We start from the raw sequence: 72,089 nt of genomic DNA, 5'->3' as shown, positions 1-72,089 counted from the left end.
CCTTGTCTATGCTAGTAGTTATAATTTTAGGTTATTTCAAATGGATGTCAAAAGTGTTTTTCTTAATGGATTTATTTTCGAAGAAGTTTATGTTAAACAACCCCCTAGATTTGAGAATAATAATTTTTCGAATCATGTGTTTAAATTGACTAAAGCTCTCTATGGATTTAAACAAGCCCCAAGGGCTTGGTATGAGAGACTTAGCTCCTTTCTTATCCAAAATAATTTCTCTAAAGGCAAGGTCGATACTATATGGTTTATTAAAAATTTTAAAAATAACTTTATTATTGTTCAAATTTATGTTGATGATACTATTTTTGGTTCTACAAATGAATCTTTATGCAAATCGTTTGTCAAGAGTATGAGCCTTGAGTTTGAAATGAGTCTAATGAGGGAACTAACTTTCTTTTTAGGCTTACAAATCAAACAACTTAGTGATAATATTTTTCTTAGTCAAACAAAATATGCATTAGACTTGCTAAAATAGCTTAATATGGAAAGTTCAAAGGCTATCAATACTCCTATGAGTACCTCCACTAAGTTAGATATTGATGAAAGTAGAGAAAGCTTTGATCAAAAAGCTTATATGGGTATGATAGATAGCTTACTATACCTCACCGCAACAAGACCGAACATTATATTTAGCATAGGACTTTATGCTATGTTTCAATCTAACCCCAAGCAATCTCACTTGAAAGCCGTTAAAATAATTTTTAGATACCTAAAAGGAACTCCTAAACTAGATTATAGTATCCAAAATCCGAAAACTTTGAATTGCTTGGTTATGCTGATGTAGATTTTGTTGGATGTAAAATAGATAGAAAAAGCACATCCAGAACATGTCAATTCTTAGGTTATGCACTTGTCTCTTGGTCTTCCAAGAAATAAAACTCGGTTGTACTATTTATAACCAAAACCGAATACATAGCGGTGAGTGCATGTTGTGCACAAGTTGTATAGATGAAAAATGTATTAGAAGATTATAAGATTCACCTTAAGAACATTCCTATAAAATGTAATAATACGAGTGTAATATGTTTAACAAAAAATCATATTCAACACTCTAGAACTAAACATATTGACATTAGACATCATTTCATAAGAGATCATGTTAATAACCATGACATATCTTTAGAGTTTATTAATATGAAACATCAATTCGTCGATATCTTTACAAAACCTTTAAATGAAGAAAAATTTGATTTTATTAGAAGAGAATTAGGGATGTTAAATTGTCTGAATGCATGAATTTGATGTATATTTTTTCCAGGCTTTCTCAATTTTTTTTGGGCTTTCATGAAATTATTTCATTTTGTATATAAGGCTTTCATGAAATCTAGAATATCAATTTACTTGGTATCAAATTTATTTCATACCCTTGCTCCATCACTTAATGATTTTTGATACACTTAGTTCCTTCACTCATAGAATTCATTGATAAATGCATCTCTCACGGATTTCACTCTTATGAATTTTTAATGAGAAACGGAATTGATTTATGAAGTTTTATTCGTGATGCTCCTGTTGAATCTCGTATTTTGATGATGAAACTACTTGATATATGTTTATGATTTAATCTGCGTTTTGAGTGACGCAGGATGCTTTGATCAGGATGAGATAATTAAAGCAGGAAAATCATGTTGTGCCGGAGGAACATGTCAGAAGATTGGACGTCGGGCCGGTAGATCGGTCGACGTATCGACAGAAGGCTTCGGGCCGTGGACTCGGGCATTGGGCCAAGAAGAGCGGGTATTGTGCCAAGGATATCGGAGTTGCGGAGTCAACTGGCCGATTGGGAAATAGGCTGCAGGAAAGGACGATGCGCCGAAGAATCGGACGAAGCGTCGAGGGACCAATGACATGCCGGACAACTTGGTTAATTGCTTAGGATTAATTGTCTCGATCGAAGTTTTTGTTTTGTGTGTGCAGGATTAACTACGATGAAAGTAAGACATGCAGCAGGAGTTGCGCCGGAGTCATGACAATGATCACGTTGGGAGTTCGAGAGCTCGACGGAAGTTCGGACGGTCGTCGGAGGTTCTGCGAGAACAGATCCGAGAAGTCCAGAAGCTTGCCAAGCGAAGCTCGTCGGAACTTGCCAAGTGGATCATCGCAAAGTCCAGGAGTTTGCCGGAAGTCCGCAGGAGCATCACCGAGGGTTCATCGGATGATCGACGGAAGTTCGTCGGAAACTCGCCGGAAGAAGCGATTGACGCACCGAAGCAAAGCTGCAGAAATTGTCTTAGATTTAATCGTAGTTAGCACGTTAATTAAGTTGGAGAATGGGAGGTGATCCCATTGGCTTAATCTTGGGGCAATTGGGCCCCTGAAAGACTGAAATTGGGCCGAATGGAACTAACCATTCGGACCCTGATTGCACCAGGAGGTGCAACCGCCTAGGCCAGGAGGTGGCACCGCCTGGGCTAAGCCTCCCAGCGAGACTGGGCGGTGCAACCTCCCCAGCAGAGAGGTGGCACCACCTGAGCTCAGTCTTCGAGCAAGACTGGGCGGTGCAACCTCCCTGACAGAGAGGTGGCACCGCCTGAGCTCGGTCTTCGAGCTCTGCCAGGCGGTGCAACCTCTCCAGTCAAGAGGTGCAACCGCCTGATCCCGGAATTCCGGGATTTGATCGTTTTGAGCTCCAAATTTGAATTGGGTTGGGGCCTATAAATACCCCACCCATTCAGCACTGAAAAGATATAGACCTACACCGAAATCTTGATCTTTTCTGTGATTCTAAGAGCTCAAAAGTGTTGTAAAGCCTTTAAGTCTCCTCCTTCTGTTCTTCAAGTTTTGAGTTGTAAAGTGAGGAGAGAAAGGTCTGTAAAGGTTGTCTCCTGAGCCTGTCAAAAGGAGAGAAACTGTAAAAGGGCAGTTGGCCTTCGCCTATTGAAGGAAGGCCTCTAGTTGACGTCGGTGACCTCGTCGGTGGAGGAAGCCAAAAGTGGAGTAGGTCAAGACTGACCGAACCACTCTAAATCTCTGGTTTGCATTTATTTTTTGAGCACTTTATCATTACTGCAAACCTCCTTCATAACTACTGCTCTCTGCGCTTTTACGAACAAGTTCTAAGTGCTGTTCTTTCCGAATCTGCATTCAGACGTAAATCGGTGTTTTCGTACATTACAATTTACGTTTACGTTTTGATTCTGCAAAACTGTCTTCTGTGCCTTCACGAACAAGTTTCTAAGTGCTGATTTGTCCGAATCTACTTTCAGACGTAAACCAGTGTTTTCGTACGATATTTACATTGCAGTTTACGTTTACGCCTTGATTCTGCAAAACTATCTTCTGCGCTTTTACGAACGAGTTTCTAAGTTCAGATCCCTTTGAAACTGCGTCTAGACGTAAAATTGTGTTTAGATGTAAAACTGCCCAAACTGTGTTTAGACGTTTTAGACGTAAACTGAGTTTAGACGTAAATCTGCGTCTAGACGTAAATCTGCGTTTAGACGTAAATCTGCGTTTACGTAAAACTGCGTTTAGACGCAAACTACGTTTAAACGTAAAACTGCGTTTTAGACGTAAACTGAGTTTAGACGTAAATCTGCGTTTAGACGTAAATCTGCGTTTAGACGTAAAACTGCGTTTAGACGCAAACTGCATTTAAACGTAAATTGTGTTTAGACGCAAACTGCGGTTAAACGTAAACTGCGCTTAGACGCAAACTGGGTTTAGACGTAAACTGCATTTAGAAGTAAAACTGCGCTTAATCTTAAGTAATCTTAAAATCGACTTTTACATCGAAATCGTTTTTATCGAACGAACGCAGCTTTCATATTTAATCGCTGAAAGATTTCCGCTGCACTAATTCACCCCCCCCCCCCCCCTCTTAGTGCTCTCGATCCTAACAGCTCCTCTCCCATGAATTCTTCCTTACTCTTCTCATGAAAGATGAATTTTATGAATTTTAAGTGTGTGATGATTACTTGCAAGAATGGCGATTTGATTTCACATAAATATCTTAATCCTTTTCATGAATCCCTTCTCTTTGTTAAGATTGAAGCATGATTTAATGAAACTCATTTATTGTTTTGAATTTGACTTGATTCAAATTATTTCATAAATTTGGTTCTTAATGGATTCTTTCCTTACATTTCTTCCTCTTCTTCTTATTTTTACGACAAAGGAAGAAAGAAACTTGCACATCTAAAGAAGAACCAAAAAACACTTGACTAAAAATATTAGCTTATCCAAAAAGGTTATCGTGAAAAGTTTTTGCTTACCTTCTTGGATAAATTGGTGTGAAACTTGCTTAATTTTGTTTACCACACTTGCATTGTTGAATGATTCTCCTTTTTGTTGATGACAAAGGGGGAGAAATATGGCAAGTTGATGACAAATTGAATGTATGAGACAAATTTATAAAATGTATCTTATTGTAAATGTTAAAACATATTAAAATGTATTTCATATGCATTATAAATACTTGAAATGTTTCATGAATGCTTGATAAATGTCTTTCATTATGATAAGATATCATGAGCTCAACTTGCTATTTACAATTGATATCTTGTCATGGAATGATGAATTGCTATCTTTGTCATCTTGCTAAATTTCATATTTGAAATTCATATCAGACTTAAAAATGATGATTGTCTATCATCATTGGACTTGAAACTTGATGTGAAGCCTTGACATCATTTTTTTATATGCAATACGTGGTATCGTATTTTGAATTGGTAAATCATGATAAGTATCATGATGTGCATGATAAGTTTAAAGGAATATAACTTATTAGTTTAATGCTTGAATTCAAAGGCTTTGAATTCAAGAATATCTTTTCTCAAGTATGGCATATAGATAGGGAGAGTTAAGGTTAACTCCGTCATCAATTGATTGTCATTATCAAAAAGGGGGAGATCGTTGAATCTCATATTTTGAAGATGAAATCAATTGGTAAATTATTGATCTAATCCATATGTTAAGATAAGTGTTATAGGATTAACTACGATAGCAATGAAGGCATAAAGCAGATGATGGGCCGAAGTCAAAGATCGGACGATACGTCAAAGATTCGGACGATGTGTCGAAAGCTCGTTGAGAGTTTGTTGGGAGCTCGTCGAGGATTCGTCGAAAGATCGCCAAGAGTTCGTTGGGAGTTCATTGATAGTTTGTTGGGAGTTCATTGGAAGTTTGTCGAAAGTTCACCGAGAAGTTCACCGGAAGATCGCCAAAAGAACAATTGACATACCAAATAGAGATTGCTTGTCTAAGTGTCTTAATTATCATAGTTGGACCTTAAGTTAAGTTAGGATTGGAAGGTAATCCTACTAACTCTATTAGGGGTTAACTGGGCCCTTAATAGGGCTGAACTGGGTGGGTTGAACAGCCCATTCAGCACCTGAAGTCATAACCGACGGTGGCACCGCTTGGTGACTCAATCTCCCATGTGGTCTGGGCGATAGTACCGCCAGTAGTTAATGTTGTCAAGCGGTAATACCTATTAAATCTCATATTTTGATGATGAAACCACTTGATATGTGTTTATGATTTAATCTGTATTTTGAGTGATGCAGGATGCTTCGATCAGGATGAGACAATTAAAGTAGGAAAATCATATTGTGCCAGAGGAACATGTTAGAAGATTGGACGTCGGGCTGGTGGATCGGTCGACGTATCGATAGAAGGCTTCGGGCCATGGATTCGGGCATCGGGCCAAAAAGAGCAGGTATTGTGCCAAGGATAACGGAGTTACGGAGTCAACTGGCTAATTGGGCAATAGGCCGCAAGAGAGGACGATGCGCCGAAGAATCGAACGAAGCATCGAGAGACCAATGACATGCCGGACAACTTGATTGCTTAGGAGTAATTGTCTAGATCGAAGTTTTGCTTTACTTATGCAAGATTAACTATGATAGCTTGAAGATATAAAGCAAGTCTACCGGAGTCAAGTTTGATGGGTGTTCGAGAGTCCGAAGATTCGTCGGAGATGCTGCCGGAACCAACCGAGAGGAAATCGGGGACTTGCCGAAGTTTTCGGAAGTCCGCCAGAGAGATCGTCGGAGGTTTGCGGAGATCACCGAGAATGATCGGCTACTTTCCAAAGACTCATTGAACTCACCACAAGACCGGGAGCCTGCTAGGAGTCCGCCGAAAGAAATCCGAGGGTGTATCGGAAGTCCGCTAGAAGTTCGCCGAAAAGCTCGATAGAAGGAAGCTCGACGTTGTCAGTTAAAAACTTGCTTAGGACTATGTCTTAATTTTGTAGTTTATATGTAATTAAGGTTAGGATTAAGGGTTAATTCTATAACCCGGTTAGGGGCCAATTGGGCCCAAGTTCGGACTGGTTTGGGCCAAGTTTGGAGCCTAACTAGTGAGCTGAAATAATCTAGGCGATGGCACCGCCAGACTGGGTGGTGGCATCGTCCAGAACCCGAGAGTTCCGACGATGGCACCGCCGGACTGGGTGGTGGCACCGCCCAGTACCCGAGAGTTCCAACGGTGGCACCGCTAGTACACTATCAGTGTCAGACACTGACAGGCGGTGGTACCACCACTGACAGGCGGTGGCACCGCCAACATCGAGAACCCAAGATAATTCAAAATTTGGAGCCCAAATTTGAATCATCTTAGGGTCTATAAATACCCCTCAATTCTCAACAGAGAATATAACCTTTGAGATATTGGAGATTGAGATAAAGCTTTAGCAAAGTCTTTAGCAAGTCTTGTTTTCAATTACTTGAGTATTCACCTCCCTCTTTCTCTTTGAAAATCTGTAAGAGTGTGAACCACTTGTAAAAGGTTGTAAGAAGGGTATTTGTCCTTCACCTTCAAAGTGATTTGCTAGTAGAAGTTGGGAGCCTCATCAAAGAAGGCTTCGCAAGTGGATATAGGTCATTTTGACCGAACCACTTTAAATTGGTGTGTTCCTTGAATGTGTGAGTGTTTACCTTTCTTAAACAGTTATTTACGTAGCAGCAAGCTTTCGAGTTCTATCTTCTTACTTTATTCGAGCTACTTTCACCAAGTCATTCATTGTCAAATTGAAATCTCTACGCATTTACGAAATCGTTTTCAAACTTACGAGTTTTAATCTGCTGCACTAATTCAGCCCAACCCCCCCCCCCCCCCCTCTCCCCTTTCTTAGTGCCACTCCGATCCTAGCAATTGGTATCAGAGCTAGGCTCATTCTCATATTTGGTTTAATACCTAAGAGAGATGGCTTACTCCGACATGCATGAGGGTCATTCTATTATACATCCACCTATGTTTAATGGGTCAGGTTACACATATTGGAAGACTCGTATGAGGATCTTTCTCATTTCCATGGATTTTGAGCTTTGGACTATTGTTGAAAATGGATTTAAAAAATCTTCTCTTCTGATGAGCGAATGGGATGAATCGGAGAAGAAGGTTTTTGCTTTAAATGCAAAGGCTATAAATGCCTTGTTTTGTGCATTATACAAAAATAAATTTAATTGAGTTTCAATTTGTGATTCGGTTTTTGATATTTGGAAAACTCTTGAGGTCACTCATGAAGGCACTAGCCGAGTGAAAGAGTCCAAAATCAACTTTTCCGAATGAAACCAAGTGAGTCCATCGGAGACATGTACACCCGTTTCATATATGTCATCAATGGACTCAAAGCTCTTAGTAAAGATTTTTCTAACTTTGAACTAGTAACTAAAATCTTAAGATCCCTTCCAAAAAGTTGGGATCCAAAAGTTACAACCATTCAAGAGGCTAAGGACCTTAAAACATTTCCTCTTGAAGAACTTATTGGGTCTCTAATAACCTACGAAATAGCATGCAATGCACGTGAAGAACTTGAGAACCACCTTCCAAAGGACAAAAAGGATTTGGGACATAGAACATATGAAGACCACTCGAGCATAAGCTCAAGTGATGGTGAACTTAAACTACAAATGAAACAAAAATTAAAAAGCAAAAAGAATGGAACTACTTGCTTTGAACGCAAGAAGAACAAAAATTGGGATGAATTGAGCTCCTCCGAAGATGAGGAGAAAATCAAGAAAGGCAAGGTGGCAAACTACATTTTAACGGCTTTCAACGATGAGGTAATCGAAACCCCCTTAATTTATTTTGAAATTACTTGATGTTTTCCATGATGCATTTTTTTTGAATAATTATTTTTAAAAATTACATGTTTAAAAATTTTAAAATACAAAAATTAGGAATCATGCTTATCATTCTAGTAATTTTAAAAATAATAATAAAATTTATATGTTTTATGTTAATGGAATAAAATGATAGATTTAAATCTAATGATCATATGTATGTTGTTCTTAAAAAGAAAAAATGTGTATCTTGATGATTTCCGATTTTGATTGAAACCATGCTTGATGTCTTAATGAAAATATTAAAAAGTTTAATATCATGCTTAATGAGTTTTCTTTTGAAAAGATGCATGTTTTGATTTGACATAAATGAAATAGGTATGCTTATATGAAATAGTGTAAGTGTGACGATTGTATACTTAATAATACGTAAAGTTGTAATAAAAATATTAAAATTTTGATACCATGATTGATAACTTTATGCATGAGATTTTAAAGTAATACATAATGATTTTTATAATTTATTGGTCTTGATGGTTTTATGATGAAATTCATTTTTTTATCCTAAACGTTGATGCATGTTTGAAAAGCATGTTAACATGAAATCAATCACTTAAAATGAAACACTTTAAAAAAAAGGGAAATCTATTATCAATGAAATCATGAATATACTTATGTTGTGAATTTTGTGAACCATAAAAATGATTTTGATAATTTGAATTTGAAATGAGTTTTATCAAAATCATGATCTTGATTTTTTGGAATAATATGAGATTTCCTTTGATGATCATTTTGATTATTTAAAAGGAGATTTGTCGAAATGATTCATGAAATTTTGAATTTATGACTTGATCCTTTATTTGTTTATGAGATGGTTGAAATCTTTGTACCTTTGAATTCTTCCCTTCTCCTTTCAATTTTTGAATTCATGCATATTATATGTTGAAGATTTGAAGCCATGTTTTGATATCATGCATACCCAAGAAATATTGATTTGACAAATTGAATGATTTGAAAATGAATGATGATTTTTCTCTTGAATGTAACTTGTGATATTCTTTATGAATCATCATCTTGATTTCTCGATATTCGATACGTGAAATTTTATTGTGAATCAAGATCTTATTCTTTGAACTCCCATATTTTTTCTTATTGTTTACTAAAGAAGAAAATTTTCGAAATGAATCATGATTTTTTTTGGAATTATAATTTTTATGATTCATAAAGAATTGAGAGATTAAAAAAAATCTATCTTTGTTTTTCTTTTTATGAATCTCTTGAAAATGATTTTCATTTGACGATTTAAATTTGAATAAGACTTATCTTGATTTTTCAAAATTTATAACTTAGGACTTCTTATGCAAGAATCAAGGTACTATAACATTTGATCTCCTACATTTCTTTTTGACATTTATAAAAATAAAGGAGATCTATTGAAATAAATCATATCTTTTGGTATTCAAATGGTCTTATCTTTGATGAAATGATTTCTTTGTATCTATGATACAATTGCCTTGATATGATTGAATCACTATTATAAAAGAAAAAAGAATTTGATAGCTTGCTAATTGCAAAAATATACGCTAGCTTGAATGATAAAACATGAGATTGTCTATAGTGCAAATTTATTGTTATCATGATGTGTAGATTGAAATAATGATTAGAATATTGATGTAATTATAAATGATGATTTTGTATTATGTATAAAATACTATTGATATTATTTTGATGCATACAAATGAAAAGTTATGAATATCTATAGTAGGATGCAATTTGACAAATTAATACCATCATGATTTGAAACATTTATGATTTGAAATTATGTATGCAATTACTTTTTATTGTGATGATATATGTATATAATGCGTATCATGAATGCTCTAAATGATGAATGCTTGGTATCATGATCAAAATATTGATAAATACTATGATTTATTACCAAAATGATGTATCATGTATGATATGCCCATAGTGATTAATTTATTTGTATAATGCATGAAGTAAGGATACAAATGTAAAGTTTTGAAGTTATGTATATTTTAATTTGAAAACATAATGATGCACAAATAAGATTGATACTTACCTTTGTCATGATTTAGAAATTGATACAAAGGGTCTTCCCTTCTTTTTGACAATGATAAAGGGGGAGATAGCTAGCTTGCACAAGATAAGAGAAGCAAAAAATTGCAAACGTACACATCACAAAAAGGGGCAAAACTTATTAGCTTGCTCATCTCAAAAGCAAGAAATGCTATCTTGTAATCTCTACAAAATGTGCAATCTTGCCTATCTCAAGAAGCAAAACATGCTAACTTGCATATCTAACAAACTTGCGTATTTCAAGAAGCAAGGGATGCTTTCTTGAACATCTCAAAACTGCTAGCTTGCATGTTCTAAAAGTGTTGTAAAATTTGCTAGCTTGTATGTTGTAGTAATTGCTATCATACTACCTTGCATATCGATGATAATAGCAAAATTGCATGATAATAAAACTAGGAGATTATATTAATTATGTAATGTGTTGAACTTGGATATTTCAAAAACTTGCAACTTGCACATTGCAATAGGAAGCAAGAATCATGAGCTTACACAAGAAAGCTATCTTACATTTGCTTTCGAAATTTTTTGCTGGCTTGCATGTAGCAAAACTTGCATATCATAAAAATTGCTAGCTTGTAATCTAAAGAGAAGCAAACAGTTGCTATCTCAAGAAAAGCAAACATGCTAAACTTGCATATCTTTAATTGCTCGATTGCATGATGATAAAATTTAACACTATATTTTTTCATGTAATGTATTGAACTTTATATCTCAAACACATAGAAAGTGACACTTCTCCTTTTTGTTGATGACAAAGGGGGAGAAGTATGATCATGTTATGCATGATGACGTGTTGTAAATATTCATGATGAATATTTGTAATGACTTGAATTCGGCTTGAATTCAAGGTTCTATCAATATGGCATATTGATAGGGGGAGTTTGTTTAAACTCCAGAAGTTAAGGTTAACTCCATCATCAAGTGATTGTCATCATTAAAAAGGGGGAGATTGTTGAATCTTGTATTTTGATGATGAAACCACTTGATATGTGTTTATGATTTAATCTACATTTTGAGTGATGCAGGATGTTTCGATCAGGATGAGACAATTAAAGTAGGAAAATCATATTGTGCCGGAGGAACATGTCAAAAGATTGGATGTCGGGCCGGTGGATCGGTCGACGTATCGACAGAAGGCTTCGGGCCATGGATTTGGGCATCGGGCCAAGAAGAGTGAGTATTGCGCCAAGGATATCGGAGTTGCGAAGTCAACTGGCTGATTGGGCAATAGGCCGCAAGAGAGGACGATACGCCGAAGAATCGGACGAAGTGTCAAGGGACCAATGACATACCGGATAACTTGATTGCTTAGGAGTAATTGTCTAGATCGAAGTTTTGCTTTACTTATGCAGGATTAACTATGATAGCTTGAAAACATAAAGCAAGTCTACCAGAGTCAAGTTTGATGGGTGTTCGAGAGTCTGAAGATTCGTCGGAGATGCTACCGGAATCAACCGAGAGGAAATCGGGGACTTACTGAAGTTTTCGGAAGTCCACCGGAGAGATCGTCGGAGGTTCACGAAGTTCACTGAGAAGGATCGGCTACTTGCCAAAGACTCATTGAACTCACCACAAGATCGGGAGCCTACTGGGAGTCCGCCGGAAGAAATCTGAGGGTGTATCGGAAGTCCGTCGGAAGTTCGCCGAAAAGCTCGCCGGAAGGAAACTCGACGTTGTCGGTTAAAAACTTGCTTAGGACTATGTCTTAATTTCGTAGTTTGTATGTAATTAAGGTTAGGATTAAGGGTTAATCCTATAACCCGGTTAGGGGCCAATTGGGCCCAAGTTCGGACTGGTTTAGGCCAAGTTTGGAGCCCAAATAATATAGGGGGATCCAATTTATTAGACCTATTTATCCTCAATTGCCATATATCTATAGTCCCTCATCCATCTAATATCCCAGAGTCTGTATCTTAGGTATGGTGTTGTCAGGCCCATACGAAATCTACTCGAATATAATTCTAATCAGATTCTTCCGGAGAACTCTTTCTCTCTCAACTCGAATGACCTTGGTTAGTGATTTACCTAAGAAAGAATATATAGGATATTTCTCTCATGACATCGAGAATAGATGATCCTCTATTAACACTTAATTGCCCTCGTGAGGTTGGCTGCTACTCCCAATGATCGATTGTGCTAGATTTGGAACTTCCAAACTTATAAGTCTGATATCAAAGAGTGGAGTACTCATACAAGATATCCATGATGTTTTAAGTCTAAGGACCATATACATAACTAGGACCATAGAATCGTTATCTGATAATGAGGTATCATCAACCATCTAGCATTCCGTGAGCAGATCAATTAGTGAACTCATTCTCCAATGAGCACCTGCATTGTATCCTTACTATCTCCACATGAGTGGCTATGAGACCAGTCACTTCTATCATATAGATGGGTATATAGCATAGTTGTTTGTCCAATTATCTCGATGTCACTCTCGAGTAACATATAATCAGGATTATTTATGGTCTATGTTTAAAGGCAAATCAGTCTCATTATCGTGATATTTTCACGATCCGATTCCCATTGCACAGATATGTGGACATCACAATATATGTAACATGTAATATAAAGTGAGAAAATAATAATAATAAGAAAAAAAGACTATATAGTATGTCACATATGTCATCACTCATGTGATTGACTTGCAAGGCACCTATGACTAGCAATCTTCTACGTGGCCTAAAGCTAATCACCTATGTATTTGATCCTCATCAAACTCTTGTGAAACCAAAAACTAATATGAGATAATGGCTTTGTTAGTGGATCTATGATGTTATCTTTGTTATGATCTTGAATAGCACTAAGAGGAGGGGGTGAATTAGTGCTCACTAAGATGAGGGGGTGAATTAGTGCTATCGCAAAAATTAAGTCGATTCGAAACTTTCGGCTTGATAAAAATATATCGGAGAAGATATTGAAAGTGTGCTTGACTTAGAATAAGAGTGATAAGTAATTAAGGTAGAAAACAATAGTAATGAAGATCAATAAGAAATTGCACACCATTTTTATAGTGGTTCGGTCATCGTGACCCATGTCCACTTCGATTCCTCCATTGAGGCCACCGACATCCACTATCGATCTTCTTTCAATGGACGAAGACCAACCACCCTCTTACAACACTTTCTCTTTTTTATAAGTTTAGGAGACAACCTTTTACAAGCCTCACACATCTCTTAGATTGATAATAAAGCTAAAGGAGGAGGAGGATACTTAGAACTTTTTTAATAATTTTATAACCAAAATCTTAAGACTTCTTTTCACACTTTTTATACTCTTTTGTGCAGAAAAGAGTGGGGTGTTTATTAGCTCCAATGACTTCAAAAATAGAGCTAAAAATTATCTCATCCCGGGTTTCCAGAGTACTAGTGGTACCACCGCTAGTATTAGATGGTACTACCGCCTGCAGACTGACATTGGGCGGTACGATTACCTGAAAGAGCCTCAGAGATCGGGCTCTAGTGGTACCACTGCTTGATAGGGTGGTACCATCGCTTGACAGTATTAATGAGTAGATCAATCAATGAACTTATTCTCCAATTAGCTCCTGCACTGTATCCCTAATATCCCTATATGAGCAACTATAAAACCAATTACCTCCATCATATAGATGGATATACAATATACTAGTCTATCCAATTATCTGGATATCCCTCTTTAGTAACCTATGACCAGGATTATTTAAGATCTGTATTTAAAGACGAATCGGTTTCATCATAGTAATCTCATCACGATCCAATTCACATTACACAGATCCATGGACATCACAATATATATAGTATGCAACATAAACTGAGAAAATATCAATAATAATAATAAATACTATGCAGCATATCACACATGTCATCACTCACATGATTGGCTTGCAGGGCACCTATGACTAGCACTTACTACCACGTTTTTCCTTTAGGATCACTTACTTTTCATTGATAAAAAATTCATAATTAATTTAAATTTTTTTTAAGAAATATCACCCAAATTTAATAATCACTTACTTCTAAGCACAACCTCATAGTTCTCCAATGATAGCAAGAAAAAATCCATGAGCAACTCTTGGCCCTACATAACAAGCTTCACATTGAAACACTTACTATCACAAGTTAAAATTTGTTCATTAGTAACCTTCACCTCGAACTTATCACAACATTCAATATGATAGGACAATCGCACAGCAACCTTGCTATCCATAAAATTATTGGTACTATCAATATCAATCAAAATAATAACATACTAACATTTCAAAAGCCCTTCAACTTTCCTAATTTGAGGATTAGAATGGCCAACTAATGCATGAATAACATGTGTGATAGGTTTAGTAATCTCATCATTATTGGTACTTTTATTATTAGAGTCTACAACCTCAATCTTTGATTCCTCCTCAATCGGTTCAATCATCCAAAGTTTCTTGCTTACAATGATACTCTCTACTACACTTTTTATTATAATGCTAGCACAAACCCTTTATTAATAGTTCTTTGAGTTCCTATTAGATCTGTCTTCTAGTATTATGATTTTAAATATAAATGATTATATTAGTTTACTTGCAAATCACATATTTATTAACATTCCTGATTCGATGGTTTTTCATGTTAATTTTTTCTTCCTGCATTCATGTAAAAGAAATTATAGTTGTTATAGTGTGAGGTTAGTGAATCTTAACTTCACAATGAATGTTTGAATTAAGACCTTTAAAGAATGTTCCCATTAATTGCTATTCAGCCTAATTGTTGAATCTCGGATTTTGATAATGAAATCAATTGGTAAATTATTTGATCTAATCCATGTGTTGAGATAAGTGTGCAAGATTAACTACGATAGCAGTAAGGCATAAAGCAGATGATGGACCAGAGTTGAAGACTCAGACGATATACTGGGAGTTTGCCGAGAGTTCATCGTGAGACTCGTCGAAAGCTCGTCGGGAGATCACCGGAAGTACGCTGAAAGACTAGCCGAGAGTTGGTCGGGAGTTCGCTGGAAGACTCGTCGAGAAGTTCGCCGAAGGATTGCTGAGTGAAAAATCAACGTACCAGACCATGCTTGCCTTAATCATAGTTAGAATGATAATTAGAGTTGATTTGGGAGGTAATCACATCAACTCTATTAGGGGCCAACTGGGCTCGAAGCTAGGATGGTTTGGGCCGAATACAAGGCCCAACTAGGTTGCTGGACTCTGACCGACGATGGCACCGCTTGGAAAGCAGTGCCCCCAGGACTATGGTACCACCCAGACTGGGTGGTGGTACCGCCCAGACTGGGTGGTGGTACCGCCCAGACTGGGCGGTGGTACCGCTAGCACTATTAACTGCCAACGATGGTATCCCTGATAGTATTAACTGCCAACGGTGGTACCGTCCCTATCAAGTGGTGGTACCGCCCCTGTTAAGCGATAGTACAGCCAGAGCTCGGTTTCCGAGCTTTGTCAAGCGGTGGTACCGCCCAGACTAGGCGGTGGTACCGTCCAGTGTCAAGTGTCAGGCGGTGGTACCGCCCAGTAATGGCGGTGGTGTTGAATCTCATATTCTAATGATGAAACCAATTAATAGTGTTTATGATTTGATCTATATTTTAAGTGATGCAGGATGCTTCAATCAGGGAGAGACATTTAAATCAGGAAGAATCATGTTGGGCCAGAGAAATATGTCAAAAGATTAGACGTCGCGCTGGAGGATCAGTCGACGTATCGACAGAAGGCTTTGGGCCATGGATTCGGGCATCGAGCCAAGAAGAGTAGATATTGCATCAAGGATATCGGAGTTGCAGAGATCAACTGGTCGATTGGACAATAGGCTGCAAGAGAGGACGATGTGCCGAAGAATCGGACGAAGCATCGATGGATCAATGACATGCCAAACAACATAATTCATACTTAGTATTAATTATCTAGATTGAAGTATGTTTTTTACATGTGCAGGATTAACTACAATAGCAAGGCATAAAGCAAAATGAAGTCCTGGAGTCAAGAACGTGATTTCATTGGGAGTTCGAGAGTTCATTGGAAGTCCGGACGTTCGCCGGAAGTTCTATCGGAATTGACCAAGAAGTCCCGGAGCTTGCCAAAGAAGCTCGTCGGAACTCACCAAAAAGATTATCATAATGTCTCGGAGCTTGCCGGGAGTCCACTGGAACATTGCCGAGAGATTGTCGGAAGTTCATCGGAAGATCGTCGGAAGCTCGCCGGAAGAAACCAAGACCTAAGGACTTGTTTAGCTTAAGTATGTCTTAGATTTCGTAGTTAGTATGTAATTGGGATTGGATTTGGGCCAACCAATTTTTGTGCCAATTAGGCCCATGTAAAGACTGTGTTGGGCCCAATAAAAGGCCCAAATAATGACCCAAGAGATGGCACCGTTGTGGCATAGTCTTCGAGACTGTGTCAAGCGGTGGTACCACCAGCCTAGGCTGTGGTACCGCCTAGTGGCCTAGTGCCAAGCGGTGGTACCGCCTAGTGGCCCAATGCCAAGCGGTGGTATCGCCTAGTGGCCTAGTGCCAAGCGGTGGTACTACCAGACTGGGCGGTGGTACTGCCCAATGCAGTGTCAGTGTTAGACTGACACTAGTGGTGGTACCGCCCGAACCCAAGAAACCTGAGATGAGATGTTTTTAGGTTCCAAGTTTGAATCAACTTGAGGCCTATAAAATACCCCTCTCATCCCTGGTTAAGAAACACAAGCACAGAGAGTCTAAAAGTGAAGAAACGCTATTGCAATCACTTAAGAAATCCTCTCCTCTAATCTAAGTTTAGAATTCTGTTTAGGAGGAGTGAGTGCTTGTAAAGATTGTCTCCTAAACCTATGAAAAAGAGAAGAGGGGTGTAAGAAGGAGGTTGATCTTCGCCTATTAAAGGAAGATCAATAGTGGATGCCGGTAGCCTCGACGGAAGAGGAATCGGTGGAGTGGATGTAAGTCACGACGACCAAACCACTATAAAATTGGCGTGTTCTCTGGTTTGTATATACTTCTTGCAATTTACATTAACTACAAACTGCCTTCAATATGCTCTTACTTCGCTTTCAATGTTAAGCATTTTCGAGTTCGATTTTATTGTACGAAAGGATTTTTCAAAATCGACATTTTTACCGCTGCACTAATTCACCCCCTCCTCTTTGTGCCGACTCATTCCTAACAGTTGGTATTAGAGTCTCGTTTTTCATACTTGGTTTAACACCCAAATAGAAATGGCTCTTTTCGGCTTTCAAGAGAGTCATACTCTCATTCGTCCTCCCTTGTTCAATGGGACGGACTACACATATTGGAAAACTCGAATGAGAGTTTTCTTACTTTTGTTGGATTTAAATTTATGGAATATTATCGAAAACGGATTTGAAAGGTCTTCTCTTCCAATGAACCATTGGAATGATTTGGAGAAGAAAATTTTTTCCTTAAATGCTAGAGCTATGAATGCTCTATTTTGCACTTTGGATAAAACTGAGTTTAATTGTGTTTCTATGTGCGAAACGGCTTTCGATATTTGGCACACTCTTGAAATCACATACAAAGGCACTAATAGAGTTAAAGATTCTAAAGTCAATCTTTTAATGCATGATTTTAAACTTTTTCGAATGAAGCCGAGTGAAACCTGTTAGGATCAAGAGCACTAAGAGGGGGGGGGGGGTGAATTAGTGCAGCGGAAAACTTTCGACGATTAAAAATGCGTTCGTACAATAAAAGTGATTTCAGTAAGAAAGCCGATTCGTAAATCACTCTAACTTGTGATCAAGCGAGATGCAGTTAAAGCAAAGATATAAAGGCAGTTTGCAGTTATGATGGAAATCAGAATGTAAGCGCAAACTGAAATATGATGTTCGTACGATAAAACTGATTTCCGTCTTAACGCCGATTCGGAAAATACTTAATTATGAAACACGTTCATAAATGAGCAGAAGGCAGTAAGCTATTGAGGAGGTTTGCAATAAAGATAAGATGCTCAAAGTAAATACAAACCGAGATTTAGAGTGGTTCGGTCAATTTTGACCTACATCCACTTTTGGCTTCCTCCACCGACGAGGTCACCAACGTCCACTAAAGGCCTTCCTTCAATAGGCGAAGGCCAACCACCCTTTTACAGTTTCACTCCTTTTGACGGGCTTAGGAGACAACCCATACAAACTTTTCTCTCCTCTCTTGAAAGATCAAAACTTGAAAGAAAAGAGGGAGGAGAACTTCTAGACGTTACAACACTTTTGAGCTCTAAAATCACAGAGTAAGATCAAGCTTTCGATGGTTTGGGTTGCCCTTTCATTGCTGAAAGGGTGGGGTATTTATAAGCCCCAAACCAGGTTGAATTCCGAGCTCAAAACTGTCATCTCCCAAAATTTCAGGGTCTGGCAGTTGACCGCCTGACAGAGCTCGGAGACTGAGCCTTTAGGCGGTGCCACCACTTGTCAGGGGCAGTTGCACCGCTTGGCAGAGCTCGGAGACTGAGCCTCTGGGCGGTACCACCGCCTGACAGGGGCGGTTGCACCGCTTGGCAAAGCTCGGAGACCGAGCTCAAGTGGATACTGAGCCCAGGCGGTGCCACCGCCTGATTGGAGCGGTTGCACCACCCAGTCTCACTCAAAGACCGAGCCCAGGCAATGCCACCGCCTGACTTGGGCGGTTGCACCGCCCATCTTTCCTGGGAGACCGTCTCCTGGGCGGTGCCACCGCCTAGCAGGAATTCTGGTCCGAATGGGTTGATCTATTTGGCCCAATTTGGGTCTGTCAAGGGCCTAATTGTCTCCAAATTAAGTTAATGGGATCACCTCCCATATCTAACTTAATCATCATGCTAACTATGATTTTTCTTAAGACATTTACTACAACTTGCTTTAGTGCGTCAATCGCTTCTTCCGGCGAACTTCTGTCGATCATCCGATGAACCCTCGGTGATGCTCCTGCGGACTTCCGGCAAACTCCTAGACTTGTGACGATCCACTTGGCGAGTTCTGACGAGCTTCTTTTGGCAAGCTCCTGCACTTCTTGTATTTGTTCCCGCAGAACCTCCGACGACCGTCCGGACTTCCGTCAAACTCTCGTACTCCGAACGTGCAACTCTGCTGCATGTCTTACTTCCATCATAGTTCATCTTGCACATGTAAAACAAAACTTCGATCGAGACAATTAATTCTAAGCAATTAACCAAGTTGTCCAGCATGTCATTGGTCCCTCGACGCTTCGTCCGATTCTTCGGCGTATCGTTCTCTCCTGCGGCCTATTGCCCAATCGGCCGGTTGACTCTGCAACTCCGATATCCTTAGCACAATACCCGCTCTTCTTGGCCCGATGCCCGAGTCCACGGCCCGAAGCCTTCTATCGATACGTCAACCGATCCACCGACCCGACGTCCAATCTTCTAACATTTTCCTCCTACACAACATGATTTATCCTGCTTTAATTGTCTCATCCTGATCGAAGCATCCTGCGTCACTCAAAACGCAGATTAAATCATAAACATATATCAAGTGGTTTCATCATCAAAATACGAGATTCAATAATCTCCCCCTTTTTGATGATGACAACCACTTGATGACGGAATTAACCTTAACTCCCGGAGTTTAAACAAACTCCCCCTATCAATATGCCATATTGATAGATCCTTGAATTCAAACTGAATTCAAGTCATTGTAATATTCATCATGAATACTTGCAACACGTCATCATGAACTTATGCATAAACTTATGCATAACATCATACTTCTCCCCCAATGTCATCAACAAAAAAGAGAAGTTCCAACTCTAATGTGTTTGTGATATAAGTTCAACTCATTGCATGAAAAACATAATATCAAGTTTTATCATAATGCAATCTAGCAATTAAAGGTGCAAGTTTAGCACGTTTGCTTTTCATGAGATAGCAACTGTTTGCTTCTCTTTAGACTACAAGCTAACAATTTTTACGATATCTAAGTTTTACTACATACAAGCTAGCAAAGATTTCGAAAGCTAATGCAAGATAGCTTTCTTGTGTAAGCTCATGATTCTTGCTTCCTTTGCAATGTTTGAGCTCGTAGTTTTGCTTTCATTGCAAAGTGCATGTTTAGCATCTTGAGATAGGCAAGATGGCACTTTTATTATTTTTATTTCTTAAGATGTTCAAGATAGCAAGCTCTACATCTTGCAAGCTAGCAATGTTACAACATGCAAGCTAGCAATTTAGAGATGTTCAAGAAAGCAACTCTTGCTTCTTGAAATATGCAAGTTGCTAAATGTGCACGTTAGCATGTTTTGCTTCTTCTTGAGATTTCAAGCTAGCAATTATTGATGATGTTCAAGACAGCAATTTCTTCTCTTTTGAGAAGTGCAATTTTTGCTTTCATCTTGAATTGTGCAAGCTAGCTAGTTTGCCTCTTTTCATGATGTCCACGCTAGAAATTCTTGCTCCCACTTTCTCATTGTCAAAAAGAAGGGAAGACCCTTATATCAATTTTTAGATTATGACAAAGTTGAGTAATTATTCTTATTTCAAAATTTCATAATTGAGATAAACCTTGAATTCAAATTAAGGTAATTTTAATCATGATTCACATCATATGCAATACATCACATACATCATAATAAAAGGCTTAAGTATTGCATGCATAATGCCGAATCATCATGTATAAAATATAACATCATTATTACATGCATGATTCCAAATCATCATTCTATCAGAAAATGATAATTATTGATTTTCACATTATTTCAAAAAAACATCAAAGTGTTGCATGCCTTTTTATCTAAGGGAAAAATCATAGTGTTGCATGCATTTTTATCTAAGGGAAAAATCATAGTGTTGCATGCATCATTCCAAGACATTTCAAGCCATACAAGCCATAAATACAAAGAAATCATGTCATGAGGATAAAATCATTTGAATACCAAAAGACATGATTCATATAGTAAATATCTTCTTTAAATAAAATATCAAGAAAAATCATAGGAGTACAAAGAAGAGATCTTGTTTCAAAAGAAAATCAAGTAATAAATCCAAGAACTCACAAGGAAAAATCATGATTTATTTAGAAAATCTCCTCTTATGAAAATATCAAGTAGAATTGTAGGAGATTGATTAATGAGAAATTTTGATTCATAATAAAATCTCATGTATCGAATGTCGAGAAATCAAAATGATGATTTATATAAAAAATATCACAAGTTATATTCAAGAGAAAATTCATCATTCATTTTCAACTCATTCAATTTGTCAAATCAACATTTTTTAGATATGCATGATACCAAAACATGGTTTCAAATGTTTGACATATAACATGTATAAATTCAAAAATTGAAAGGAGAAGGGAATAATTCAAAGGTACAAAGATTTTAATCATCTCATAAACAAATGTAAGACCAAGTCATGAATCTAAAATTCCATGAACTAAAATGATCATCAAAGGTAATCTCATGTTATTCCAAGAAATCAATATCCTGATTTTAATAAAACACATTTCAAATTCAAATCATCAAAATCACTTTTATGGTTCACAAAATTCATGACATAGGTAGATTCATGATTTCATTGATAATATATTTTTCTTTTTTTTTAAGTATTTCATTTTAAGTGATTGATTTCATGTTAGCATGCTTTTTTATTTATGTTAAATAAAAACATGCATCAACGTTTAGGATCGAAAAATGAATTTCGTCATAAAACCATCAAGATCAATAAATTCTCAAAAATGAATTGTTATGATCAAGAAAATCCAAAAATAAAATTTAACACTTTCATGTATTCAGACATGGTTTTGCTATAGATTTTCAAGTTCAATCATGAAGATAAAATGCTTATGATCATGGAAATTTTTGTATCCATAATTTCCAACATGTTAAGGCATGTAATAGTATAAAGTTCTCATCATAGCAATTAAGTGAATGAATTAAGAACGTCCGAAAAATAATTTTAATAAGTTCATGCATTCGGGCACATTTTTGCCATAGTTTTTCAAATATACTCATGAAAATAACACATACTTATCATCATGTATAACTTAAAATCTCATGCATAAAATCGTCAAATCATGGTATTTCAATATTTTCATTGCAACTTTATGCATTACTTCAAATCAAACATGATTTCATTAAAAATTAAGAAATAACAATGGAAATCAACATGATAAACATTATTACTTCTTAACCATGATTTCATATTTTCAATCAAAATCATTTTGTTTATTTATCATAAAATATGCAATATTATCATTTTTGAAATTACTAGCATGATCATAATTTTTGTATTTTTATTTTTAAATATGTAATTTTAAAGAAAATTAATTCTAAACTAAAAAATAAAATACATCATGAAAGCATCAAGTAATTTCAAAATAAATTAGGGGGATTTCGATTACCTCATCATTGAAAGCGGTTAAGGCGTAGTTTGCCACCTCGCCTTTCTTGATTTTCTCCTCGTCTTCGGAGGAGTTCGATTCATCCCACTTTATATTCTTCTTCTTTGGTCTCTTCCTCCATTCAAGTTCATTGTTTATTTTAGATTTTTGTTTAATAAACTTATTAAGATTTAGTGTTCGAAGTTCAAGTTCATCATTGTCCTCATCACTTGAGTCATCGCTCAAGTGGTATTCATTTATCCAGAGTTTCAAATCCTTCCTATTCCTTGGAAGGTTGTTTTGTTCATCATGTTCATCATGTGCATTGCGCACTATTTCATATGTCATCAATGAGCCAATAAGTTCTTCAAGTAGAAAAATATTTAAATCTTTTGTTTCTTGTATTGCCGTTACTTTCGATTCCCAAACTTTAGAAAGTGATCGTAAAACTTTACTAACAAGTTCAAAATTTGAGAAACATTTGCCAAGAGCTTTTAAACCATTGACGACATCCGTGAAATGGGTGTACATGTCAACAATGGTTTCGCTCGGCTTCATTCGAAAAAGCTCGAAATTATGCATCAAAAAGTTGATTTTCGAATCTTTAACTCTAGAAGTGCCTTCGTGTGTGATTTCATGAGTGTGCCATATGTCGAAAGCCGTTTCGCACAAAGAAACCCAATTGAACTCATTTTTGTCCAAAGCGTAAAATAAGGCATTCATAGTCTTTGCGTTTAAAGAAAAATACTTCTTCTCCAAATCCAACCATTCGTTCATCGGTTTAGAGGGAAGTTGAAAATCATTTTCAACAATATTTCATAAATCCAAATTCATAGAAATCAAGAAAACTCTCATTCGAGTTTTCCAATAAGTATAGTCCAATCCGTTAAACAACGGTGGACGAACAACCGATAAGCCCTCTTAAAAGCCATGAAGAGCCATTTCTCTCGAGTGTAAATCCAAAATGAGAAATACCGGGCTCTGATACCAATTGTTAGAATCAATAGCACTAAGAGAGGGGGGGGGGGGCGGTGTGGGGGGTGAATTAGTGCAGTAGAAAACTTTCGACGATTAAAACTGCGTTCGTACGATAAAAGTGATTTTGGTAAGAAAGCCGATTCGTAAATCACTTTAACTTGTGATCAAGCGAGATGCAGTTAAAGCAAAGATATAAAGGCAGTTTGCAGTTATGATGGAAATCAGAATGTAAGTGCAAACTGAAATATGATGTTCATACGATAAAACTGATTTCCGTCTTAACGCCGATTCAGAAAATACTTAACTATGAAACACGTTCGTAAATGAGTAGAAGGCAGTAAGCTATTGAGGAGGTTTGTAGTAAAGATAAGATGCTCAAAGTAAATGCAAACCGAGATTTAGAGTGGTTCGGTCAATCTTGACCTACATCGACTTTTGGCTTCCTCCACCGACGAGGTCACCAACGTCCACTAGAGGCCTTCCTTCAATAGGCGAAGGTCAACCACCCTTTTACAGTTTCACTCCTTTTGACGGGCTTAGAATACAACCCTTACAAACTTTTCTCTCCTCTCTTAAAAGATCAAAACTTGGAAGAAAAGAGGGAGAACTTCTAGACTTTATAACACTTTTGAGCTCTTAAATCACAAAGTAAGATCAAGATTTCGGTGGTTTGGGTTGCCCTTTCATTACTGAAAGGGTGGAGTATTTATAGGCCCCAAACTAGTTTGAATTCCGAGCTCAAAACTATTATCTCCCGGAATTCCGGGGTCTGACGGTTACACCGCCTGACAGAGCTCGGAGACTGAGCCTCTGGGCGGTGCCACCTCTTGTCAGGGGCGGTTGCACCGCTTGGCAGAGCTCAGAGACTGAGCCTATGAGCGGTGCCACCGCTTGACAGGGGCGGTTGCACCGCTTGGCAAAGCTCGGAGACTAAGCCCAGGCAATGCCACCGCCTGATTGGAGTTGTTGCACCGCCCAGTCTCGCTCGGAGACTAAGCCCAAGCGGTGCCACTGCCTGACCTAGGCAGTTGCACCACCCAGCTTTCCTGGGAGACCATCTCCTGGGTGGTGCCACCGCCGACCCTAGCAGTGCCACCGCCTAGCAGGAATTCTGGTCCGAATGGGTTGATTCATTCGGCCCAATTTGGGTCTGTCAAGGGTCCAATTGCCCCCAGATTAACTTAATGGGATCATCTCCCATTTCTAACTTAATCATCGTGCTAACTACGATTTTTCTTAAGACATTTACGGTAACTTGCTCCAGTGCTTCAATCGCTTCTTCCGGCGAGCTTTTGGCGAACTTTCGTCGATCATCCGATAAACCCTCGGTGATGCTCTTGCAGACTTCCGGCAAACTCCTGGACTTGCGACGATCTACTTGGCGAGTTCCGATGAGCTTCTTTTGGCAAGCTCCTGAACTTCTTGGATTTGTTCCCGCAGAACCTCCGACGACTGTCCGGACTTTCGTCGAACTCTCAAACTCCCAACGTGATCATAGTCTTGACTCCGGTGCAACTCCTACTGTATGTCTTACTTCCATCGTAGTTAATCTTGCATATATAAAATAAAACTTCGATCGAGACAATTAATCCTAAGTAATTAACCAAGTTGTCCGGCATGTCATTGGTCCCTCGATGCTTCGTCTGATTCATCGGCGCATCGTCCTCTCCTATAGCCTATTGCCCAATCGGCCAGTTGACTCCGCAACTCTGATATCCTTAGCGCAATACCCGCTCTTCTTAGCCCGATGCCCGAGTCTATGGCTCAAAGCCTTCTGTCGATACGTCGACCGATCCACCGGCCCGACATCCAATCTTCTAACTTGTTCCTCCCGCACAACATGATTTTTTCTACTTTAATTGTCTCATCCTGATCGAAGCATCCTACGTCACTCAAAATGTAGATTAAATCATAAACATATATCAAGTGGTTTCATCATCAAAATACGAGATTCAACAAAATCGTTGTTGACATGTACACCTATTTTACGGATGTTGTTAATGGTTTAAAAGCTCTTGGCAAATGCTTTTCTAATTTTGAGCTCGTTAACAAGATTTTACGATCGCTTTCTAAATATTGAGATTCGAAAATAACGGCTATTCAAGAATCAAAAAATTTAAATATTTTTTTGATCGAAGAACTTATCGGGTCTCTAATGACATATGAAATGACGTGCAATGCACGTAAAGAATTTAAGAACCACTTTCTAAAGAACAGGAAGGATTTTGGACTAAAAACAAACGAAGACCACTCGAGCATAAGCTCAAGTGCTGGTGAACTTGAACTCATCACTATGAAATTTAAAAGTTTCATGAAACAAAAATTAAAGAACAAAAAGAACGCAACTACTTACTATGAACACAAGATGAGGGAAGCACTTCGGGATGAATTGAGCTCCTCCAAAGACGAGGAGAAAATCAACAAAGGCGAGGTGGCAAACTATGCCTTAACACCTTTCGATGATGAGGTAATAAAAATGCCTTAGTTTATTTCGAAATTACATGATGCTTTTCATGAGTTAGTTTTAATTTAGAAAAATTATTTTTTAAAAAAATACATGTTTAATAAAATGTAAAAAATTAGGAACCATGCTTATCTAGTAATTTTGAAAATAATCATGAAAATTACATGTGTTATGATAAAAGAACAAAATGTTAGACTTAAATCATGCTAGATGTTTTAATAATAATGTGTATCTTAATGATTTCCGTATTATTGAAAACACTTTATGAAGTCATGCTTGATGAAATAATGTAATGATGCATAATGATCGTGCTTAATAAATTTACCTTTTGAAATTATGCATGATGATTTGAAATAATGATGATTTTTGGGTGATTTATGCCTTATTGATCTTTGTCGTAATAAATCTTGCCCTTTCGGTTTTAAACATGATATATGTTTTTATTTAGCATAAATGAAATAAAATCATATGAATTGAAACAACTAAAAAGAGAAAATTAATTTTCTTGAAATTTATTTTTCTCTATCTTATTGATTTTGATGAATCCATTTGTATCATTTTTACGAATCTCTTGGACTTTGAAAATGATTTTGATGATTTAAATTTGAATAAATTTTTATCCAAGTCATGATCTTGATTCCTTGATATTTATAAATTAAGATTTATTATGAATCAAGATTTTTCATTAATCGTTCTCCTACGATTCTTCTTGGTATTTTATTTAAAGAAGAGATTAACTATATGAATCATATCTTTTGGTATTTAAGTGGTCTTATCTTTGATGACATGATTTCTTTGTATTTATGGCACGAATGCCTGATTGAAATATTTTACACTATTATGTTCTTCTCTTATTCTTTCTTATTTACAATGATAAAAGGGGGGAAAGTTATGATCATGCATGGTAGGATGTAATTTGGAATGATGCATGCAATACTTATGCTTTTTATTATGATGATGTATGTGATGTATTGCATATGATGATTGAAATTGCTTTGATTTGAATTCAAGGTTTATCTCAATTATGACATTTTGAAATAAGAATGAATTCTTTACCTTTGTCATGATTTGAAAATTGTTGTAAAGGGAAAAAAATTACAACATTGTATTCTTCCCTTCTTTTTGACAATGACAAAGGGGGAGAAAAATTGCTAGCTCAAGATACAAAATTTGGAAACTTGCACATTGCAAAAGAAGCAAACTTGTTAACTTGTTCATAAAAAAAGAGAAGCAAGAAGTGCTATCTTGCAAATCTCAAGACGCACAAATACAAACTTACAAAATTTGTAATTTTGCACATCTTTAAAATTTATGATGATTTGGTGATTATGCATGTTCTAAAATGTTGTAAAATTCACTAGCTTGCATGATGTAGAACTTACTATCTTGAACATCACCAAGAAGTGCTATCTTGCCTATCTTAAGAAGCAAAAAATGTTAACTTGCACATCTAACAAAATTTACAAACTTGTATATTTCAAGAAGCAAGAGTTGCTTTCTTGAACATCTCAAAATTGCTAGCTTGCATGTTTTAAAATATTGTAAAATTATTACTAGCTTGCATGATGATAAAACTGAAGATTATGTTTATTATGCAATAATTTGAACTTGTATGTCCAAATATTTGAAAGTTGCAATTCTCCTTTTTGTTGATGACAAACGGGGAGAAGTATGATGCTATGCATAAGTTTATGATAACATGCTGCTTAAATTTTGGATTTTTGAATTAGTTCAATGGTAAAATCATGTCTTCAAAACTTTTTGTTTCGATTAAAATCGTTTCTAACGAAAAAATGATTTCGGAAACTTCTCTTGAAACCGTACGTAATGAATTGAAGGCAGTAAGCACTTAAGGAGGTTTGCAATAAGGTAATAGCAAAAATAAATACCCCTCTCATCCCTGGTTAACTAATACAAGTACAAAGAGTTTTAAAGTGAGAAAATGCTATAGAAATCACTTGTGAAATCCCTCCTCTAGATCTAACTTTAGAATTTTATTTAGAAAGGAGTGTGTGTGCTTGTAAGGGTTGTCTCTTAAACCCGATAAAAGAAGAAGAGGAGTGTAAGAATGAGGTTAATCTTTGCCTATTAAAAGAAGATCGATAGTGGATGCCGGTGGCCTCGACAGAAGAGGAATCAGAGAAGTGGATGTAGGTCACGACAACCGAACCACTATAAATTGGTTTACATTTCTGTTTTGCTATTTATCTTAACTGCAAACTGCCTTCCCTACTTTACATCAACTATACTTCCGTATACTTTCAATTTAAAGATCTTTTCGAAATGATTTTCATAGAAATCAGATTTTATCGTACGAAGGTTTTTCTAACCGACATAATTTTTACCACTGCACTAATTCACCCCCCCTTTTAGTGCCGACTCGTTCCTAACAGTTTGTATAAGAGCCTTTTTTCTCATTTGGTTTAACATCTAAAGAGAAATTACTCTTTTCGGCTTTCAAGAGGGTCACTCTCTTATTCATCCTCCTTTTTTCAATAGAACGGACTACACTTATTGAAAAACTCAAATGAGAGTTTTCTTGCTTTTATTGAATCTCGATTTATGGTACATAGTCGAATTTGGTTTTCAAATGTCTTCTCTTCTAATGAACCATTAGAATGATTTGGAGAAGAAGACTTTTTCTCTAAATACAAAGGCTATGAATGCCTTGTTTTACACCTTAGATAAAACTGAGTTTAATCGGGTTTCTATGTGTGAAATGGCTTTTAATATATGACACACTCTCGAAATCACACATGAAGGTACTAGCAAAGTTAAAAATTTTAAAAATAATTTTTTAATGCATGATTTTGAACTTTTTCGAATGAAGCCTAGTGAAACCATTATTGACATGTACACCTGTTTTACGGATATCGTCAATGGTTTAAAAGCTCTTCGTAAAAGTTTTTCAAATCTTGAACTTGTGAATAAAGTTTTACGCTCACTCTCCAAAACTTAGGATTCGAAAATAACTACTATACAAAAATCAAAAAATTTGAATACTTTTTTGATCGAAGAACTCATCGGGTCTCTAATGACCTATGAAATGACGTGCAATGCACGTGAAGAACTCAAGAACAACCTTCCAAAGAACAAGAAGGATTTAGCACTTAGAACACATGAAGACCACTCGAGCATAAGCTCAAGTGATGGTGAACTTGAACTACTCATGAAATTTATAAAGTTAATAAAACAAAAATTAAAGAAAAAAAAGAACGCAACTACTTACTATGAACGCAAGAAGAAAAGAGAACTTTGGGATGAATCGAGCTCCTCTGAAGACGGGTAGAAAATCAACAAAGGCGATGTGACAAACTATGCCTTAACAGCTTTCTACAATGAGGTAAACAACTCAAACGAAACTCCTTTAATTTATTTCAAAATTACATAATACTTTTAATGAGTTATTTTTAATTTAGTTTAATTATTTTTCTTAAAATTTGTATGTTTAATGATGTAATGAAAAATGCCAAAAATAAAATAGGATCATGCTTATCATGCTAGTAATTTTAAAAATGATAATAAAAATTGCATATTTTATGTTAAAGAAATAAAATATTAGATTTAAATCTAATGATAATCCTATATATGTTTTTCAAGAAGAAATAATGTATATCTTGATGATTTTCATATTGATTTTCGATTTTGTTTGAAAATGATTTATGCTAAATGAAACCATGATTGATAAATATACTTTATGTTTTCTTTGGCTTGTATGCCTTATCATGATGAATGTTTTAAAAATAAATATTTGCATCATGTTTGATGATTTTTATGCATGAGAACTTGAAATAATGATTTGCAATCATATGTCTTGGAATTATGTGTTACACTTTTTGATCTTGATGATTTTTTATCTTTCCGTTTTAAACATTGATGTATGGTTTTCATATGAAAAACTTGAGTATGCTTATATGAAATCAATCACTTAAAATGAAACACATAAAAAGACAAACAAATTATCATTGGATTTAAAATGATAAATCAAATCTCTTGTTTAAAGAAGCCTTATGTTTAATATGTTATACTTTTTTGGTCTTGATGGTTTTTATGACAAAATTTACTTTTCGATCATAAACGTTGATGCATGTTTTTATTAGGCAAAAATGAAAAAGGCATGCATCTATGAAATCAATCTTATGAATTGAATCACTAAAAAGAAGAAAACTTTCTCCTTAAAAAGTTTCTCTACTTTATCGATTTTTCAAAAATGAGAGACTAAAGAACCTATCTTTATTCTTAGAATCTATTGAAAATGATTTTGATTTAACAATTTGAATTTGAATGAGCTTTATCTTGATTTTTTGAGATTTATAACTTGAGATTTCTTATGCATGAATCAAGATATTATTTCATTTGATCTCCTATGTTTCTTTTTGCTATTTATAAAAAGAAGAGATTTGATGAAATAAATTATGTCTTGTGGCATTCATGATTTGATATTATTATCTTTCATGACATGATGTGTGAAATCTAACATGTATTTGTATTCTTCCACTCTACTTCTTTCTTGTCTAAAATAACAAAGGGGAGAAAGAAAATTGCTAGCTTAAATGAGAAACTTAGACATGTTAGATCTTCCAAATGCATAAATTCTTCTTATACATTTTCCGGATTATAATCTTGATCTCTTGAATTTTAGACTTGATCTTTCATTTTTGATGATTGAAATAATGATTGAAACATTGATGATATGAATGCATGAAATACTCATGATATTGTTTTGATGCTTTAAAATTATATAAATTTGCTAGCTTATGAGTATCATGTATGATATGATGATTGATTTATTTTAAGTATCATGCATAGAGTAAGGATGATATGTAAAGTTTTAAAATTGTGCATGTTGTAAATTGAAACTATAATGATGCACAAACATATTGAAATAATGATTGAAATATTAATGTAATTATTAACGATGATTTGATATTATTCATGCAATACTTCAACTTATGAAAATGATGCATGCAATGATAAAATATTCATGATAAAAAATTATTTTGATATTCATAACTTGATTTTTTGATTATCCATCCTTTGTCATGATTTGAAAATTATAGTAAAGGAAAAAAGAGATACAAAACTGTATTATTTTCTTCTTTTTGACAATGACAAAGGGAGAGAAAATTTGCTCGCTCAAGATGCAAAATTTGAAAAGTTGCACATTGCAAAAGAAGCAAACTTGCTAGCTTGCTCATCTCAAAAAAGAAGCAAGAAGTGCTATCTTGCAAATCTCAAGACGCACAAATGCAAACTTGCAAAATTTATAATTTTGCACATCATTAAAATTTATGATGATTTGGTGATTATGCATGTTATAAATGTTGTAAGATTCACTAGCTTGTATGATATAGAACATGCTATCTTACTACCTTGCATATCTACAACTTGATAGCTTGAATGTTCTAAATATGATGTAACACTTGCTAAATTTTCTAGCTTACAAATTACATGATGATAAAACTTGATATTATATTTTTTATGCAATGATTTGAACTTGTATGTCTAAACATTTGATAAGTGGACTTCTCCTTTTTGTTGATGATAAAGGGGGAGAAGTATGATGATGTTATGCATAAGTTTATGATAACATGTTGCTTGGATTTTTGAATCCAAAGTTCTATCGATATGGCATATTGATAGGGGAGTTTGGTTAAACTCCAGGAGTTAAGGTTAACTCCGTCATGGTTGTCATCATCAAAAAGGGGGAGATTGTTGAATCTTGAATTTTGATGATGAAACCAATTGATAGTGTTTATGATTTAATCTATGTTTTGAGTGATGTAGGGTGCTTCGATCAGGGAGAGATAATTAAAGCAAGAAGAATCATATTGGGCCAGAGAAATATGTTAGAAGATTAGACGTTAGGCCAAAGGATTGGTCGACATATCGATAGAAGGCTTGGGGCCATGGATTCAGGCATCAGGCCAAGAAGAGTGGATATTGTGCTAAGGATATCGGAGTTGCGGAGGTCAACTGGCTGATTGGGCAATAGGTCGTAAGAGAGGATGATGCGCCAAAGAATCGAACGAAGCGTCGATGGACCAATGATATGCCGGACGACATGATTCATGCTTAGTAATAATTGTCTAAATCAAAGTATATTTTTATCTATGCAGGATTAACTACAATAGCAAGGCATAAAGCAAAATAAAGTCCCGGAGTCAAGAACGTGATTTCATTGGGAGTTTGAGAGGTCGTCGGAAGTCCAAATATTTGTCGAAAGTTCTACCAGAATTGACCGAGAAGTCCTGGAGCTTGCTAAAGAAGCTCATCGGAACTCACCAAGAAGATCATCATGAAGTCCAGGAGGTTGCCGGGAGTCCGCCGGAACATTGTCGAGAGATCGTCGGAAGTTTGCCGGAAGATCGCCGAAAGTTTGCCGGAAGATCGCCAAAAGCTCACCGGAAGAAACTAAACCTATCTTGCTTAGATTATGTCTTAGGAATCGCAGTTAGCACATAATTAGAATTGGGATTGGGAGATAATCTCATCAACTCTGTTAGAGGCCAATTAGGTCCAAAGTTGGGCTAGTTTGGGCCGGACTTAAGGCCCAACTAGGGTGCTGAAAGCTTGGCCGGTGGTGGCACCGCTTGGGGAACATCACCCCAGGAAATCTGGGTGGTGGTACCACCCAAGCTTGGCTATGGTACTGCCCAAGCTTGGCGGTGGTACCACCGGCAGTAATGCAGCAAGCGGTGGTACTGCCCAACTGCAGATCCTACGGCAGTAGTACCGCCCAAGAATGACGGTGGTACCACCAATACCTAGGAAACCTGGGATGAGACTTTTTTAGGCTTCAAGTTTGAATTAACTTGAAGCCTATAAATACCTCTCTCATCCCTGGTTAACTAATACAAGCACAAAGAGTTTTAAAGTGAGAAAACACTATAGAAATCATTTGAGTAATCCCTCCTCTATATCTAACTTTAGAATTCTGTTTAGAGAAGAGTGTGTGTGCTTGTAAGGATTGTCTCCTAAACTCGGTAAAAGGAGAAGAGGGGTGTAAGAAGGAGGTTAATCTTCGCCTATTAAAGGAAGATCGATAGTGGGTGCCGGTGGCCTCGACAGAAGAGGAATCGGGGGAGTGGATGTAGGTCATGACGATCAAACCACTATAAATCGGTTTGCATTTCTGTTTTGCCATTTATCTTAACTGCAAACTGCCTTCCTAGATCTTTCCGAAATGGTTTTCAGAGAAATCAAATTTTATCATACGAAGGTTTTTCTAATCGACGTAATTTTTACCGCTGCACTAATTCACCCTCCCTCTTAATGCCGACTCGTTCCTAATAGTTTCTTGGTCTTCTAAGAAATAAAACTTAGTCGTATTATCTACAACCGAAGCTGAGTACATAGCTGCAAGTGCATGCTGTGCTCAAGTTATATAGATGAAAAACACTTTAAAGGATTATGAAATTGACTTGAAAAACATACCTATAAAGTGTGATAACATTAGTGTAATATACTTAGCAAAAAATTCTATTCAACACTCTAGAACTAAACACATTGACATTAGGCATCACTTCATATGAGATCTTATTAATAATCATGATATAATATTAGAGTTTATTAATACGAAACTTTAATTAGCCGGTATCTTTACAAAACCATTAAATGAAGAACAATTTGATTTCATTAGAAGGGAACTATGGATGTTAAATTGTCCAAATGTATGAATATTATTAAATTTCATTTTTGGACTTTCTCGATTTTTATCTTACAAGTTCGCTCACTTGATTCATGAACTTATAATATGCATTTTACGAGTTTTGTATGATGAATCATGAACTTCTGGTATATATTTTATGAGTTTTACATAATGTTTTGCTATGAATCTGCTCCTCTTATGATATAAATTTTACATGATGATGATATGTGTGTGTGTGTGCTTTGTGAGCAGTGCTCATTGCCTGTAGGCGGTGGCACCGCTAGTTGTCACATGTTATAAGCGGTAGCACCGCCCAGCTAGCAGTGCCACCGCCAGTTGTCACATGTTATAAGCGGTAGCACCGCCCAGCCAGCGGTGCCACCGCCCGCAACTTGCCCCCTTATAAACACAAGTTAGGGTCGGCGGTAGAATGTTAGAACCCTTACAGATTCTAAACTTGGGGTTGATCTTTTTAGGGGATCGGCCTCCTTGGAACTCTATAGGGGTTCCTCCCTCCAAGTTGCTGCTCAAAGGCTGCAGAAAAGATTCATCTATTGCTTAAGAAAAGAGGAGTATATGGCTATTTATAGGGCTTCTAAACCCTAACTCCTAATAGGACTCCTACTTAAGACTCTTACTTCTAACCAACTCCTAATAGGACTCCTACTCAAGACTCCTATTCCCTTACAACTCCTAATTCTTCTCTAAGAAAAAACCTCCTAACCCTAGCCGGCCTCTTCATCTCTTTAATAGGGGTCGGCTTAGGTAGGTTTTACATTAATGTCCCTCTTAATTAGGACTCTTCTAGCTAGAGTCATAACAGACCCGCCCTCTTCAAATCAGCCTTGTCCTCAAGGTTGAGATTCCATAAACTCAGGGAATCGGGTCTTCAGCTCCTCATATGGTTCACATGTGGCGTCTTCAAGTGGTAAATTATTCCAATGCACTAGTACTTCAGTAGAGGGATGTCGGCGATGCATCACGATCCTGCGATCGAGGATGGCTTGTGGTTGAGCATGAATAACTTCATCCTCAGTGGTGTTGGGCAGTTGGATCTGGAGTGACTCATGTTCTCCCAATTTGGGCTTCAAGCATGACACGTGGAAGACATGATGAATTTTGGCATCCTCAGGTAATTTAAGTCTTTACGCCACTGCTCCAATACACTCTGTGATCTGATAGGGCCCAAAAAATCATGGAGATAGCTTCATGGAGGCTCGAGTGTTGATGGAGAGTTGCTTGTATGGTTGTAGGCAAAGATAAACCCAATCTCCTACTGAAAATTCTCTTTCGCTTCATCGTGTGTCAGCTTGCTACTTCATTCTAGCTTGAGCTATAGAGAGATTATCTTTTAACTGTTGTAGGAGTTTGTCCCTATCAATCAATTCTTGTTCAACCTGATCTACCTTGGCCGAGCCAATTACATACTTTGGAATCACAGGGGCTAGTCGACCATACAATGCTTCATAAGGGGCACATTTTGTAGATGAATGATATGTAGTATTATACCACCATTTGGCCCAGGGAAGCCATTTTGCCCACTCTTTTGGTCGGTCACTAGTGAAACACCGAAGGTATGTCTCTAAACACCTGTTTACCACCTTTGTTTGGCTGTCAGTTTGTGGATGATACGCTGTGCTCATCTTGAGTTTGGTACCTTATAACTGGAATAACTCGGTCCAAAATTTACTAGTGAAGATCCTATCACGATCACTTACAATGGACCTTGGCATCCCGTGCAGTTTAACAATATTTTCTATGAAAACTTGGGCAATACTAGCAGCAGTGTAGGGACTTCTCACAGCACAAAAATGAGCATATTTCGTAAGTCGATCAACCATCATGAGAATTGTGTTTTTACCTTTGGCAGGTGGCAGCCCTTTAATGAAGTCCATGGAGATGTCAGTCCACACCGAGTCCGGTATAGGTAGTGGTTGTAGTTTCCCTGGATTTACCACAATTTCACCCTTGTGCTGTTGACATACATCATATTGTGCCACATATTCACCAATTTTTTTTTTTATCCCTCTCCAATAAAAATTTTGTTTCACTCTTTTGTATGTTCTTAGGAATCCAAAGTGCCCTGTTGAAGGTAAGGAGTTCATTTCATGTAGGATGATTATGATACAAGGGGAGTCAGGTATAAGCGCAATACGACCTTTGTAGCGTAGATCCCTCGAATCCCAAGTGTAGTGGGCTATTGCACTTGGATCCTCCTCCAATTTTTTTATAATGTTGCTGATCTCTGGATCCTTCTTCCATTCTTCCCTAATGTCCACGAGGAGACTAGTGGTAGGAAGGGAGATGGCTGAAACCTTAGCTTGCTCAGGTAGCCGTGAGAGTGCATCTGCAACAACGTTTTCTTTCCTCTTTTTATAAATAATTTCATAATCAAATCCAAGAAGTTTGGTTACCCATTCTTGTTGCTCAGGGGATGATATCTTTTGCTCCAAAAAATACTTGAGGCTTTTATGGTCAGTTTTAATTTGAAATCGTCGGTCGATCAGATAGGGTCTCTACCTCATTACTACGTGTACAATGGCGAGCATCTCCTTATCATATAATGACATGTTTTGATGGGAGGGAGATAATGTCTTGCTAGTGTATACGAATGGTCAACCATCTTGCATGAGAACGGCTCCAATTCTGACTCCAGATGCGTCGGTCTCAATGATGAAGGATCGGTTGAAATCTGGTAGCGCTAGCACCGGCATCGTTGTCATGGCTACTTTAAGTTTGTCGAAGGCAGCAGAGGCTTTGTCCAACCATTGGAAAGCATCTTTTTTCAATAGAGAAGTGAGTAGTGCACTGATCTTCCCATAGTCCTTAACAAATTTTCGGTAGTAGCCTGTTAGTCCAAGGAACCCGCGTAGTAATTTTACGTTTGTAGGTTTCGGCCAGCCTTGCATTGTCTCAATTTTTGTTGGGTCTAATGCCACTCCTTCTTCTGATATTATGTGCCCAAGGTACTCTAATTTTTGCTAGAGAAAGTTACACTTTGGTTGCTTAACAAAAATAGTATTCTCTCGACGGATCGTTAGAATAATCCGTAAATGCTGAAAGTGAGTCTCAAGAGAAGGGCTGTAAATGAGAATATCATCGAAAAATACTAGCACAAATTTGCGAAGAAAGCTTCGAAAAATATCATTCATGAGACTTTGAAAGGTTGAAGGAGCATTAATGAGTCCAAAAGGCATTACCAAGAATTCATAATGACCATCATGTGTGCGGAATGCAGTTTTTGGAATGTCATCTTCACATACCCGAATTTGGTGGTAACCGGATCGGAGGTCCAACTTCGTGAAGACTCAAGCTCCTTTTAATTCATCAAGAAGTTCATCCACCATTGGTATTGGGTACTTGTCCTTGACGATGATGTCATTTAAAGCTCGGTAGTCGATGCACATCCGCCAAGTTCCGTCCTTCTTGCGTACAAGTAGCACTGGTGAGGAATAGGGGCTGTAACTTGGCCAAATCACCCCTGTTTCAAGCATCTCCTTTACGATCTTTTCAATTTCATCTTTTTGGAGGTGAGGATATCGGTACGGTCAAGTGTTCGCTGGTGGCTTGCCCGGAAGGATTGGAATTCGATGATCATGTTGTCGAGAAGGAAGAAGACCGCATGGTTCAGCAAAAATGTCGGCAAATTCAGTAAGCAATTGGGCAAGATTTTGATCTTCAATTTCTATTTTCTTCCCCTCTGGTTGCTGTTGGAGGTGCATCAAAAATCCACCATTTACCTTGTGTAAAACTTTCTCCATTCGTTGGGTCGAAACAGTGGTAACGTTACTTCCGCGCTTCCCGCGTAGGATGATCTGTTTGCCCTTACAGTAGAATTTCATAATTAATTTAGAAAAGTTCCAAGAGACATCACCTAGTGTAATCAGCCATTCTATACCAAGCACTGCCTCATAGTCATCAAGTGGTAGGAGGAAGAAATCGGTGATAATTTCTTGGTCTTGCAGTAATAGTTTCACCTACGGGCATCTTTGGTCGCACTTTAGGATTCTGCCGTCAGCCACCTTTACATCAAACTTGCTGCAACCTTCAATATGCAGTGTCATCCGAGCAGCAACCTTACTATTCAGGAAGTTATTAGTGTTGCCCTTGTCGATGAGAATAGTAATCGGCTGTTGTTTGAGAAGGCCTCCAACTTTCATCGTTTACAGGTTTGAGTAGCTGGCTAATGCGTGTACCATAATGTCGGTCGGTTGTGGCTCTTCTTCCATATCTTCTATTTCATATTCAAGGCTCTCTTCTGAATGTTTAATGACCTCTTCTTCTACTGGTTCAATCATAAGAAGTCTCCCTTTTCTACAGCGATGCTCGTGGCTCCACGGCTCGTCGCAATGCCAACATAAGCCCTTCGCAGATCGCTCCCGAAGTTCTTCTCTAGTTAACCTTTTCGGTGCAAAGACTTGGTTGATAGTAGGGGGGGATTGAGGGCTTTAGTATTGTAGGTCGAGGAGTGATCCTAGTCCTCCAGGCTTCATGGTTCAATCGCTCCTCTTAAAGTCGTGCGAAAGAGATGGCTGCCATAAGCGTGTATGGTTGTCGTGCCTTAACTTCTCCCTGGATCTCCAGCTTTAAGCCCTCAATAAAGGTCCCCCAATAGCTGTTTTTCAAACTAATTACGAGTTTGATTAGATAACCTTTCAAACCTGGTTTGGTACTCCTAAATGGTGGAGGTTTGTCGGATCTTTGCTAGTTGTCCGTCAATGTTCTCGTAATAAGTTGGTCCGAAGCGGATCAGTAGTCCTTCTTTGAATTGTCGCTATGAAAGGACTCCATAAGTGTGTTCAAACCAGTCAAACCATTGTATGGTATCCCCTTCAAGATGTATAGCTGCAATTTCCACCATGGATGCATCCGCAGTTTTATGGTACCGAAAATATCGCTCCGCGCACAAGATCCAACCAATTGGGTCTCCTTCTTCCTATCTAGGGAAGTCCACTCTCATGCGTGAATAGTTGAGGTCGGTCATAGAGCCTCCCCTCTCTTGGAAGTCATCTCTTTGGGCATGATGTGATTGGTTAGAGCTCTCTCCTTGATGTGATTTCTTCGGGCTTGGTGGTCGGCCCAAACTGAATTCGGTAAGGAGAGTCCAAATCTTATCCTCCATTCATACCTCAAAGGCTTTAAATTTAGCATTGATTGCCTCCTCAGATGCCATAGTATATGACTCCAAATCTGTGATGTTAAGATCTCTCTTTTGTTGACGGGTTAAAGGCATGTATAGGTTGAGAGAAGTGATGGTTGAAAGGGTCGATGGATTGGTAGATGTAGGCTGCGGTTTAGGTTTGTTTTGTGGCTTTTTTGGGTGCAGTTTGAGGGTGTGGTTTGGTGGAGTTTTAGGGCTGTGGATGAAAGTTTTCGATCTGTGGTGGATGGCAGCAAAGGTTTGATAGAAATCAATGAAAGTTTGTTGTTGCAATTCACGGGATGATCCGCGGTGGTGGAGATGATGGCGGAATTTGGCGACGATCTTTTAAGCAATTGTGGGAATTGCTTTGGGCGGCTGTGGAGGGCTAATGGATGGCTATGGAAGGGCAGCGAGATGCCAAGAATGCTGCTCTGATACTAGGTATTAGAACCCTTGCAGATTCTAAACTTAGGGTTGATCTTTTTATGGGATCGGCCTCCTTGGAACTCTATAGGGGTTCCTCCATCCAAGTTGCTGCTCAAAGGATGCAGAAAAGATTCATCTATTGCTTAAGAAAAGAGGAGTACATGGCTATTTATAGGGCTTCTAAACCCTAACTCCTAATAGGACTCCTACTTAAGACTCTTACTTCTAACCAACTCCTAATAGGACTCCTACTCAAGATTCCTATTCCCTTACAACTCCTAATTCTTCTCTAAGAAAAAACCTCCTAACCCTAGCCGGCCTCTTCATCTCTTTAATAGGGGTCGGCTTAGGTAGGTTTTACATGAATGTCCCTCTCAATTAGGACTCTTCTAGCTAGAGTCCTAACATAGAACCGATCCCAACATATTTTGTGCTCCTCCAAACAGCTCCAAACCTATTGCTCTCCCTCTAGCAACTCAAAAATCTCCACTTCTCACTAGATCAAGGATCAATCTCTGACATTCTTTTAAAGATCACTAGAAAGGAGAACTACTAAGGTAATCTCTACACCAAATTGTTTCCCCTTTGTATTACTTATTTTTGCTCCTTATTTGCCTTCATTACTGTAGTCTCAATGGATTCTAAAAGATCCTCTAGGGACAAAGGGAAAAGGAGATTAGATGAAAATTATAACTCCTTACTTTTCGATTCTAATCAACATACCCTAAAATTTTTATCCATAGAGTCTAGACATGTTCATAAGGGTAAATATATTGATTTAGACTAATTAAGTGATTTGGAACCTATTCAATGGTTTGCTAATCTAGACATCCTCCCAATCCTTCAAATGTGTGAACCTATCTACCCTAGACTTATTAGGCTATTTTACAACAATTTACATGTAGATGAAGACGAAAGGATATCTACCTATCTATTAGGACATCATATACCTATTACGGATAGAACAATTTGCAACATCATAGGAATTCAGGTAAACGAAAGAGGGTGTTATTTTAGAGGACAATGGGATGAAGAAACAGTTGAGCCTACTTACGTTGATGCCTTAGGAATAATTTTTGGTAATTCTAACTTAACTATTCTTCCAAAAAGTTATGAACATTTACTACCCTTAAGCACCAAAATACTTCATCACATCCTGATAAGTATCATTCTCCCAAAACAATATCATCATGATGAAGTAAGCCAAATAGAATTAGACACCATGTATTGGATTATGAAGGGACATAACAATTGTTTTGGTTACCTAATCCAACAAAACATGATTGAACTATTAAAAAAGTGCATGATGCTTCCATATGGTGGCTTAATCACAAGACTACTCCATGCCTATGATATTGCTATTCCACCCGAAGAAGAAGTTATAAAACTAGATAGATTTAGTATCATAAATAGAAATCTACTTTGACAGATGAGATGTACATTCAGAAATGGTATATGGACTAGACTGCCTAGAAGGACTAATCCCCTCCAACCTGAACAAGAACCTGAAACATCAATTTTTAAGGGTAATTAATCTCCTCCAACTGGTCCCTTTGAGGAATCACCTCCAATAGAGCAAGCATCTCCCTCATCTATCGACGACATAGGGACTCGGATGGATCGATTTGAATAATGTCAAGATCGACTTGAACAATGCCAAGATCAAATTTTGACTGAGTTGCAGCAGATTCATCAACAACTTAATACCCTGTTTAGACATTTTGACTGGCCACACCACATGAATAATTAATTATGACTTTTTGCTGATGACAAATGGGGAGAAATGGATGAAATCCCTTTCTTTTATTCTGCTTACTTTGATGTTGTAATCCTATGTTGTTTACCTTTAATGTTGTAAACTTAAAATGCTACTTACTTTGATAATTACAATTCTATGCTTTGATTTCCATGTTATCTCTTCAAATGATGAGTATGATAATGCAATATCGTGCTTACTTGATGCTGAAAATTTCTGTGATTTTGACTCGAAAATGGATGTCATGCCTTGACATCATTTCTATCGACGAATACGTGTTATCATCTTTAGATTTGGTAAATCATGATATGCATGATGATAATAAGTTTAAATTATCAATTTGATGCTTGAATTCAAAGGCGTTGAATTCAAGAGTGTCTTTTCTCAATTATAGTATATAGATAGGGGAAGTTAAGATTAACTCCATCACCAATTGGTTGTCATCATCAAAAAGGATGAGATTATTGAATCTCGGATTTTGATGATGAAATCAATTGGTAAATTATTTGATCTAATCTATGTGTTGAGATAAGTGTGTAGGATTAACTACAATAGTAGTAAGGCGTAAAGCAGATAATAGGCCGGAGTCAAAAACTCGGACAATATACTAGGAGCTTATCGAGAGTTCATAGTGAGATCACCGGAAGCACGCTAAAAGACTCACTAAGAGCTCGTCGGGAGATCGCCGGAAGACTCGCCGAGAAGTTCGCTAGAGGATCACCGAGTGAAAAATCGACGTACCGAACCATGCTTGCCTTAATCGTAGTTATAACGATAATAAGAGTTGATTTGGGAGGTAATCTCATCAACTCTATTAGGGGCCAACTAGGCTCGGAGCTAAGATGGTTTGGGCCGAATACAAGGCCCAACCAAGTTGTTGGACTCTGACTGACGGTGGCACCGCTAGGGCCGACGGTGGCATTGCTTGGAAAGTAGTGCCCCTAGAATTTCTAAGTGGTGGTACCGCCCAGACTGGGCAGTGGTACCGTTGGCAGTTAATGCTGCCAGCGGTGGTATCGCCTAGTGTCAGGTGTCAGGTGATGGTACCGCCAGTACCCCGGAAATCCTAGATGAGACACTTTTTGGCTCCATTTTTTAAAGCCATTGGGGCCTATAAATACCCTACCCTTTTCTACATGAAAGGACACCGAAGTGTGATTATAATCTTTGGGGTGTAAAAGTGCTAGAGTTTTCCTCCTCCCTCTCTTAGCTTTGTAATCATTCAAGAAAGAGGAGTAAGGCTTGTAAGGGTTCTCTCCTAAACCCGACAAAAGGAGAAAGAACTGTAAAAGGTGGTTGGTCTTCACCTATTGAAGAAAGACCTTTAGTGGACGTCGTGACCTCGACGGAGGAGGAATTTGAAAGTGGATGTAGGTCACATTGACCGAACCACTCTAAATTTTGTTTTGCATTTCATTTTGAGCAATTTATTTTAACTGCAAATCATTTCTTAGCAAACTGCTTCTCCTCATCTTGCTTTCACTATGCTTATGCTCTCATACGTTTCAAGTTGCTATCTTTCCAAATCGATTTTCATTTAACGTACGAAATATTTTACGAAATCGAAGAATTTTTTGTTGTACTAATTTACCCCCCCCCCCCCCCCCTCTTAGTGCCACTCTTGATCCTAACACTAATCTCTAGCCCAATTTGGTAGTCATTTAAATTGACTTTAATACTCTGACATAGTAGAAGTCTGTGAATCTTTACAAGCTACCTATCAAATTCTCATATTTTGATGGTCCAAAATGAACAAGAAGTCCTTTCTTAAACATTTCTCATGTGAGAACTTCATAATCAGTTTTATACCTATCATATCATTGAATAGCATCCCTATCTAGTTAGATTGAAGCTATTTCCACTTTAGAATATTTTGGTAACCTCTTCCTGTGACTTTCGATCGATCTAGTTATTTACTATAGAAATCGAACTTCCATCTTGTTGATTTTTGCTCAAACTCTCAAGCAAACTCTTTTTAAAATCATTGAGAGTTACTTGTAGCTTGTTAATTTACTTTCAAGGCTTCAAATTGAGATTTCATAGAATTATCAGTAGTCATTGCGTATGATTATAGATTTATAATTTTTTAATTTTATTTTTAATTTCAAGTCAAGAACATAAGCACTACTTACTAAATATTGAAGGTGAAGTCATCATTGGCAGTGCGAGCACCTGTTGCGGCATTAGGGAGAAGATTGAAGAAATGCTAAGGAAATACCATAAGAACTTTGGGAACCCATTAGCGATGCAACCGTTGAGGCCTATGGCGATGCAGAAGAAAAGATTAAGGAAACACCACAAGTCTGTGAATCTTTACAAGCTACCTATCAAATTCTCATATTTTGATGGTCCTTTCTTAAACATTTCCCATGTGAGAACTTCATAATCAGTTTTATACCTATCATATCATTGAATAGCATCCCTACCTAGTTAGATTGAAGCTATTTCACTTTAGAATATTTTGAAGTTTTATGAAAATGAAGAAAAAAATCTCTACTCTAAAATTTAACCAATCGAATCTCCATCTTTTTATCTAGGAAATTCTACTTTCATGTGAGGATAGCCACTATCACACTCTTGGTCACCTCTTCCTGTGACTATCAATCGATCTAGTTGTTTACTATAGAAATCAAACTTCCATCTTGTTGATTTTTGCTCAAACTCTCAAGCAAACTTCTACTTGCAGCTTGTTAATTTACTTTCAAGGCTTCAAATTGAGATTTCATAGAATTATCAGTAGTCATTGCGTATGATTATAGATCTATAATTTTTATTTTTTATTTTTAATTTCAAGTCAAGAACATAAGCACTACTTACTAAATATTGAAGGTGAAGTCATCATTGATAGTGCGAGCACATGTGGCGGCATTAGGGAGAAGATTGAAGAAATGCTAAGGAAATACCATAAGAACTTTGGAAACCCATTAGCGATGCAACCGTTGAGGCCTATGGCGATGCCGAAGAAGAGATTAAGGAAATACCGTAAGAACTTTAAGAACATTGCTTTGATAGAAAATATCACTATGATACTAAATGATAAAATCCTAAAGCTTTATCTAAGAAAAGATATAGGGATTTGATCACTTTGAGGGGATCAACCTCATTTTGATCACTTTAAGAGGATCAACATTCAAATTAGCCAAAAGTTTTGAGTTATAATATTTCATTGATCGAAAAAAATAGTCAAAGACAATATATTTATATATAGCTATTTAATCCTTAATCAACTAGGATTATGATTTTTAATATAAAATAAAAAATAAAAATGATAATCCCTAATTTGCAACATCAAAGAACTCCTATCATAATTAAAAAAAAATTAAAAATAGATCTAAAACTAGATCAGTTCAATTGTAAGCCGCAAGCGCTAAGCTTATTCCTGAGCGAGTCTCTTTCTTTGTTTTGTTTGAGTGCGAGTTAAGTTTCAAGAGAAGGTTGGCTTTCCCGTTTGCATGCTTAACGTGCAGTGCTTTGCTTTCCCTCTGCCCTTTACCTACCAAGTTCAGGTAAGGCTGTCGACCCAAAGAGTTGTATAAGTTTTACATCTGTAGTAAGCATTAGCACAAGGGAATAAATCTTGACTTTCAAAGAAGAACAAACAAATAGAAAAGCGTAAACAAAACTGCTGACTGCTGGCTCTAAACAAAAGAAGTTAGTGCACTCAGTACTTTAGCAATCGGTACCGTTATTCATATTGAAAAGAATCTGACTGACTTATGAGTTGACATCTCATGTGATTGATTAAACTCACCACTGTTTACTTTATCCTTTAATTATCTAAAATTAAATTAAAAATAAAAATTAATATCAAATTCAGGATTATCACAATGAATTTGATATAAGTGAAGCTGGTTCTAATTCTTATCGCTTCTTTCTTTACCGATCAAGAAATCACGCGTTTCTTATCCGAGAAGCTTGGCATATATCTAAGCTTGCATTGCCATCGCTCGAAAAACCTTGACCTTAATGAATCCTAAAGGTCAACCAATTTGAAGAGAACAAAAATCTTTTGAGTAGTGGATAGCATTGACTTTATTAGTATTGGAATGATATGCTTAATGTTAAAGTTTATGAATTCCTTCCACCTGGTCCTATCAGTCGACAGAAGATAAGTAGATTGCTCAGGGACTCGGAATATATGTTTCCACTTTAGGCAAGATCATGGCACTTTTTATTCGGTGTAAGAAGAGCTCAAAGCATGTGATAAGAGAGGGCTCAAACAGTGTAAAATTTAGCATTAAATGAAACCAGTGGAATCACTTGGTGTGCAATTAGGAAGAAACTACAAGCCTAATGAAATGTATCTCTCTTTTTTTGCTTTATGGAAGTATATGACTGCTTGCCGATGCCCATGATAAATATGAGTAAAATGAACGTCCACAAAGCGACTGCCCTGACAAACCAGGAGAATATATTCTGCATGGAGAAAAGGAGTTGTGGATTAGGCAATCTGGTGTTGAAATTTAATCCAATCTCTTCTCCTTCCTGCGCTATAAATAGGACTAATTCTATCAGAAACTATGCCATTTCCTGAAGCAACAAGCAAGCAGAAGGGTGGCCTCACATGAAGATAAGATCCTGTCTTTGATAGCCAAGGATGACTTGCCTATGATCTCTTCGAGATCTCCATTCGTTGAATCAAAATCTTTGTGTTGTTTCTAGGCAATCTCCTTGGCTAATCTAAGTGGCTCTTATCCTCTCATGCTAGACCAGTTACCCTTGTATAGAACTTCGTATCACATCAAACAAGAAAAGGTACATCATTCTTATCTTAACTTAGCTGTATCATTTATTTAATTTTGTCCATGTTCATGCATTATTTTTCTGCGACCACCCTGCACAGGAATGACAGACTGCGTCATACCCACATCGAATAGAAATTAATGCTTGCTGATTACTATGATCAATTACTGCATTACAAGTAATTGACACCTCAATATTCAGAACTTTCTCAACATCAGCGAATCAGTCTCAGTAACATTCAAATAAAAATGATTAGTGTTATTACATAAGATTTTAGGTTTAATGATATTTTTAATTATTATTTAAAAAAAAAAAAATTAGAGAATCAGATTTCAATTTCTTAGTTTCAACTCCTTATTTATCGAATCAAGGCAATAAACAGCAAATTAAAGCTGACATAAGGTTTCCACTGAATACAAACAATTCAGAAGAAAATTATAATTCCATCTTGAAAAAAAATATATTACTCCTCCATCAGTCAGCATAACTGTGTTTCGTCTGCTGTTATCAGCAAGCAGTGTTCAGCCAAACAAACTCCTCTCTAACTCTTACACATGTCAATCTGCACACGTTCCCAATAAGCAATCTTCATCATATTTCAGGTCAACTAAAGCAGTAATCTTATTTGTTTCATTCTCACACCGTCGGCCATACCAATCCATCGTGAAGTATACTTTTCCCAAAGTAAAACTCAACTAAAGTCGTAGCTTAAGTCGCGACTATGCGCTGGACCAACGTAGAATTGCCACCTAGTAGCTCGTGTGTTCCGTTATTGTCGAGGGTTTCCCTGCCATCGATTCTTCCGGATTCAGGTTACGTGGCGTCGTCTGAGCCGCACATATCCCCCATGCCCAGGATAAGGCCTAGCCGTCCGTCCGATCCCGACGGCGGTCCGGTCTCGATTCTAAAACCGATCCATTTCCCGGTTCGACTTAACCCGGTCTTAAAGTCGTGTTGCCCTCTTCGTAATTTCGAGGACCTGGTAGACGACGCGACCGAGGGAGCAAGAGAAGGGCGATCGAGAGAGGGAAGGGGACGAACTCTGCAACTAGGGTTTTGGAATCGATTCAAATCACTTGCTGCATCCTTTTCTCCGTCTGAGGCCGTCCCCGAAATCGGCGGCGGCTACTGAAATCGACGACGAATAATTGTTTTTGGATCCGTAGTGGCTTTGAACAAGGGTTGTATACGTCGTCGGATGTCAGCCGTTTATTTCCCTCATTAATGAGAAGGAAATCTCCTGTTCATGTATGATATTATGGAAGAAGAAGACGAAGATAAGCTTTTGTTAAGTAGCCTGGGCATCACATCGGCGAATCCGGAAGATATCGAGCGTAAAATTCTGTCGCAGGTAATAACATACCTGATCCGGTGGCCTTTGTCGACTTTCTATGTACGATTGCTTCGCCATTTTATTCGAATGTGCAAACCAAATCTGTTCACAAATTGAAATATCCATTGTTGAGAGGAAGATTATCTGAGACGTGCTTTTCAATACAAACAAGACATATTGGGAAATTGTAGTACTAATATATCCATTTTATAATTTATTTAGGATGAATGACTCCATTGTATTTATCAATATTTATGCTCTTGTATTTATAACAATTTGCGTGATGAACTGTTTTATAGAATTTGAATTTTGCAATGGAATGTTGTTTATAAGACTCAGGCTGAGCAGCTCTAATGCAGGCCAGGTGTCAAACATTTGCCTGATCCTCATGTTGACACAGGCTGCCTTCAGGAATAGGAAACAAAGAAGGGAAAAAAGAAGAACATTAAATAGAATCTCAATTGGACGTGAACCCTTGGGCTGACATTGGCAAAGTCTATCTACAATGTCTTCAAAATCAAATTAATCCATAAATTCGTTGAACTATGTTTGTCTGTCAAATAGATGACTGCCACTGTAGCTTGTCTTATTTTAATATAATTATTTTTTGTTGTGATGTAATAGAAATTGCAGGCTTTATTTTCATCACTATTCATCAAAATTAATAAAATGGCACATGACATAATTGATTTTTTTGTAATGGTTTCATGGTAATAATAAAATCATTTCCCATATAATGCTCAGTAGAGTTTGTAATGATAATGTTTTTAAAATTCGTCTATAAATATATTACTGGATAAAGATGGTCTTTTTGCATCCATGGTAAGTGCTCATAACACTTTTGGATGTCATTCGTTGCAAACTTTAAGCCTTCGATGCTGATTTTTGGTGACCAATCGGACCAGTATAGTGTTGGCATACTGGGAGACATACAAGCCTATCTTATCCAGCATGACCAAAAAGGATAAAAGATTAAATATCAATCAGTGCTAACCTATATGGTCCAATACCAGTTCTTGGACTGGTAAATACCAGCCAGTATGTTATTTGTCCAACCTGTATTTGGTCCCTTGGTCTTTTAAACCTTGATTTGGCATGAAATGATCATAATCATCATTGAGTGAGGGACCTAAATATTGGTGGATCTAGCTTAATTCAATGTTCTTGAGTATTCAGCTTTGTAGCAAGCTGACTCTGCATATTTGATGTCAGTAGTTTTATCTTTTGCTGGATGCTAAGCATTTAACTATAAAGTAGAAGGAAAGTGCTACCTGTTGCATAGCAGGTATACGACAAGTTGACAAGATCCATTTTTGTATGCAGGCAAAGAATGACACCACTTATGCAAGTGAGCCTGGGGAGAGCTCCCATGACTATGAGCCTGATGAAACTGGACCATTGCCTACCCGAGTTAAACTCTACAATAAATTGCGTGCATTGGAAGTTGAAATCGATGCTGTAGCTTCTAGCATTGGAAGTGCTAAATGCATTGAAGTTGATGGAAGTGGCAATTCTGATAGCACAAGTGACAGAGGGGATAAACCTGTGGAGAATATTGGGTATGATGTTCATGCTCCTTCTAGCAATTTGTGTCTGGAACAGGCACTTGCAACAGATCGTCTAAGAGATCTTAAGAAAGCAAAGGCTCAGCTGCAAAAAAAAATTTCTCTGTTTGGTGACTATGCTTTTGCTAATGACATTGAGCATGAAAAACACAACGTGGAGCTGCTTGATGAGTTGGTCAAAGAAAGACCAAAACAAAAACCAAAGCATAAGCAGAAACTAAAATCGAATGGACACTCAAAACGACCTCTGAAAGCTGTTGCCTATGATGAAGATGCTGATTTTGATACAGTTCTTGATGCAGCCTCTGCTGGGTTTATGGAAACTGTAAGACCTTTTTTATCTGTTTTTGTATTAACTCAGTACATCTTTGTTTTTTTGCAGTTACTGGAAAGGTCTTTTTCGTTCTTATTTCTGCACTTACAATTAGATTATTTTCTTACATCAAATGAATAATATGACATTGATTGAGAACCTTGGCATCATGTTAAGGTTTTTCCTTTGTAACCTGGTTACCAGGGTTCTTAGAAAAGTCTTCCTGCTTGCAGGAACCTCAAACTTCACTTTAAGGGAATCCTTCTTCACTAGGCTCCCCCTTTTAAGTGAATAATGTAATATGATTGCAAAATCTTGATCAGCTATCTATGTTGTAGGAGAGAGATAAATTGGTTCGAAGGGGTATCTTAACACCATTTCATAAGCTTAAAGGCTTTGAACGTCGTGTCCAAGAACGTGGACCTCCAATCAGGCAAGATGTACCTGAGGAAGACTCAACTGAAAATCTTGCATCAACCAGCATTGCTAGAGCTGCTCAATCAATTTCCCAGATTGCATTGGCTCGACCAACAACCAAATTGCTAGATGCAGAGGCTTTGCCTGCACTGGAACCACCTACTCGCCCGTTTCAAAGACTTCGAGGGCCTCTAAAACGTGCAAGATCCTCAAGAAAAAAAGAATTGGATAAGAATGAAAGAAATATAAAGAGGACAAGAAGGCCTGGACCTGAGAAAAGATGGAGAAAGGATGATTTAACCAATGAGTCACTGGATGGAAGTGGTATGATTTCTGGCCTATATTATTTACAGATACTCTTAATTCTTTTAATTCTTTTGTTTCAAGAATCATCATGTAATATTTTAATAGTCATGTATGGTTTTGTTGGCCGGAAGAAGTGTGACTTTGTTGTGTGGTAAAATAAAACATAGTTTTTTTTTTATGAACAAATTAGGTCTATGATATTTCTTACCGTTTAGCATTTCAGGTATAACTGTAACTTTATAGTTTCCCTTGAATTTAGGAGCAAGTGAACATACTCCATGTTGCTTAGTAATCTTAAATCTATACACTTGCTTTGAGTTAAAAATATGTCTTGCACATAGGTAAAATGCAGTGACATTGACAAAAATGCATGCTAGAGTACTGGTTAGGGCCTTAGGGGGGAAGAGCAAAAGAATCCAAGTTCATTTATATGTAAAGTTAATTTTACAAAACTAAATGAAAAATAAGAGATATAATGATATAAACATGCTAAACATACAAAAACTCGAAAAGAACTAAAATGATGGTTTTCTGGGTAAACAGGTTATTACTTCCGGAGAGTGATTCATTTTCAAGATATAGGAAACATAAAAAAGGTGATTTGTGGAAGTCATGCTTAGGACTCCCGTCACAGACTTATAGATCAAAATGGAAGTGGTTCTTTGTTCCTCGCCTCTCATCTCACTTCCTTTTCCATTTTTTTTCTCTTCAAGTGGCAACAGTAGTTAGCAATCGGTCCCTTTGTCCTTTTCATGCAGCTCCTCCTCGATGATGATGAATTTGTTCAAATCAGTCAGATTCTCAGAATTAAGCAATTATGTTATTAATCGATTAAGGCTGGGTGAGTGAATGCTGATACAAGTTTGATACACTGTGATGCAATCATTTATTGTTGCACACAATGTCTGCGTTCTCAGTAATAACTTCAAATTTAGACACCATAAATTCTATGGCTAATGCTAGTTAAAAAACCATAAATTATATGGCAAATGCTAGTTAAAAAACCAAAGTATTGCTGAGTTAATTTTAAGCCTTAAGGTGCTACGCTGTATTTGCATTTTCTTTGATGATAGCCTAAGATGTTTCTGTATATTATCATTAAATGCCTCTTCTTTGTTGATTGCGTAGATGATCAAAGTGGTTTGCAACTGTATTGCCAATTGTATTATGTAGCTTATAAGATTACAAGGACAGAGTTGTGGAGACAAGTGAAACCTGGAAAGATTCACCAAGATATAGATCGAGGTCTAGAATCTAGAAATCTAGTACTGTTTTGCTATTTTTTCATTATTTCAACATACATCTAGCATGAAGCATTATGAAAACAGTTGTGGTGGATTCTCTGATAAACATTGGTTTTGTGTGCTGGAATGCGACCTCATTATCTCTTCAGGTTTACATGTCATTTAATTTTTTCAGAGAGATAATATATCATGGGTACGTTAGCTGTTATGTTCTGTTGATAAACTGCTTTTGTTAATAGATGCCTTATTATTGTAGTTATAGGTTGCTGTATTCAGTTGGCAGTCTCTTGCACTAAACATGATTCAATTTCTATTGCTAAAAATTTAGCTTGTTATGATCATTCAAACTGTGGTATTAGTATATCATGCATGCATGAGCATTTTGATTCTGCAGACATGAATACACAGGATCAGGACATTTCGTTGTTGTAATAATGTGATTTGATTGTCATTATCTCATAATGCTTCAGAGGAAGACACAAGGAGAGGTTCGAGTGCCTCTGATTGTGAGGAAGAATTGCAAGATGAGGCAGAAAACAAGGACCAGTCATCTGTAGTCTTTGAAGGAGGCTTGAAAATGCCTGGTGTTATTTATTCAAAACTTTTTGATTATCAAAAGGTAGGAGTTCAGTGGCTGTGGGAATTGCATTGCCAAAGAGCTGGTGGCATCATTGGAGATGAGATGGGTCTGGGTAAGACCATCCAGGTCATCTCATTTCTTGGCGCTCTTCATTTTAGTAAAATGTATAAAACCAGTATTGTTGTTTGTCCTGTGACCCTTCTGAGACAATGGCAACGGGAGGTTAAGAAATGGTACCCTGACTTTAAAGTTGAGATACTGCATGATTCTGCGTATGCTATAACTAAACAGAAATTGGTCAAATCTAGTGAAAGTGATTATGATAGTGAATCTTCATTAGGTAGTGATAGTGAAAGACCTTGCCCTGTAAAATCAACAAAAAAATGGGATTATATGATTGATCGGATTGTGAAATCTGAATCAGGATTGCTTCTGACTACATACGAGCAATTACGCCTTATGGGTGAGAAGTTGCTTGATATAGAATGGGGATATGCAGTTTTGGATGAGGGTCATCGAATAAGAAATCCAAATGCTGAGATAACTTTAGTTTGTAAACAACTACAGACTGTGCATCGCATAATTATGACTGGTGCACCAATTCAAAACAAATTAGGAGAATTGTGGTCTCTTTTTGATTTTGTATTCCCTGGGAAATTAGGTGTCTTGCCTGTGTTTGAGACAGAGTTTGCAGTTCCAATTACAGTGGGTGGATATGCTAATGCTACGCCACTGCAGGTGTCAACAGCTTATAGATGTGCAGTTGTCTTACGTGATTTGATCATGCCATACCTTCTTAGGCGTATGAAAGCTGATGTGAATGCTCAGCTACCCAAGAAAACTGAACATGTCCTTTTCTGCAGCCTAACCCCAGACCAGCGATCTGTGTATCGGGCATTTCTTGCTAGCTCTGAGGTGGAGCAAATTTTTGATGGAATAAAAAACTCGTTATATGGGATAGATGTTATGCGGAAGATCTGCAATCATCCTGATCTATTGGAAAGAGAACATGCTGCTCAGAATCCAGATTATGGGAATATTGAACGAAGTGGAAAGATGAAAGTTGTTTCGCAGATTCTTAACGTTTGGAAGGAGCAAGGACATCGTGTTCTTCTTTTTGCACAAACTCAACAAATGCTAGATATTATAGAGAGCTTTCTTACTGCAAGTGGTTATAGCTATAGAAGAATGGATGGATTTACTGCGGTAAAGCAGCGGATGGCACTTATAGATGAATTTAATAACTCTGAGGAGGTCTTCGTCTTCATCTTAACTACTAAAGTTGGTGGTTTGGGAACAAATTTGACAGGCGCTGACAGGGTCATTATATATGATCCTGACTGGAATCCTTCAACTGATATGCAGGTAAAGTGATCTAGCATCAACTTTCTGTAGATTTGCTCTAATCAAGAAAGTTACTTTGATGATTTCTATGCTGTCTTTGGTGTTCCATGTTAGTATAGAATGTATGCTTCTTGTTAGCCATTTCCTTTCCTTCTCCAGAGGCCAACAAGATGGTACTTCTGTGTACAATAATTATGAAAGCATTAGTTGCTAGTTTTATGAACGCCATAAATATTTTTGGGCAATCCCCATGCTGGCTGGCTGCTAGAACCGGAAATGTCATTCCCTGCTGGCACTCAGCATGGTGTGTTGAGTGTCATGTGTCACAAATAAGGTGAATGAAAAGAAAAAGGAGAAGAAAAAATAGGCAATGTCAAAATATTGTGAACTACTGTTCAAATTTCAAAATAATTTTTAACTTTTTTTGTTACTTTTACAAAATATTTTCAAAGAATTAACAATTCATCTCATTTTATTGTAGTTTTTCCCATCAATATTTTGATTTCTGTCAATCACATAACATCTTATTGTATGCTGAGTGTTTCTACTTCTTTATAAGGGAGATGCTTCATTTGGTATTTAAGCAATTGTATATTTTGCCTGTTTCTTGATTTATTGTTTAGAATAGAACTTTGAAATTTTTTCTTTACTGTTGGCATTTAACATTTATAAAACGTTCACAGCAAAGTAGCTTAGTGAATCCTGAGTCTAGTTTTCGTGCATAACAGGCAAGAGAACGGGCTTGGCGGATTGGACAGAAACGGGATGTAACAGTTTACAGATTGATAACACGTGGAACCATAGAGGAGAAGGTATACCACAGGCAAATCTACAAGCATTTTCTCACCAACAAGATCTTGAAGAATCCTCAACAAAGGCGATTCTTCAAAGCAAGAGACATGAAGGATCTATTCACCTTGCAAGACGATCAAGGGGATTTGACCGAGACATCAAATATTTTCAGTCAGTTTTCCGAAGAGATCCATGTAGGTGTTACCGATGGTTACCAAGGAAAACAAGGATCTAGCCCAAGTGGCATAAGGGAGAGCACTAATCAAATTGATGGCGGTAAAGATGAGGAAACAAATATTTTGAAAAGTCTTTTCGATGTCCATGGTATTCATGTAAGTGCTAATTTGCTCACCTTCTCTGCAATTTTGATTTGGCTAACAGTGATCATCACTTTGGGTTTGATTTTTCTTCTTAGAGTGCAATGAACCATGATGCCATTATGAATGCTAATGAGGATTTTAAGATGAAGATGGAGGAGCAAGCTTCCCAAGTAGCACAGAGGGCAGCTCAAGCCTTGCGGGAGTCACGAATGCTTCGAAGTCGTGAAAGTTTTGCTGTTCCCACATGGACTGGAAGAGCTGGCGCTGCTGGGGCTCCATCATCTACCCGTAATAGGTTTGGATCTACTTTAAATACACAGCTGCTGGGTCCTGGGAAGCCCAGTGAAGGATCTGCTAGTAGGCCTCCTGGTTTCTCAGCTGGAGCTTCAACTGGTAAAGCACTATCATCAGTTGAACTCTTGGCTAGGATTCGTGGAACTCAAGAGAGGGCTGTTAGTGATGCCCTCGAGCAAGATCTGGATTTGGCTTCTACGTCCAATCACCAACATGGAAAGCCAGAAAGCAGTCATTCAACAAAGCCGCCCAGTAAACTCGTGATAGCACAGCCTGAGGTCCTGATCCGGCAGCTCTGCACTTTCATACAGCAGAGAGGTGGGAGCACCGATTCTGCAAGTATAACACAACATTTCAAGGACAAGATACAATCAAAAGATTTGCCTCTCTTCAAAAATCTTCTCAAGGAAATAGCAACATTGGAGAAGGATGCCAGTGGATCCAGATGGGTTTTGAAATCAGAGTATCAGTGATAGTAGTTGAAGGATTACCATTTTTCTTTAGATTCCTTTAACCATAAAGTGCAAGTAACAAAGGATTCATTTGTTGGCTCACCGTTCATCACTTTTGTGTGACATCTGTGATTATATAAAGCGTCGTTGTCGAGTCTTAACCACAAGTTCTGGTAAAAGCAATTGGGTTCAATTTATTTTTGTCAATATGAAACCTTTAGTTGGACACTTTTGTCTTTGTACATATCTAGAAGAGAAACAAATGCCAACGGAGAAATATATTCATTCTTGATTGTGATCTCTATCCAATTGAAGAACACATATCTTTGATTGTGATCTTTATTTCTTCTAATTATCTTTATCGTGTACTGAAAGAATCAATGAAGCTGTTCATCCTGTTTGCTGTTGGACTCACTTGAAATCTTGACAGAATTGTCATAGCATTGCCCTTCATTGACCAATCACAAGTTTGCATGATATGATCAAGAAGAGCTTCGCTGAGATGATGCTACAGTACTTGTGTTGTAGACCTCCATTGGAAGAACTTTTTCAAGACGGTATAAACATGAGATGAAAACGGAACGATGCTGCTGCGTGTCAATAATAATTTACACGAATATACATACACCCAAACAGCCACTGATGGATGTGTAATCCATGTCCTTTTTCTCGAGTCGAGCCATTTCTCACGAGCTTCCTTCCTATCATAAGCCAACAATATTATATATGCGCCGAGCAGTGCAAGTTTTCTCCATCTATTATGACAACAAGCCTTTTATTTGTTTCATACGAAGATTCATTAGGCAAGTATCATTTTACAGAAAACCTTTCAGCAGCGCACAACACATTAACAATGTGCTAGAGACTCATCCCCTCTACCCTTGAGACACCTAGGAATTCTTTCTCACATGTATTCTTTTGCTTTCTTCCAAAGTAATAATAGTTGAAGTTTCCAAAGTGGTATTTTATTTCTATGGAGCAAGCACAGAGCTTGTAGGTGGTTCTTCTGTCTTTATTTTCTTACTTCACTGATGAACACCCTCCACCAACTCCCCTGACACGGTTTCAACTTCACTAATCTATTTGTTTAGTAGGACATACTATTTTTATGGTGTTCTACTTATCTCCTAATTTTTTTATCCATTCCATGGATGATCTAGAAGCGTCTTGTGAAATCTAGATAACCATGGGAAGAACTTTGAGTATCTGACTTATGGGTCTCTTGGTTGAAATTTTACCTAGAAAATGAGATGGAATATATACTGATATTGATGACTCACAATTCATGTAAGCTTTAACTATTTGGTTGAATGATGGAATCAATAGATCATTTTACATGGTTACCATAGCATGTTGAATTGTCACCAAGCAAAAGCTTAGTGTGAGTGGGTTTCTTCTTTACAAGCAGTTTACTGGTCCATATGTTTGTCCTCACTCTGTCTCATTGCTATTTGCTGCTGCTGTCTGCTGGAGATGGAGAAGTGCTGCTACCAGAGACAGTTTTGCTGCTAAAGGCTGTTCTCTATCAGATCCCTTCTCCAAATCCTTAGTTGCTCATAGCTTACAATCTCCTTTGCATGGTTTTCAATCATGGTTGATATCAGTTTGGATAATCTATCAGACCAATATGGTGTTTATTAGACTATAAATACCATCACTTGTTTCAACCGATACCAATAAAAAATAATACCAACAAATACCTTATCATCTCTTGTCAGATAGTCATTTGAAATCTCATTTGAAACAGATGTGAGTTACTTTTACCACACAAGAAAAATCATCAATGAAGAATTAAGTATGATTTTAACAAGATAAAATGATAAAACAAGTGAGAATTAATTAACATAATATGAAATCTATAATTAGCAATATTAATAGTAAAAGGAGAGATAGAGGAATAGAACTAAAAATAATTTTAATGACATTATCATGAGTCCATCCAAATAGTTGGAACTTTTATCTGTATTGGTTCCCATAGCAAATATCACATTTCCACCACCACAGTGCAGGGTTAAAGATGCAGCAGTTTCTACAAAGGAAAGGCCAAAAGAACATGGACATGGTCAGAAAAGCTGGTCATCTTCTGGGACCACACTGCAGAAAAGGCAGAGAGAGTGATGACCAGACACAGGAAAGATGAAGAAAGATAGTGGGAGGAATGATCAGTCTAATAAGAGTAGAACAAACACAGGGAGGTTTGCTCTACACAGAATGATTCATCAACCAATCTTATCCCCATTCCCACCCTTCCTCTTTACTAAAGTAATTAATATTTAAAGCTGCGAATGTGAAATGCCATGGTAGGGCAGATGACAAATTTCCAAAGTGGCTTCCCCTTATATGCTGCATAGAATCAAACTCAGTTGTTACATTGGGACCAACTGAGCATGGAGGGGTAATCAGTTGAAAGTCTGGTTAATATCAAGGAAATGAAAAACATAAGTCTGTTGTTATGACATTTTTGTTTCATAAATATTTTAAAAATAATGTCTTCGCCAGAACTCGATAGCGAAAGCAACCATGAAGAAGCTCAAATGACAATGGCCTAATCATCGTTTCGACCTACAAGTAGTACAGAACAGCAAAACCTACATGTCTAGGAAATCACTTTGGCCATGCTAGTTCGGTTTCAGTCTACAAAACCAGTCTAAATATAATAGGCACTTTTTAACTAAGTCAAAACAAATAAACATCAGCCAACTTAATTACATTACCTTGCACAACACAAGCTGTTCCAGCCAACCCTATAGTGTCCAAACAAAATCTGGTGCATCATTTCTTGGCCCAGCCACGGTCCGATAAAAGTACATCTTCTCCACCTTGTGGAGATCACTAAGATTTTCCTTGGATTCACAGGTGCCATTGTTTTCATTTATAATCTCCACATTAAGCCTCGGCATTTTTGCTGCAAGAGCCTTGCAACCTCCTAAGGTAACATCACAGGACGACATCCAAAGGGATCGCATTGTCTCATACTTGGCCACGTCCTTCAGAAGTGCAGCATCTCCGAATGGGCAATCCCTTATTTCAAGTTTTCTGAGATTCTTGCATCCGTTGAGCACGTATACCATCCCCTTGTCACTATCTCCAGCAAATGCAATCGACAGCATCTCCAGGCGTTCGGCATACATGCCAATATATAGGAAAACCTGATCTGTTAAAAGACCAGATACCGACAACCTCCTGAGATTTTTACACGAACGGACAATTGCCCCAAAACCTTCATCAAGTGGCTGATTAGTGACAGGGTCTGGCTTCTCCGGTTCGAGGATGCATAATCTGAATCGAGTGAAATGCGGGCAGTTCTTTGCAACAGTTGTAAGTGCAGAATTTGTCATTTGATAGCAAAAGTACAGCAATGAGTTAAGCTTTGGACATCCTGAAGATATAGCAACCAGACCCTCTTCGGTCACGGCAGTGATTCCAGCACCATAGATATCAGATGGAAATACCCTCAGCTCCTGCAACTCTTTACAAGTGGATGCCACAACTGCTAATCCTTTGTCCCCAATGCAATCCAACACCTGTGGAAGAATCAGCCCATGGTTAATGAATGTCACTGATATGACCTCAGCAATGAATCAACAAAATCTCACCCAAAGCTTCTGAAGCTTAAAACAAAGGCCAATCAGCTTGGTAAGATCAGCACTCTGAATTGCTGGAGCATAGCTCAAATTGAGAACAGTGAGGTTAGTACAGACGGGATACAGTGCCTGCAGGCAGAAAGGAGAAGCATCCCAAAAACCTGACAAGCTCCTCAACGACTTGCATTTAAAGAAGGAATTGATCAGCCTGTGATAAGTTTCGCTACGGTTGTCAATTGCGAACGAACCAGTTCCAAGATCAACCAAATGAGGCGCACGAGCAAGGATCTTGTTCAGTGACTCCACAGATATTGAATGATTAAGCTTCAAGCTCCTGAGGTTTGGGCACCTAGCGACGAGCCTCTCCAGGGCGCTTGCATTGACCTCTCCTTTGAGGCAGGCAAAGTTCAGGGACACGAGAGAAGTACAGGAATCAGGGAAGCAACTGAGCCATTGGCGGCCATGGTCTTCCACCTCATTTTCCTGTAAATCCAACTCCCTAAGACCTCTAATAAGCAGCATAAAAACAAAGTCAGATGAAACAAGTGTTATAAGCAATACTCGTGCATTTGAATCAAGTGGAAAAAATAGAATTACTTCATAATCACAAAATTTAAGTTTACTATATCAGACAAATAAGCAGTCCAACATCCATAACTCATACATATCAGCCTTATAAAAATGAGGCCAATTTGTTTCAAGAAACATATGGGAAAAAGAAACAACAAAACAATTTGAATTCCCAATCGGCAAAAAAATAAAAATAAAAAGGATCCAGATCAATGTCCCCATGAAGCAAAGATGAATGTTTAGCAGAACAATAAGAGTCACTGCTTGAGGGAAAAAAAAAATTGATTCATATTCAACACAACAACTACACGAACAAACTTATGAACCTAACTACATGAAGAAACATAATAAAAATTCAACCTTTATCACAACTCGTCGCACAAAATCCCAAAGAACATCCTCAGCAGAGAGTACAACACCATGATAGTCCTTGTAGCCTAACGTTCTATAAATGGATGGACAGCTCACCTGCAATAAGTGGCAATCGCAGCGAGCCCGTCGGTACTAAACCCCTCGCAGCTGACGAGAACAAGAGATTTGAAGTTGGGGAAGGAACGTGCAAGGAGCTCAAGGTCATCATCAGTGACCACCATCCTTTTGAACCGCAGCTCCTCGAGGCCCGGGCAGCCTCGTGCGGCGGCCTCGATCCACGGCTGCGCGAAGCCGCCCCAATCATAGGGGACCAGGTTGAAATCGGCGAAATGGGGCTTCCCCTTGACAGTCAGCGACTTCATCTCAGGGAACCTCGTCACCACTCGCTCGGGCCGGATGGCATAGCAGTTGCCGACGAATACGCTCCGGCGGCTAAGCCGATCCACCTGATACCACGCCTTGCACACCGTCGACACCGCGTTGCGGTCCCCGTGTGAGCCAAGGAAGTCGACGATGTGCTCCACCACCTCCTCCGGGAAATAAGTCATGGCTATAGACTACGATTAATTCGATCTTTCGTCACTCCCCCTTCCTTCCAACTTAGGGTAAGCAGAAAAAGCAAGAAATCGATCAGATCTGTAGATCAACTCCAACAGTAGCTAACGAAAATAGCAAGAACAAGGTAAGAAAAGGCTTCAACCTTCCATCTACCGCCCCTTTCTATTCGTTTCACATGGCAGCAGGCTTAGATCTACACCATAAGTGCTAATAAAAAACCCTCTTCTCTTGGACAAATCAACGGAAGATGAGGTTTTGACAACAATGAATCAAGAAAAAACCCATATTTCTTCCACGGATCACGTCGGACAGAACCAAGGAGAACATTTGGCCAAAAATCATCCGTACCACATGGAAAGAAAAGGAAAAAAAAATCAAAGCAAAACCTAACAAATCAAGTGAGAACAACACACCCAGAACTCCCAGTTATCGATCTAAACTACCACAAAAAATATGAGCTTTGATCTCAAGAGCCAAGGAAGCAGAAGGGAGGGGGGGGAGGGAGGGAGGGGAAGAGGAGCTCCGCTTCTACTCTCATTTTCGTGGTATCTTCTAAGCCTATCTAACCAGAGTTAACATTCAGGTATGGTTACTCTAACCCCGGTCATCCAATCCGACGGTCAATAGAAGCTCGTCGGTTCCCAATGTGAAAACACGAACCGTCGGATCGGAGCCCCGGTCCTTATCCGCCAGTTGAGGATAAGGGAGGGCAGGGGATAAAAATGAGACGAAAACCGTAGCCCAGAAATCCACTAAAGCCCATATATTTGGTGAAATTTACGTTTTCTGCCATCAAACCGCTGTTTCAATTTGTTTCAATGATTTGGTGCGACAAGATAAAATAATTATATCATATTTTTCTACTGCTTTGAGGGACGAATATTTTGGAGGGGGTACGGTAGGACGGACGGCCCTGATTGAGTGGACCGAGTGACCAGATCGGTGGTGATGACATCAGAGGGTGGGACGGGAGAGCACGGCTTTCGGTTCTCCCAATAATTAGCTGCTGATTGATGGAACAGTCACGTCGACATGTGTCAAGCATTGGACGGCATCTGATGTGATGAATGGCGCCCCCGATGGACGGCTGCTGATGGAGTCGTGGGGCGGTTGGGGCGGGGGTTGCGTGGGCGCGGGACGGGACGACGACGACGACGACGACGACGATGATGATGCGGATGAGGCTGATGGTGGGAAGAGCGTGATTTTGGGGGATTTGTGGGTCCCTTCGTCTTTTGTCGTTTAGACAGGAGAGGGAGAGAGGAATTGGGTACGTTCGTTTTCTGGTGTCGTTTCATTGGCTATAATGGGCCAATTATGTTTCGGTCAAAGCGAGACAGTGCTCACCCATCGCTGCAGCCGACGTGTGGCACTGGTGGAGCCAACCAAATTAACATTTCAGACAAATAAATAAGCTAATCAAAGCTTCTAATTTCTCACATAAAAGATGGTGAAAGCCAATCCCAGGTTTATATCGAGGATGATGGCTCATTCAACTCCCCCGTCATTTGCTAGACTTGTGTTTTACTGAGAAGCATGTCGGGTAGGAAACAAGTGAGGAGAATCCCAACGTATAGCTCAAGATTGCAGCCACCAAGTCTCTCTTGGAGGATGAACACTTGTCATGCCGTGATATGGAAGTGAAGAAGATGATCCTTGTAGCTTTTGAGACATCCTTTAATCCGTTTGGGATGAGTTCGAGGTAAGAAGTAGAAATGAAATATTTTTTTAGATGGTACGATGATGTGGCGTGTCTGTCTAAATGGCGCATTATAATGTTCGAGTTGATTGAATTTAACGTGTTGAGTCCCCGATTCATCAAAAACAATGATGATATCAGTCAGACAGATAATACTGAATAATTTATTAGGTTCAAGTCTTGAAGCAAATGGCAAGAACGCACAAGGGCTTCATCATTTAATTTCATATGGCTCTATCTTCGTAATGAGGAATCAAACCATGCTTCAACATGACAAAGGTTGTGCTGGTTGACCAAAGGAATGCAATTCGACGAGTCAGATGAAAAAAGAAGGCGTCGTCGTCCTCATGCACGCACGGTCATCACCCGTGCACCGCTCGCGTTATAATGACATGAGAGCTACAACCTTGGCTCTCACAATTGACAGTAAAAAGGACAGCTTACCAGCAGCTACTCTTTCTACAGTGATATTTTTATCTCGATCTCCTCTATAGACTTGTGATATGTTTCGTGGTGAACATTCATGGAATGAGTGGAATCAATGCTGTTGGAGAACTATACAAGATGGACAGTTTGACCACTTAAACAGTCTTCAAAGAGTTGTGAGATTTTGAAGCTTGTTAGTGTTGTGATTGCAGACATACAGGTGACGAGGCACATCTGTGACCTTGTCCTCTAATGTTGCATGACTTCTAATCCTAAGTCTTAATCAAGATGACTGCTGCAGTATTGTATTATTTTTCTTCTTGAAATATCACAAGTGTACTCGGTAAAGGTGACATTAGAGAACGAGTAGGCTTCCATCGTCATGCACCATCATCACCTTTGTCGTTCATATGACAAATTATGGACTCCATCGTCATGCACCATCATCACCTTCGTTGTTGATATGATAAATTATGGACCCAAGGCACGTCACCACATCTCACACGCAAAGTCAGAATCCATACCAAAATGTCACACATCATGACATCCCACACGCCTCATTCCGATAAATCCAGGACGTCACCACCCTCGCACGCAAGGTCAGAGCTCATGCGTGCTGAGACACTATCCGACACGCCCATCACCTCGAACCATGTACGACCCACCCTCATGTCATAGTATAAGAACCCTTCGTGGATACCCACCAAAGGGGGATCTCGGGAGGGGAAAAACATTCAGCTAACTCGCTCGTCGGAGGGGCCACGGTCGGGGATCACCCGGCGAAGGCCTTTTTCTATAGGAAAGCGGCCACCCACGATTCACGAGCGCCCTAACCTCGAAAGCCGCCGACCGACGACCTCGCAGGCGAGCCATCAACTATTCAGCCTCCAGGCTAAGGAACGCTGACCAAGAACCCGACACTGAGGGCCGATCGACGTTTCGGCGTCCAGTTCAGCCGACGGGACACTCTCGACATCGACCCATGGACCAGGCCGTGCTGACTAACGAGCCACGACACATCCGTTCACAAACAGTTTGGCGCTAGAAGGAGGGCCATGTCGCAGGAGTTCCCCGCAGGAGTTTCCCCGAAAGGAGAGCTGCCGACCGGTTTCCTCTCGACCCGACCTAGGGATCAGCCTCCCCCAGGAGGCGGAGGGGTTTCAGCCTCGACGCCAGATCGCTACTAGCGCATGTTCAATGACTCGGGACTGTCGCCCCTCGAACCTGCCGACGGGCCTTCAGCTGTGTCACCCGAGGTGTTCCTCGGCCTGACCAAGCAGGTCCAGGCGATGGCAGGAATGATGCAGACGCTCATCCCACTCATACCCCAAATTGTACGTCTAGCAGCTCCCCCGACCAATCCGGTAACACAAAGATCGAGCAGGGAGCAAGCCGGGACTGAAGAGGCCCGAGACCGTGCAACAGGCCCGAGAGGCCCGCTTGAGCGGGACACACCCGCACCCTGCCAAGTCATGCCACCCTGCGCCAAGCCCGATCTCTTGTCGCCGGACTCGGTGAATGACTCGCTCAGGATCCAGTTGTCCCGGGTCAACCAACGCCTGGACAAGTTCCAACGCGAGTTCCAGAAGTTGAGGAGCGAGTCGGGCGAAGATGGCTTGGGCAGATCCCCCTTTGTTCAGGAAATACAAGAAATGCTCGTACCCCTCAACTTCAGGTTGCCCGCGCTGGAGACATATGATGGCGTCTCCGACCCCGCGGAACATGTCGTCGCGTTTCGGGCTCAAATGACCCTCTACGATACTTCCGATGCATTAATGTGTCAGGCGCTTCCAACCACCTTCCGGGGACCAGCGCGTGCATGGTTCAGCCGACTACCCCCGTCCTCAGTCTCATCTTTCGATCAGCTCGCCAGGGAGTTCGAGTAGAATTTCGTCGCTAGCATGCGACCCAAGCCTTCCGTGGCCACCCTGCTCGCGCTATCCCAGAGTGAGGACGAGTCGCTCTCCCAATTTGTGACACGTTTTGCCGCTGAAATCCGGGGATTCCCATACGCTCACCCTTCCCTGATCATGCAGGCATTCCTAAGAGGATTGAAGCCCTTAAGGTTCTTCTGGTCACTGATTGAGAAGCCGCCGACAATCATCCCCGAGACGTTCCAACGCGCCAACCAGTACGTCGCCGCCGAAGCCCTAATGGCGGGAAGGCGCACAGACGGAAAGAAGCCGAGGGTCGAGCGGCCCCGAGATGCTGCCTCTGCCACTCCGGAGCAACCCCGCCGGAGGCCCGCCCGACTTGAGCCGCTCTCAAGGCCTCCACCTCTCCCACTAAACACGTCTCGGACCGAAATCTTCCTCCAAATCCGGGAAAAGGGTCTTTTACGGCACCCCAACCCCATGAAAGCCACCCGTAAGGACCGATCAAAATACTGTAGGTTCCATCGGGACTACGGTCACGACACCGAAGCCTGCCATGACCTTCAAAACCAAATTGAGGACCTGATTCGTAGGGGACACCTCGGTCACTATCTCAAGGAGTCCAAGGAAGTAACCCCATGTCCTAGAGGTCCCGTGGAAAAACAAATCGACGTCATCTCGGGAGGACTGGCGGCGGGCGGCAATAGTTCAATGGCAAGGAAGGCCTATGCTCGGAGCACGGTCAAGAAACGTCCCCGACCAGAGCTCGAGCCAGAAATCACTTTCGGAGCCGAGGAGGTTGAACGTTCCCACCATGACGACGCCTTGGTGATCTCCATCCGGATCGCTAACGCTCAGGTAAAAAGGGTAATGATTGACACTGGAAGCTCTACCGATGTGCTGTACTTCGACATCTTCAAAAAGCTTGGGCTGACCGGGGAGGACCTCGCTCCAATGAGCTTGACCCTCACCGGGTTCACCGGGGACTCCATCTTTCCGCTCGGCACCACCACGCTACCCGTTACCATCGAGGAAGAACCAAGGGGCAAGACAACATTGACTACCTTTATGGTGGTCGACCTGCCCTCAGCCTATAACGTCATCCTCGGCCTCCCGATGCTCAACAAGCTGAAAGCAATCGTTTCTACCTACCATCGGGCCATCAAGTTTCCAACTGCGGAAGGAATCGGGGAATTGTGAAGCGACCTAGGAGAATCAAGGCGATGCTATCTTGCAGCGGTCGCTCTCCCGAAGAAGTCGCACCTCTGAGATCAAGATCCCCGAGGCGGAGCTATACCCCCGGTACACCTTGAGCCTCCAGAACCACTCATCGAGGTACCGTTGAAAAGAAATCGGCCCGACCTGACCGTGAAAGTCGGTGCGGCGCAACTCGAAGGAAATCAGCTCCAACTCATCGACTTCCCGAAAGAGAATGCCGACGTATTCGCCTGGTCCCCTGGGGAAATGCCAGGGATTGACCAGGAGGTGGCCCAACACCAGCTTAGCATCGACCCCGGGGCTAGGCCAGTGAAGCAAAGGCCGAGGAAGTTCGCCCCCGACAGACAAAAGGTGATTAACGATGAGGTCGACCGCCTTAAAGAGGCTGGGTTCATTATCGAGGTAAAATATCCCCAATGGCTGTCGAATGTAGTCCTCATTAAAAAGACCAATGGAAGTTGGCGGATGTGTGTTGACTATACCGATCTCAACCGGGCATGCCCCAAAGACTGCTATCCACTTCCAAGGATAGACCAGCTGGTCGACGCCACTGCAGGCTATGAACTCCTAACCTTTATGGACACATTCTCAGGCCACAACCAAATCCGAATGGCATCAAAAGATCAAGGGAGCACCGCCTTTGTCACCAACAGAGGGGTATACTACTACAAAGTAATGCCCTTCGGCCTTAAAAACGCTGGCGCAACCTACCAAAGAATGGTGGACAAGTTGTTTAAGCACCAGCTCGGGAGGAACATGGAAGTGTATGTGGACGACATGATCGTGAAAAGCAAAACCGCAAGCGCACACATAGCCGACCTGACGGAAACTTTCCAAACTCTCAGGCGATTCAACATGCGCCTCAATCCCGCCAAGTGCGTCTTCAGGGTTAACTCGGGAAAGTTCCTCGATTTCATCATCCACCAGAGAGGACGCCAACCCAGAGAAGGTCCGGGCAATAACCGAGATGCACCTGCCCCATTCCCTCAAAGAGGTGCAGCGCCTCACTGGAAAGTTGGCGGCACTCAGCAGATTTGTATCACGATCGGGCGACAAGTGCCTCCCCTTCTTCCGGGCACTACGACAGGCCGAAAGCTTTGAGTGGACCCCAGAATATGAAGAAGTGTTCAAAAGATTAAAGGCGTGCCTACACCGCTTGCCACGACTCGCCTCCCCCGAACCAGGAGAAATCCTTGGTCTTTACTTGGCGGCCTTAGCACAGGCGGTTACCTCCGTGTTAGTTCGGGAAACATCACCTATGCAACTACCTATCTACTACGTCAGCCACATCCTCAATGGGGCCAAAGTACGGTATTCCCCGATCGAGAAGCTGACCCTCACACTGATGAAGATGGCCCGAAAGCTGCGACCATACTTCCAATCTCACACGATCAGGGTCATCACCGACCAGTCGTTGCGACAAATCCTGTCCAAGTTCGACGCGTCAGGGTGAATGCTACAGTGGTTGGTCGAGCTCGGCGAGTTCGACATTCTGTACTCCCCCAGGACCACCATCAAAGCTCAAGTGCTGACCGATTTCATATCCGAACTAACCCCGGAAGATCATGAGGAAAACAATGGTCGTTCGTGGACCCTACACGTGGATGGCTCGGCCACTGCCGAGGCCGCAGGGATCGGGATCATCCTCAGAGACCCAGTTGGAGAAACCTATGAGAGATCACTCCGGCTGCAATTCCGAGCCAACAACAATGAACCCGAGTACGAAGCACTACTTCACGGCCTACGCCTCGCCTTGGAGATGCGGGTGGCCGACCTCGAGGTTTTCACCGACTCCCAACTGGTCACGAGGCACATCAACGGGAACTATGAAGCCCAAGATTCGACCATGGCGTTATACTTGGCGGAGGCACGACGGCTCGCCCATCTCTTCAACTGGCTTTCAGTCACTCGAATACCTCGGGCTTAAAACGCACTTGCTGACGTTCTGGCTAAGTTAGTCACCGCCCGCAGCCTGGAAGCAACCCCGGCGACCGAGTTTGTAATGGCACCGACAATACCATCATGCGACATTGCTGAAACTCGGGTGTCCCCAAACTGGATGGAAGATATCCTCCACTTCAAGAAAGACGGCACGAAGCCTACCGATCCATTGGCCGTAAACCGACTAAGACGAACCCAAGCCTGGTATTGCATGGTGGCCGGAAAATTGTATCGCAGGGGCTTTTCTCAACCCCTTATGCGTTGCCTCGCGCCATCGCAAGCTACAACGATCCTCGCTGAGCTCCACGAGGGAATCTGCGAAGAACATATCGGGGGACGAACCTTAGCCTTCAAAGCTCTTAGGCAAGGGTATTACTGGCCGACAATGCGTCAAGATGCCACATCATATGTACAACAATGTCAACAATGCCAAAGGCACGCTCGATTACACCACCAACCGGCGGTCCCACTCATCCCGATGGAATTGGCCTGGCCCTTCGCCCAGTGGGGACTCGATCTCCTCGGCCCTTTCCCCCCGGCTTTGGGACAATGACGCTTCCTTATAGTGGGGGTCGACTACTTCACAAAATGGGTTGAGGCTGAACCTTTAGCCTCCATCACCGAGAAACAAGTCAGAAGTTTCATCTGGAAGAACATTATCACACGATTCGGAATTCCGAGAGCCATCGTCACCGATAATGGAGCTCAGTTTAACAACGCCAAGTTCAAGGCCTATTGTCAGTCATACGGGATACAGTTAAGGTTCAGCTCGGTTGTGCACCCCCAAACCAACGGTCAAGCCAAAATAATGAATCGGGCGATCCTAGAGGGCCTCAAAAAGAGAGTCACGGGAGCGCACGGAGCTTGGGCGGACGAGCTCCCTAGCGTCCTATGGGCGATGCGGACGACTCCAAAGGTTGCCTCGGGAGAGTCTCCATTTAGCCTCATGTTTGGAACCGAAGCAGTCCTTCCTCCGGATATGGTGTTCCCGACCTTGCGCACCTCCGACTACAAACAGGTAGACTCCGAGGAAGGTCTGCGAGCGAACCTGGATCTCCTTGAAGAAAGAAGAGCTGTGACACACCTTCGCACCTTGGCGTACAAGAAGGCTGTGGCTCGGATATACAACCGCAAGGTTTGCTCGCTGTCGCTCAAGGTCAGGGACCTCGTCCTTCGAAAGACCGAGATAAGCAACCCAACCCAAGCAAGGGGAAAACTTGCACCCAACTAGGAAGGCCCCTATCGGGTATACGACGTAGTCTGGGAAGGGACTTATCAACTCGAAACGATGGAAGGAAACCCTCTGCCCAGGACATGGAATGCAGCAAATCTAAGGAAATTCTACCCGTAAGAGAAGCAAGGCAAGCTCTTAAAACATATGCGCATATAGAACCAGGAAAGACGGCCAAATCCAAAACTCAGATTTTCTTATTAAAGAAAAAAGTACATGTGGCGATCGAGCAAAACAATCTCGAGGGCCAACCCCACCAAAATCGAGAAAAGCAAATACAGGTCAGCTCGGAGGTGGAGTCTCAGGCCCGTCGTCGAAGGGGACGCTCGCCTGCATGTTCATAGATTAATCCGTAGGGTGGTCGGCGAAAGGGTCCGGCTCTAATACCAGTTCCGAATGCTCGGCCTGAGTGCGAGCACAAGCCACTCGGTACCTGAACTCGTACGTCACCCGTCCCAACCTCACCAACCCGTGCTCAAAGTCAGCGGACGACTTGTACTCTGTGAGCGCCTCCTTTATTCTCTTGGGCAGCGCCTGTTGCTACTCCTTCAGAACCTCTTCGGCAGCCCAAGCTATGGATCTAGCGGTCTCGACATCATGCGAAAGCGTCTGCAGCTCATCGTCCAAGGTGTGGATGCGAGCTCGGCTCTGTTGAATCTCGTATTTTGATGATGAAACTACTTGATATATGTTTATGATTTAATCTGCGTTTTGAGTGACGCAGGATGCTTCGATCAGGATGAGACAATTAAAGCAGGAACATCATGTTGTGCCGGAGGAACATGTCAGAAGATTGGACGTCGGGCCGGTGGATCGGTCGACGTATCGACAGAAGGCTTCGGGTCGTGGACTCGGGCATCGGGCCAAGAAGAGCGGGTATTGTGCCAAGGATATCGGAGTTGCGGAGTCAACTGGCCGATTGGGCAATAGGCTGCACGAGAGAACGATGCGCCGAAGAATCGGACGAAGCGTCGAGGGACCAATGACATGCCGGACAACTTGGTTAATTGCTTAGAACTAATTGTCTCGATCGAAGTTTTTGTTTTGTTGTGCAGGATTAACTACGATGAAAGTTAGACAAGCAGCAGGTGTTGCGCCGGAGTCAAGATCATGATCACGTTGGGAGTTCTAGAGTTCGACGGAAGTTCGGACGGTCGTCGGAGGTTCAGCGAGAACAGATCCGAGAAGTCCAGAAGCTTGCCAAGCGAAGCTCGTCGGAACTCGCCAAGTGGATCGTCGCAAAGTCCAGGAGTTTGCCGGAAGTCCGCAGAAGCATCACCGAGGGTTCATCGGATGATCGACGGAAGTTCGCCGGAAACTCGCCGGAAGAAGCGATTGACGTACCGAAGCAGAGCTGCAGAATTTGTCTTAGATTTAATCGTAGTTAGCACGGTGATTAAGTTAGAAATGGGAGGTGATCCCATTAGCTTAATCCTGGGGCAATTGGGCCCCTGAAGAACTCAAGTTGGGTCGAATGGTTCAACCCATTTGAACCCAAGTAGCTGTGGGAGGTGCAACCGCCCAGGCAGGGAGGTGCAACCGCCCAGGCTAAGTCTCCCAGCGAGACTGGGCGGTGCAACCGCTCCAGCCAGGAGGTGCAACCGCCCACGGCTCAGTCTCCAAGTGAGACTGGGCGGTGCAACCTCCTCTGTCAAGAGGTAGCACCGCCAGAGCTCAAGTTCCGAGCTCTGCCGAGAGGTGCAACCACCGAGCTCGGTCTTCGAGCTCTGGCAGGGTGATGCAACCTCCTTGGACAGGTGATGCATCGCCTGAGCTCGGTCTTCGAGCTCTGGCAGGAAGGTGCAACCACCCCTGACAGAGAGGTGCACCCGCCTGAGCTCAGTCTTCGAGCTCTGCCAGGCGGTGCAACCTCTCCAGTCAAGAGGTGCAACCGCCTGATCCCGGAATTCCGGGATTTGATGGTTTTGAGCTCGAATTTTGAACTGGGTTGGGGCCTATAAATACCCCACCCATTCAGCACTGAAAAGATACAGACCTACACCGAAATCTTGATCTTTTCTGTGATTCTAAGAGCTCAAAAGTGTTGTAAAGCCTTTAAGTCTCCTCCTTCTGTTCTTCAAGTTTTCAGTTGTAAAGTGAGGAGAGAAAGGTCTGTAAAGGTTGTCTCCTGAGCCTGTCAAAAGGAGAGAAATTGTAAAATGGCAGTTTGGCCTTCGCCTATTGAAGGAAGGCCCCTAGTTGACGTCGGCAACCTCGTCGGTGGAGGAAGCCAAAAGTGGAGTAGGTCAAGGCTGACCGAACCACTCTAAATCTCTGGTTTGCGTTTATTTTCGAGCACTTTATCATTACTGCAAACCTCCTTCATTACTACTGCTCTCTGCGCTTTCACGAATAAGTTCTAAGTGCTGTTCTTCCGAATCTGCATTCAGACGTAATTTCGTATTTTCATACATCACAGTTTACGTTTACGTTTGATTCTGCAGAACTGTTTTCCGTTCCTTTACGAACGAGCTTCTTTGCAGTTTACACTTACATTTTGATCCTATTGATAACTGCAAACTGTCCTCTACAATTTTACGAACGAGTTTTAACATTTAGACGTAAAACTGCATTCAGACGTAAATCGGCTTTCCTCGCTCAATCATCAGTTCTCAGTTCACGTTTACGTCTTGATTTCAACTGCATACTGCCTTCTGTGAGTATACAAACGAGTTTCAAAGTTTAGACGTAAATCTGCGTCTAGACGTAAAACTGCGTTTAGACGTAAATCTGAGTTTAAGACGTAAATCTGAGTTTAGACATAAATCTGAGTTTAGACGTAAATCTACGTTTAGACGTAAAACTGCGTTTAGACGTAAATCTGCGTTTAGACGTAAATCTGTGTTTAGACGTAAAACTGCGTTTAGACGTAAATCTGAGTTTAGACGTAAACTGCGCTTAGACGCAAAACTGCGCTTAGACGCAATCTGCGCTTAGACGCAAACTGCACTTAGATACAAACTGAGAATTTGCTTTTGCATCGTAATAGTTTTGAACGAACGCAGCTTTTGGTTTTTAATCGCTGTAAGATTTCCGCTGCACTAATTCACCCCCCCCCCCTCTTAGTGCTCTCGATCCTAACAATTGGTATCAGAGCAAGGTTAACTCTCTAAAGGATTAAAACCCAAGAGAGATGGCATACGCCGGAAACCAAGAGGGGCATTCGATTACACGTCCACCCATGTTCAGTGGAACGGACTACACTTACTGGAAGACCCGAATGAGGATCTTTCTTATTTCTATGGATTTTGAACTGTGGAACCTTGTTGAAAACAGATTTTCAAAGTCTTCTCTTCCAATGATCGATTGGAATGAGTTGGAAAAGAAGGCTTTCGCTCTTAATGCAAAGGCTATGAATGCCTTATTTTGCGCACTTGATAAAAACGAGTTTAATCGTGTTTCAACTTGCGAAACTGCTTTTGATATTTGGCACACACTTGAAGTGACCCACGAGGGCACAAGTAGAGTGAAAGAGTCAAAAATCAATCTGTTGCTGCATTCTTTTGAGCTTTTCCGAATGAAACCGAGTGAAACCATTGGCGACATGTTTACCCGTTTCACGGATGTCATCAACGGTCTAAAAGGACTCGGAAAAAGTTTTTCGGATTTTGAACTCGTAAATAAAATACTAAGATCCCTTCCTAAAAGTTGGGATCCTAAAGTCACTGCCATTCAAGAGGCAAAGGATCTGCGCAACTTCCCTCTTGAAGAACTAATCGGGTCATTAATGACCTACGAAATGACTTGCAAAGCTCATGAAGAGCAAGAAGACATCCTTCCAAAGAACAGGAAGGATATAGCACTTAAAACTTCTGAATGTCACTTGAGAGAAAACTCAAGTGATAAGGACTGTGATGATGACTTGGCACTTTTGACAAGAAAGTTTAAGAAATTCTTCAAAAGAAATAAGTTTAAAAACGATGTGAAAAATAAACTTGAACCCAAGAAGGACCAAGTGATCTGCTACGAATGTAAAAAGCCGGGACACTACAAGAATGATTGTCCCCATGTCAAGAAAAGAACAACAAAGAAGAAGGCGCTCCAAGCAACATGGGATGATTCGAGCGCATCTGAGGAAGAGGAGTCCAAC

At 39.8% G+C, this 72,089-nt stretch overlaps 3 protein-coding genes across 6 annotated transcripts; 2 read left to right on the top strand and 1 right to left on the bottom strand.

The window, feature by feature from the left end:
* The first annotated feature begins 46,203 nt into the window (after positions 1-46,203).
* On the top strand, positions 46,204-54,835 carry LOC135638900 (DNA excision repair protein CSB-like). The gene is made up of 6 exons (XM_065152456.1): positions 46,204-46,917; positions 48,223-48,789; positions 49,116-49,518; positions 51,215-52,689; positions 53,397-53,792; positions 53,876-54,835. Exons 1-6 carry the CDS (start codon positions 46,813-46,815, stop codon positions 54,545-54,547), a joined length of 3,618 nt encoding a protein of 1,205 aa, XP_065008528.1. The 5' UTR covers positions 46,204-46,812; the 3' UTR covers positions 54,548-54,835.
* Positions 53,852-60,119, bottom strand: LOC103973675 (transport inhibitor response 1-like protein Os04g0395600). 4 transcript variants are annotated; one of them, XM_065152458.1, is made up of 4 exons: positions 59,149-60,119; positions 58,123-58,618; positions 57,241-58,050; positions 53,852-54,407 (listed from the first exon to the last, which is right to left on the bottom strand). In XM_065152458.1, exons 1-3 carry the CDS (start codon positions 59,598-59,600, stop codon positions 57,271-57,273), a joined length of 1,728 nt encoding a protein of 575 aa, XP_065008530.1. In that variant the 5' UTR covers positions 59,601-60,119; the 3' UTR covers positions 53,852-54,407; positions 57,241-57,270. The 4 variants fall into 4 exon arrangements, with proteins under 4 accessions (XP_065008530.1, XP_009386582.2, XP_009386583.2 ...); XM_009388307.3 differs by lacking the exon at positions 53,852-54,407 and adding an exon at positions 55,815-56,140; XM_009388308.3 differs by lacking the exon at positions 53,852-54,407 and having other exon boundaries at positions 57,062-58,050; positions 59,149-59,651; positions 59,753-60,119.
* Positions 60,120-63,636: 3,517 nt separating this feature from the next.
* Positions 63,637-64,809, top strand: LOC103973677 (uncharacterized). The gene has a single exon (XM_009388310.2). It carries the CDS (start codon positions 63,637-63,639, stop codon positions 64,807-64,809), a length of 1,173 nt encoding a protein of 390 aa, XP_009386585.2.
* The last annotated feature ends 7,280 nt before the right edge of the window (positions 64,810-72,089 follow it).

This window comes from Musa acuminata, chromosome BXJ3-5, assembly GCF_036884655.1.
Source record: "Musa acuminata AAA Group cultivar baxijiao chromosome BXJ3-5, Cavendish_Baxijiao_AAA, whole genome shotgun sequence".
NCBI classification, from domain to species: Eukaryota; Viridiplantae; Streptophyta; class Magnoliopsida; order Zingiberales; family Musaceae; genus Musa; species Musa acuminata.
This window is presented reverse-complemented; position numbering and strand designations above follow the sequence as displayed.

Excerpts from the sequence above, each read along its gene's own strand:
- LOC103973677 (XM_009388310.2), top strand. The coding sequence starts at position 63,637 with ATGCGACCCAAGCCTTCCGTGGCCACCCTGCTCGCGCTATCCCAGAGT.
- LOC135638900 (XM_065152456.1), top strand. The coding sequence starts at position 46,813 with ATGTATGATATTATGGAAGAAGAAGACGAAGATAAGCTTTTGTTAAGT. Across the intron at positions 46,918-48,222 it reads AGCGTAAAATTCTGTCGCAG|GCAAAGAATGACACCACTTA; the intron begins GTAATAACATAC and ends TTTTGTATGCAG. Across the intron at positions 52,690-53,396 it reads ATCCTTCAACTGATATGCAG|GCAAGAGAACGGGCTTGGCG; the intron begins GTAAAGTGATCT and ends CGTGCATAACAG.
- LOC103973675 (XM_065152458.1), bottom strand. The coding sequence starts at position 59,600 with ATGACTTATTTCCCGGAGGAGGTGGTGGAGCACATCGTCGACTTCCTT. Across the intron at positions 58,619-59,148 it reads GCGATTGCCACTTATTGCAG|AGGTCTTAGGGAGTTGGATT; the intron begins GTGAGCTGTCCA and ends GCTGCTTATTAG. Across the intron at positions 58,051-58,122 it reads TTAAGCTTCAGAAGCTTTGG|GTGTTGGATTGCATTGGGGA; the intron begins GTGAGATTTTGT and ends ATTCTTCCACAG.